Below are 55,437 nucleotides of genomic sequence, written 5' to 3'. Positions count from 1 at the left end.
ATAGCTGGCACGGATTGGCATGGATAGGCGGCACAGATGGGCATGGATAGGCGGCACAGATGGGCATGGGTGGGCACTGATAGGTGGCACAGGTGGGCACTCATAGGCGGCACAGGTGGGCACTCATAACAGGTGGGCACTCATAGGCGGCACGGGTGGGCACTCATAGGCGGCATTGGTTTTATACTGTACTAATGGATGCCAATCAGTGCCAAACAATAATGCATGCCAATCAGTGATGCCCATTGTGGGCACTGATTGGCATCCATTATGGGCACTGATTGGCATCCATTGTGCTGACCATGGGCATCCCTGGTGGTCTAGGGAGGATTACCTTTTCCCTGGTGGTGTCCCTGGTGGTCCAGTGTGGGCATCCTCGGGGGGGCTGTGCTGATAATCGATCAGCACAGACCCCCCCTGTCAGAGGAGCAGCCGATCGGCTCTCCTCTACTCGCGTCTGACAGACGCGAGTGAGGAAAAGCCGATCACCGGCTCTTCCCATTTACACTGTGATCAGCCGTGATTGGACACGGCTGATCACGTGGTAAAGAGTCTCCGTCGGAGACTCTTTACCGAGATCGTAGTTGCCGGGTGTCAGACTGACACCCCGCAACAACGATGGCCGCGATGAGCGCCCCCGGGGGCGCGCAGCGGCTCATAATCCTGAGGACGTCATATGACGTCCGGTCAGAATTATCAAACCACTTTGCCGCCGTCTATTTGTAATAGGGCGGGCGGCAAGTGGTTAATATTGATTGGACCCTGGGCAAACATTTTCTTGGGCCCCCTTTACTCTCAATAGCCCAGCACACAAATCTCCCTTTCCAAAGCCCCACACCAAACTCCACTCAGCTCTGCATAGCCCCACCCACAAAGCCCCCTCTACTTTACATAACTCCACCCCAAATGTCACTTCCCTCTCCATATAGATACCACCCAGAGCCACCTAATTCCAATAGCCCCACCTTCAGCCCCTCTCCAATCACCAGGACCCCTATGGCCACTCTCTTTGCCTGGTGGAGCCCAATAGATGAGGCTGACAGTGCAGGAATTCCCCTTAACTCCCCTTCCCCCACGCCTCATACCGGCCACCTGTCACTAATTACCTTGGCCGGTGTTGTGCTCCATCCCGGTAGAGACATGGAAGAGACATCCTCGGACCAGGAAGAGAAACCAATCCACCACCCAAGCAACCCTGGAGAGCCTAGCACAGCACTCCCACCTCCCTCTCCTTCTCACACAGACTACCGGGATCGGTACTAACAAAGAACCAAGGCACTGAAGACCGTCATCTCTGAAATGCGGCAAACCAATCCTGCGAAACTTCTAAAACATCGAAACCACACCTCCTCCCCAATACCGTAAAAACAAGATTACCCATCTCCCGGGAGACAAGACCCAGACCCCATGTACTGTGGATGGAGTGACAGGATTGTCCCCTCCTCTACAGGCCTCAGGAGTTTGCTTGCTATTTAACTCTGGACTCTGGAAAAGTGGTGTAGTTCTACCACTGGCAAGGGCTCGAGGGGCTGCTGTTTTGGGCTCCACAACAATGACTGGCTTGGGAGCAAATTCCCCTTTTGCCCTGTGTTAAAGATGGCCCTGAGGTGGGGGCAAATACTTTTTTCAGAAAGACATTGCCATCTAGTTTCTTCTTATGATGCCAGGTCTGAATACAGTTCATCCTTCAAAATCAAATTTATTCAAAACCAGAAGGAAAAGAACTTGAGATGTCCTCAATTTAGAAATTGAAGTCATGGCTAAACTAAAGAAGCAGAGAAGGAAGGAGGTTGATCTTGAAATGGTATCTGGAAATTAACAAGGGAGAAAAGTATAGAGTCATTAGTTTAAATTGGATCTTTTAGTAATTGGCTGTAGAATTTCTGACAGAAAGGAGCAAGAAGAGAGGTGGGGGACTCAAGCAGCATGGTTAAAAATTAAATGGAGTGGTGCCAACATTTTGGTGGAGCACGGAGGAAAACGTTACAATAGTCATGCCGATATGAGGACATACTATGGCCCTCTCACACACTTAAATGTGGCAAAAAAATAAATAATATATACAGGTTAACTAAGTTCAATCTTCCACTCTAATAACTCCATGCTGCTGCCTCAGCAGATAATGAAGATGAACAAAGGGATGCCATTGAAGCTAGGGCCAGCAGTATTCCTGCCAGTCATTCTTGGATGGTGGAGAAATGCTTTCACAACTCCATAGTTACTGTTCACTTCCTTTCAGAAACATCATTTGGAGTTTATTGCTATCACACTGTCCTTATTAAACAAAGCATCTGAAGAAAAAATAGTTTGTTGGCCATAGCAATCAAATAGTCCTCCAAAAGTAGATCTAAAATGTAACTTGATGATATTTAGTTCACTAAAGTAGAAAATATCATAAGCAATTGCCATGTTTTTTTCCCCCGTAACACACTGCCTACCAGGGATCTCTAAACTACGGCCCTCCAGCTGTTGTGGAACTACACGTCCCATGAGTCATTGTAAAACTCTGACATTCTCACAGACATGACTAGGCATGCTGGGAATTGTAGTTCCTGAAAAACTGAAGGGCCATAGTTTGGAGACCCCTGCACCCTTTTTCATCCTCTGTTGAATCTCAGTACTGCTAATCTCCACCAGTTGCGTTTAACCACTTCCTGTCTCCATGCAATCATTCCAGTGTCAACTTCATGGTACTACTATGGACTGACCAATTCTGGACCATGATGGTGCAATGTGTGTCAGCAAGCATGGCAGTTTGTAGTCTCCACCATGTCACTAGGCATTACTTTAATGAAAACGGTATATTTAAAATGAATGAACTTCTGAAATTAAATTGTTAAAACTTATATGAAATGTTTAAACTTCTATAATTATTTTTTATCACCCAGAAAGGATGACTGAGAGAATAAAATTGTCTGCATGGGGCCAAAAAAGGAATTTGGAAACTGGAAAACAGTACAGTGTAGTAGTTATTGAATCTGGTAACTGGAGAAGAACTTGGTATAAAGTCAATATCCCATTGAGTTGTGTACCATTTGATTTCATTCTGGTACTATAAGCCCTTGTACACACGGTCAGAGATTCCGACGGAATGTGTCCTATCGGACCGTTTTGTCGGATAATCCGACTGTTTGTGGTCTCCATCGGGCTGTTTCCGTCGGAAGTATCCGACGGACCAAGTTTCCCAACTTGTCCGTACATTTTTCTGACAAAATGCTCTGATCGGACATACTTCGATCATATGTAGCCTACTTCGACGGACAAAGTGCCACGCATGCTCAGATCAAATTCCTAGACCAAAGCTATTGGCTACTAGCCTGAACGTAGTCCCGTCATAACAAAATAACGTCATCACGTTATGTACAATCGGATTTTCCGACAACTTTGACCGTGTGTATGCAACAGTTTCGGACAAAATCTGTCGGACAAAATCCAACGGATTTGGTTGTCAGAATGTCCGACCGTGTGTACAAGGGCTTACGCTATGCTACTCTGTGTCCCTCTCATGCTGCTTGTGGTGCAGCCTTCAGAATACTGCATGTACAGTGTTAGTACAAAGCGGAACTCATACGGGACTCCCAAATTTCATTTAATAGAGAGGACACCTACAGGACTCCATAGCTCCATGTAGTAGAGAAAACGTCTACAGGCCTTCATAGCTCTATGTATGTAGTAGAGCGGACTCCTACGGCACTCCCTAGCTTTACTTACTATAGGGGATGCCTACAGAACTCCATAGCTCCAAATAGTAGAGGGGACTCCTAAGGAATTCCAGAGCTCCATGCAGTAGAGGGGACTCCTGTAGGACTTCAAAGCTCCATTTATTAGGGGGAACTCCAACAAGTCTCCATTGCTCTATTTAGTAGAGAGGACTCCTTATGGGATTCCATAGCTCCATGTAGTAGATGGGACTCCTACAAGACTCAATTGCTCCATATGTAGCACTTACCCCTGAAGGAGCTGCTGATTTAAATTGGGCCTGCACTCTACTGAGAACCCCCCCCCCCTCTGAATGATGCTGTGGTGCAATAATAATACAGTACAGTGCAAACAGTATAATGTACCTGTGTCTATCCCTCAGGATCCTCTGGCTCCACCTGGTGGGGAAAAACAGTAAACCACACACTTGTACTCTTAAACAGGAATACTTTTACTGAAAATATAGCAAATAGGTGGTTACAGAGTTTGCACTGTCATTCCAATGTAGAACGTCAGCACAGCATAAAGCAACAGTCAAATACAATAAACAGCATGCAGGTATGTTATTATCTAGACCTGGGAGCTCCCCTTATTTAAAGTCTAACGTGAGGCCTCACTTAATGTATTTCCTCCTTTATCTTCTTTCTTCGCTAGCTTAAATAGTTTCTCAAATAATTGTAATCCAAAGGGGTAAGTAGAGAAAGTTAACTTAGAACACTCCAGGTGTAACTCCAGAAACTTGTAATCATACTTAGACACCAAAGTGTAACGGGCCTTGGGCCTACTAAGTGTCAGTTGCACTTTCGTGGACAGGTTCCAGAAAGGCCTATTAGTAAGTCTAAGTACGTGTAATAGATTAAACGGTGGGCCGCAACCCGCTCACCAATCGTATCAAAGTTCTGAGTGATGGCTTGAGTCCTACAGCTGCAGCTTGCTTCCGCTGACTAGGCCAGATGCTCCGTGTCACTCCACCGACTGGATCCGGCTCTCCGCTGCTCCAACAAGCGTCTCCGATCCCCGTCGGTCTGATCACCAGCTCTTGGCTCTGTCCAGTCACCCAGCAAACAGTCCGGTTTGCACTCCGCGGTGACTATCTACCGATGCATCCGAGAACCTCCCACACAGTTCCACACAGGCAGGCAACGTGGTTCCAAGAGACCTAAAATGGCTGCTGCAGTCCCTTTTATACCCTACCCAGCATGCACTGCCTATCAAAGTGTTCATGAGTAGGTCACACAGACTCCTGGATAAAAAAGGTCAGATGACCAAAGTAAACACAGTCACTTCCTGTTATCTTTCAACACCATAGAAAAGAAAAATAGCTAAGGTCCAGTTCCAGTTTTTGGTCACTAGATGGCATCCAATACTAGTGAATACATTGTCCATAGATTTACATTGCACTTCACATTCATTGCATTAATACACCATTATATGCCTGCGACAATATTTCACAGGGGACTCCTATAGGATTGCATAGATTCAGGTGGAATAAAAAACGTGGTTGGGGGACATTTTCAAAGAAAACGTAGAGGAGGAATTTTATATGATTTTTATCTGTTTTATGAAAAAAATATTTTTTATGCCACTTTAATAAATTAAGTAAGCTTAAGTAAGTATGCCTTAACTCCAAAATTTCTGTAACAATCCACGGCTAAGGCAATACTCTAACATTAATTTAGTAAATCAACCCCGCTGTGCAGGAAATTTATATTGTTGGAATACAACACAGTTTAAATAGCTCTTTAAAAAACATGACCTTTCCTGAGGGGAAAAAAATGTTTACTTTCTTGACGTAAACTTGAATGGCGGTACAATTAAACTGTCAAAAAAGTTATCTTGAATGAATGATACCGCCAAATACGCAGAGTTTCATGGCAGTTCTCTGTGAACTTTGACCAAATTAATTTAAGTGTCTTTAAAAACTGTTAGCGATCATTTATTGGTTCATATTATTAATTATTTATGAATATGTAAACAATTCTTGATATAATAGTTTATTTTTGTGTTGGACTCCAGAAGCTAATAAATTGAATTTAAATAAGAAAGAAGATAACACAATCTCAGCTTTTTTTTGCTATACATTGACCTTTCACTATAATCTAAAGTATTTAATAAATTGCATAGATTGGGATTTTGCAGCCATTCAAACTACTAATTCACAAAAATACAAATTTTATTGTCATGTAATTATTTGTGAGCACAACAATTTGGGTCAGAGTTTCTCATATTCCGACGCATTTCAATATCCTCTTTTCTTCTCTATCCTCTCTGGGAACAGAGAAGGCAGGGCTTTTTTTCAGTGGGAACGTGGGGGAACACCAAAAGTATTGGGACTCTTGCCTTTACACGCCCATGAACTTTAATGGCATCCAAGTGTTGGTCTGTAGGGTTCAATATTGAGTTGGTCCACCCTTTTTTGCTATAACAGCTGTAATTCTTCTGGGAAGGCTGTCCACAAGGTTTAGGAGGGTGTCTATGGGAATGTTTGACCATTCTTCCAGAAGCACATTTGTGAGGCCAGGTACTGATGTTGGACTTGGAAGCCTGACTCGCAGTCTCTGCTCTAATTCATCCAAAGGTGTTCTGTTGGGTTGAAACCTTTATATATACAACTCAGGATACATGTAGATGCATGGTAGTCCGCTCTCTTAGTTCCAGGGACCCTTTGAGATGGGGCCCTGTGGTCGTTTAAAAAAAAAATTGGAAGATAAAGGTGCTGCTCTAGCAGTATAAGTTCAGAGAAGTCTTGTATTCAACAACTTGGCAATGCATTTTGGTGGCTAAAGGGATCCTAATGGAGGATTAAAATGTAGACTGGGCTGAGGGATCAATGAAACAAATGATTGCTGAGGAGTGTCTATATTACTTTGGGCTAGAGTTGCCACCTTTTCTTCAAGCCAAACCCCAACACTTTAGCTGTGCATGGCCTTTTTTTTGTAGTATACACTATAGGGTGCACTAAGGAGAGCAATAATGCGGCACGCTTTATTGGTCAGTGTTACCCCCCATAACACAGGGGTCAGTGTCACCCCCCTTCATAAAATATAGGTCAGGGTTACCCCTCCATAATTTAGGGGTCCCCATTAGCTCAGAGTGCCCTCATATCAGCACCTCCTTTAGAGACCTCTATTAGATCAGGGAACCCCCCCCCCCTCCCATCAGTGCCCCTGCCCCTAAAGACCCCCATTAGACTGCCTTACCGAGAGCCATTTTGAGCCAGGAATTGTGGGAGCCGGAAATTGGAGGTGGAGCGAAGCTGCTCTACTGCAGTGCCATTTTCCTTCCTTCCATTGTGTGGGAGGGCTCGGGGAGAAGGCAAAGTAGAGGCAGGTGCTGCATCGCTGTGCCCAAGATATTGGCAAGACACAGGAATCAAGACACATCCGTATTTGTGCACTCACTCACAGGGCCGCTGTTAGGAATCATGGGGCCCTCACCCCCTGAGAGGGGAAAAGAGGTGTGAGAGAGGGTGAGAGGAGGAGGTAAGGGGGGTAAGAGAAAAGGGGGGGAAGCAGGGGAGAGAGAGGGGGTGAGAAAGAGAGGGGGTGGGAGTGTGAGAGAGGGGGAGGGGATTGGGGGTGTGGTGAGAGGGGATTGGAAGTGTGGGGTGAGAGAGAGGGAGGGGATTGGGGGTGTGGAGGGGGGTGGGGTGAGAGAGAGGAGGGGTGGGCGATAGAATGGTGGTAAGAGAGAGGGGGTGGCTGACAGAGGGGGGGTAGCTGACAAAGGGGAGTAGCTGACAGAGAGGGGCTGGCTGACGGGGTGGGGTAGCTGACAGAGAGGGGGTAGGTGACAGAGAGGGGGTGGCTGACAGAGAGGATAGCGGACAGAGGGGGGGTGGCTGACAGAGGGGGGGGTGTCTGACAGAGGGGGGATAGCTGACAAAGGGGGGGTGGCTGACAGAGGGGGTATCAATGCAGCCTCATCAGTCCACGTCAATGTAGCCTCACCATTGCCATCAATGCAGCCTGATCAATGCCCATCTGCAGCCTAGAGGGGACAGGGAGGGGGCGGGGCAAGCACCATCAGATTACATGAGAATCTCCTATGATAGACAGAACAGTGGTCCAATGGCGGCCCAGGAAACGGGACTTCCTATTACAGAGGCCGCCAAGTAAACAGGAGATTCTCACTGTAAGTAATCTGATGGCGCTCGTCCCGCCCCTTCCTGTCCCCTCTGAGGCAGCTAAAACCGAAGTATTTGCGTATAACACGCACACTCTATTTGCACCCAATTTTCAGGGTGACAAAGTGCGTGTTATACGCCAATAAATACAGTATTTGAAGTCTTTCTGGAGTAGAAACGTTTCTTTTTAAAATAAGGAGGAACCATGTGATACGATTTGAAAATCTCCTATGAGTATCAATAGGAAAGATCCCACTAGTGACTAGACCCATCTATTGAGGCCCAAAACATTCTGAGAACTTGTGCCTCCTTGCTGAGCTCAGGGCTGTCTTAATGCATCAAAATTCCCCAGGGGCCCCATGATAATCTTGCATTACATCATACTTGCATACAGTCTCGGATTTGCTGGGATAGTAATGCTTTTTGCTAAGCTTACCCGCGCTGGCCATGTCCTGTATCCTGTACTGTGCTCTCCTGATCCCCCGTAGTGTGCACTTTGTGTTGTTTGGTCTATGATTTATGGCATGTTTTCTGATGGTTTCAAAAACTATTTTTTGAAAAGTGTTAATAAATATAAAATATATTACCAAAAGTATTGGGACACCCACCTTTACACGCAAATTAACTTTAATGGCAGTCCAGTATTAGTCCGTAGGGTTCAATATTGAGTTGGCCCACCCTTTGCAGCTATAACAGCTTCAACTCTTCTGGGAAGGCCGTCCACAAGGTTTAGGAGGAGATGGCCCCTTCCTGTTCCAATGTCACTGCACACTATTACACAAAGCAAGGTCCATAAAGACATGGATGAGCGAGTTTGGGGTGGAGGAACTTGACTGGTCTGCACAGAGTCCTGACCTCAACCCAACAAAACACCTTTGGGATTAATTAGAGTGGAAACTGCGAGCCAGGCCTTCTTATCCATATCAGTACCTGACCTCACAAATGCGCTTCTGGAAGAATGGTCAAACATTCCTATAGACACGCTCCTAAACCTTGTGGACGGCCTTCCCAGAAGAGTGGAAGCTGTTATAGCTGCAAAGGGTGGGCCAACTCAATATTGAATCCTACGGACTAAGACTGGGATGACATTAAAGTTCATTTGTGGTCAGTCTTCACTTGTCACATGCGGTAACCCTAACTACCAAGACCTGCGGCATGCCTTGGTCTCGCTAGTCGGTTCGCTTAAAAGAGGGCATACCCTGAATAGGAGTATGAGAAATAGGTGCTGTGAATGAAATGAAATTGGGGAACGGGAGGGTGGGAACCAGGAAGACAAGCCAATGTGAGACCTGCAAAAGGAGGAGGGATATATACCCCCTAAGACTACTCCTAGAATCTAGGCTTCTAACGTGTGTGTGTAAAGGCAGGTGTACCAATACTTTTGGTAATATAGTGTATGTTTAATTCTATCAACTATTTATACTTTCATTCTTGAGAGTATGTGCATAAATTGGGGCAAGCTGGTAGAGGCCCAAGTGCATTACGACACACTGCCATTAAAAGTAGGTGTTTAAAACGCCCCCCAAACGCCTATGCACAAGATACAATAGACAGCACATAGTGCTACTCACAGTAAGCCTTAGCGTCACTTCAAAATTGAAGCCTCATGTGGAGTCAGGAGGCATTTGAAGCCTTTCAACACCTCCCATTCAAGTCTATGGTAACGCCTCGCAAATGCTCTGGCAGGCAGTTGCGGAGCGTTAAGATTTCTTCATTTACTGTAAATAGGCATTTGTGGAGCAGTTTTAACACACTTCAACGCTCATCTAACGCTTCAAAACTGCCCATAGGGCATTTGAGGAGCATTTTTTTACTTGTCATTAACACTTGCAAAATGTCAGTCTAAAGCCCGTACTAAAGCTTATTAACACGAGTCTAAACACCCATACTAATGCTATAGGAGCTTTTGTTAACCCCTTAAGCCCCAGACCATTTTGCAGGCCAAAGACCAGAGCATTTTTTGCAATTTGGCACTGTGTCGCAAAAAGTGACAATTGCGCGGTGGTGTGATGTGGCTCCCAAACAAAATTGATGTCCTTTTTTTCCCTACAAATAGAGATTTATTTTGGTGGTATTTGATCACCCTTGCGGTTTTTATTTTTTGCGCAAAAAAAAAAAAAAAGAGCATCAATTTTGAAAAAAAACTCATTATTTTTTACATTTTGCTATAATAAATATCCCCAAAAAATATATTAAAAAAAACAATTTTTCCCTTAGTTTAGGCCGATACGTATTCTACATATTTTTGGTAAAAAAAAAAAAAAAAAAAAAAAAAAAAAAAATCGCAATAAGCAACTGTTTGTGCAAAAGTTATAGCGTTTACAAATTAGGGGATAGTTTTATGGCATTTTTATTAATAATTTTTTATTTATTTATTTTTACCAGCTATGGTGGACACATTGGACATTTTTGACACATTTTTGGGACCATTGTCATTTATACAGCAATTGGTGCTATACAAATACATGGATTACAGGCATACCCCACTTTTAAGCACACAATGGGGTTTATTTCCTAAAGCTGGAAAGTGCAAAATCAGGCTCACTTCTGCATAGAAACCAATCAGCTTCCAGGTTTTATTACCAAAGTTTAATTGAACAAGCTGGGGTTAGAAGCTCATTGGTTTCTATGCAGAAGTGAGCCTGATTTTGCCCTTTTCCAGCTTTAGTAAATAAACCCCATTGTGTACTTAAAAGTGGGGTATGCCTGTACTGTGTAAATGACACTGGCAGTGAAGGGGTTAACCACTAGGTGGCAGTGTAGGGGTTAAGTGAGCCCTGGGCAGTGTTTCTAACTGTGGGGGGGGGCGTGGCTGTGTATGGCACGTCACTGATCTCTGCTCCGAACACAGGTAGCAGAGATCAGTGACACTGTCACTAGGCAGAACGGGGAGATGCTTGTTTACATTAGCAGCTCCCCGTTCTTCCTCCCCGTGAGACGATCGCAGGTATCCCCAATGGTGATCGAGTCCGCGGGACCCGCGATTGGACTCGCGTAGGTCTCGACCGGCGCATGCACCCCCTGGCAGCATGCACGCAATGGAACGGCGGCAAATTTAAAGGGACGTACCTGTACAGCCATTTGCCTGTCCGTGCCATTCTGCCGACGTATATTGGCGTGCGCTGGTTGGCATGTGGTTAAGCGTTAGAACTTTAGTGAAGTGTAAACAAGCCCTAAGACAGCTCTGGCTGACCTGTGAACATCTCAGAATTGATTTGGGACATCCTGCTTCCTTGACCAGACAAGGGATTTGTTTAACTTCCCCATAGTAAGAGCAATTTACAAGAAAACATCAAAACAATAATGTAAGCGCTGATGACACATAGATCGTACTTGTGATAAAATATCTCTGTAAAAAATCCAGCGGCTTAGAAAATTGAACTTTTCTAACGAACTCAGGTCACGTTATTAACAAGGGTAGAAGTCAAACATACGTAAATTCCAAAGGTTGCGTTAATTCCTCACTAGGAAGTTAGGCTTTAAAGGGCAAGCCACAAAGACACTATAATCTTACGGAACAAAGGATTGCAGCTGTGTAATCAATTTTCCTCGGCGTTGCTGCCACATACGTTTTGTTGTCCTTTACGTGAAAGCCAGCACTTTAATCGCAAAAAAGGAGTGTTTTTTTTCAAAACAACCTCCTACTGAAGAATTGCAGTTTCCATACTACCCAACTACTACCCGGAATATGCAAGCTGCAACCTGCAGAGGCGTGAACCAGGCCTTAAGTCTATTAATTCAGTACAAACTGTTAAAACTTAAAGCACGTTACTCTCTATTTTGTGCGCTGTTCATCTGGCTCCTCCTCTTCCCCCATTCAGAAAATTGCACTTTTTTTTTTTAAAGGAGGGGGGCCTTTTTGTCAGCGGTGCACAGCCTGCATTTTCACCTAGGCCAGAATGACATCCTCTCTCTGCCCAAACCCTACAGGAATTCTCATGTCATGGATTCCATCACATGTATAATCCACTATGCATCAGGTGTATAATGTAATGCTAGGACCCTAAAGGGACAGAGATCCTCCTGATAAAGGCGATCAAGGAATAACACATAGGGGGTCCATTTACTAAGACTGGAGAGCGCAAAATCTGGTGTAGCTGTGCATTGTAGCCAATCCGCTCCTAACTGCAGCTTGTTCAATTAAGCTTCGACAATAAAACCTTGGAGCTGATTGGTTTCTATTGCACTCTCCAGTTGCAGTAAATCAGCCACATATTGCCTAAATACAAAAAAAAAAAGTGTATTCTTATTTGAATCTTGGTGTTCTTTGTGCATTTTCTCCAGATCTGTGCAGCAATCCCATGTCAAACTTTTACCTCTGTGCAGGAGCTTCCTATAATAAAGACCGGTCACTGCAGATCTTTTTCCCTGTGCGAAGTGACTGGTCTCGTCTCCGCCCCCTTCTGTAGCTTTCTACAGGCAGCTTGTAGGGGGTGGGGCCTTCCCACAGCTCTGCTCCCCACAAAGGCTATGTACAGCCCAGTGATAAAGGTCACCACTATGTTTAAAAAGGTAATTTCTCGGTTCGTAAAGGCATTTGGTGCACACAAATTGTATTTAAAATATTACCAAAAGTATTGTGACATCTTCCTTTACACATGTGAACGTTAATGGTGTCTTTGTCCATAGGGCTCAATATTGAGTTGGCCCACCCATTGCAGCTATAACTCCTTCAACTCTTTTGCAAAGGTTGTCCACGAGGTTTAGGAGTGTGTCTATGTTAATGTTTGACCATTCTTCCAGAAGTGCATTTGTGAGGTCAGATACTGATGTGGATGAGAAGGCCTGGCTCACAGTCTCCGTTTTAATCCACCCCCAAAGGTGTTCTATCGGATTGAAGTCAGGACCCTATGCAGGCCAGTCAAGTTCCTCCACCTCAAACTCGCTCAGCCATGTCTTTATGGACCTTGCTTTATGCACTGGTAGGCAGTTATGTTGGAACAGGAAAGGGCCATGAAGTTTTCCAAAATGTCTTGGTATGCTGACGCCTTAGGAATTCCCTTCACTGGAACTAAGGGGCCAAGCCCAACCCTTGAATACAACCCCACACCCTAATCCCCCTCCACCAAATGATTTGAACTAGTGCACAAAGCAAGGTCCATAAAGACGAGGGTGAGTGAGTTTGCGGTGAAGGCACTGGTCCGCACAGAGTCCTGACCTCAACCCGATAGGATGAATTGGAGCAGAGACTGCAAGCCAGGCCTTCTCGTCCAACATCAGTGCCTGACCTCACAAATGTACTTCTGGAAGAATGGTCAAACAGTCCCATAGACACACTCCTAAACCTTGTGGACGGCCTTCCCAGAAGAGGTTATAGCTGCAAAGGGAGGGCCAAGTCAATATTGAACCCTACCGACTAAGACACCAGTAAAGTTCATGTGCGTGTAAAGGCAGGTACCCCAATACTTTTGGTAATATAGTGTAAAGGAAGAATATATCTAAATAAAAGTTTTTTTTAGACTGGAGTTAAGCTTCAATAAAATTTGTAGGCTGTCCAACAACAAAGGATTTAGATAACTGGCAAGCATATCAATATTGAACAGTAGGAGGGAACATGTAATTCTGGACTTGAGTGTAAACAGTTGGCACTTCCACCCTCTGTACAAATATTAGTAATCTCTGCTTAGTAAAGGCTGTCCTGTACATAGGCCGATGCCAACTGCTCCCTCTACGCCAAGTGTTAGGCCTGGTTCACACCTATGAGTTTAGTGCTTTTTGGAGAAAAGCACTACAGTCCATTCACTATGGCTGTGAGACGTTCACTATGCTTTTTTTCCCCAGCTGCTGCACTTTGGGAAAGGGTCAGACTAACATAAAACAGAGGGGTTAATTTACTAAGAGGGAAATCCACTGTGCACTTTTAAGTGCATTTGCTGTAGATCTGAGGGGGAAGCCCTGCTGATTTCATCATCCAATCACATGCAAGCCAAAATGCTGTTTTTTTTTTTTATCTTTGCATGTCCCCCTCAGATCTACAGCAACTGCACTTCCAGTGCAAAGTGGATTTACCTTTGGTAAATAACCAACATTGTGTTTTTGTTTAATAGACTTCGATGGAGAAGCTGCAAAATAAAATAAAAAAACCCATGGCCGAAACAGCTCAAAAGCAAACTGAATAGGTGTGAATCATGCAACTGCAGCTTATATTTTAGATCAAGGTTGGACATGGACAATCTGATTACAGTCAGTGCAAAAAAAAAAAAAAAAAAAAAAGTCTTTGGAGCACTCCATAAGGCTCGGTTCATGCCTATGCAGTTTGCTTTTGGTAGTTTCTGCAGGGCTTTTTTTTTTTTTTTACACAGGTGTTTTTACTACAATTTGCATTTATGGCCAATGTGAGGCAGATTAAAAAATGAATCATTGCAAAAAAAAATAAAAAATAAAAATAAAAAAAAGCATAGATGTGATTGCGTCACATAGGAATGTTAAATTAACTGTAGTGAGTTTATGCATTTTTTGGTGCTTTTTTCAGGAGGTGTGAACTGAGTCCAAATAGGTAAGCTTTGCTCCAAGGTTTATGTGACCTGAGAAGGGAGGAAAGGTTTGCTTATTAAAAAGGGGAACAAAGGCAAGAGGCACATGCTTTACAACCAATTCAGGACCCTGGCAGCACACCCGCAAAAAATAAAAGCTTTGGTAAATGTCATTTCTGAAAGTACAGAATGTGCCTCAATATCAATATGGTATGTTTTGAGCATTTGCAGTAAAAAACGGGCAAACTTTAGGCAGCCTTATACTTTAAAGGTTTCATGCACATGGGTGCATTCCCCATGTTGCATAAAAACACCCTGTATATTTTTGATGCCCAGGATATTATGGTGCAGTGTACAGCTGCCTTCACCTATGTCTATGGGCGGCTTATACACGGCACCAGGACATTTGGGGAAGTTACATGTCGTCATTTGCGTAAAGTGGCGCATGCACAGACAATCTCACAACTGCACACGACCAAAGTTCATGTCATTACATCTGTAATCATTTTACACAAGTGGTGGCAGATAGCTGCATAAAGCAGACTCCATCCATTTGAGAATTGAAATGCCACACCACTGCTAAGAGGTTCCAGATACAACTTTATTCCATTAAAAGTCAGGGGTACAATCACGCTGCCAGTAAAGCCTATGTTTGCATTTCACACTGGAGAAAAATACCATTGTAGGTTCACTTCTGGCTTGTGAACATTGTTACCAGCGAAGCCCTGATGAAGGGGGCACTTGGACCCTCGAAACACGCTGGCTACTTTTTTGGATTGTACCTCTGACTTAATGGAATAAAGTTGTGTCTGGACCTCTTAGTAGTGCGGGGCTTCAATTGTAATTCTCATTACATTACAACCCAAGGAGACTGGAGATCCTCTGAGGTGTAGAAGCCTGGTCTGAAGAGTCTCAATTTCAGCTGTGACATTTAGATGGTAGGGTCAGAATTTGGCGTAAATACCATGGATTCAGCCTGCCTTTAGAGCAACGGTTTAGGCTGGTGGTGGTGTAATGGTGCAGGGGATATTTTCTTGGCACACTTTTGGTCCCTTAGAATCAATTTAAACACCACGGCCTACTTGAGTATTGTTGCCAACCATGTCCATCCATCCCACAACTACAGTGCACCCATCTGATGGCTTCTGTCAGGATAATGCACCATGTCACAAATCTCCCCACTGGTTTCTTGAACATGACAATGAGGTCACTGTATTAAAATTGCCTCCACAGTCACCAGATCTCAAGCCAATATGGCACCTTTGTGATGTGGTGGAGGGATGGGGGAGAAATTTGCTCATGGATGTGCAGCCAACAAGTCTACAGCAACTGCATGATGCCATCACCACTATGGACTGAAATCTGAGGAATGTTTACAACATCTTGATGAATCAATGCCACAAAGAATTACAGTGCATCTGGAAAAGTATTCACAGCGCTTCACTTTTTCCACATTTTGTTATGTTACAGCCTTAATCCAAAATTGAAAAAAAAGCAAAAAAAAATAAAAAATCCAAAATTCCAAAACAATGACAGCATAAAAGTATTTAGGCCCCTTTCACACATGGGGATGGTATGTCCGTATTTCATCCATCCGTTTGCGGATGAAACACAGGCATACATTCATCCCTATTGGATAGCGGGTGTCTGCGGATGAGCATCCGCAGACACCCGATATCGTCCACCTCTGCTACTGTCCGATTCTGCAGACGGAGGAAAATCCTATTTTTCTATCCGTCTGCAGAGCGGATCGGATGAACACGGACAGACGGTCCATGCTCGTCCGATCCCCATAGAGCAGAGCGGAGATCTGACAGGGCGGTCCCTGCACAGTGTGCGGAGACCGCCCTGTCCGCCGCCCGCTCAGCGGGGACAACGGAGCGATCCCCACTGAGCGAGCGGATCATCATGGGGCAGATCATTACTGCATTAGTGCTGCAGAGATGGTTGTTCTTCTGGAAGGTTCTCTCCACACAAATGCTGGTGCTCTGTCAGAGTGACCATAAGGATCCTGGTCACCTCCCTTACTAAGGCCTTTCTCCCCCCGATTGCTCAGTTTGGCCAGGCAGCCTGCTCTAGGAAAGTCTTGGCGGTGCCAAACTTCTTCCATTTATGGATGATGGAGGCCACTGTGCTCATTTGGCCCTTCAAGGCTGCAGAATTTTTTCTGTACCCTAGCATAATCCTGACTCATAGATCTACAGACAATTCTTTGGACTTCATGGCATGGTCTGTGTTCTGACATGCACCATTAACTGTGGGACCTTATATAGACAGGTGTGTAACTTTCCAAATCATGTAACTGAATTTACTACAGGTGGACACCAAGTTGTAGAAACAAAGGATGATCAATGGAAATGGGATGCACCTGAGCTCAATTTTGAGTGTCATGGCAAAGGCTGTGAATACTTCTGCACATGGGATTCTTTTAATTTTTAATAAATTTGAAAAGACTTCAAAACAAACTTCATGTTGTCATTATGGTATTGTTTGTAGAAAAATTATGAATTTAATGTATTTTGAAATAAGACCAACATGAAATTTTTTTTGGGGATAAAGTGAAGCGTTGTGTACACTTTCCAGATACAATGTAAGGCAGTTCTGAAGGCAAAGGGGGTCCAACCTGTTACTAGCAATGTGTATCTAATAAAGTGGCCGGTACACACACACGGGAATTAAGTAGCTGATGCTTTTGGGTTGATTTACTAAAATTATTACAGTATGTTCTCGCAAAGTGAATTCTTGCATAGCAACTGAATTGACAGTGCAATGACTTTAGTCATCCAGTCATGATTAAGCAAGAATTCATAATTTTTTTTCCCTCATTTCAAAGGTGTGTGCGCAATTTTGAGTTTTGACATGTACCCATTTTACCAAAAGATTGGGCATTCGATTGTGTGAACCAATGTATTTTAGTGTATTTTTTCCTAAAAACTTGCATTTGTAAAATGGCTGCACAAATATTGTGAACTATAAACAATTGGAACAGCCACCATTTTATTCTCCATGATCTCTGCTTTTTAAAATGTATGTCTGGGGGTTCCAAGTCATTTTCTAGCAAGGAATGCCTATTAACATGTGTGAAATTTAAAAAAAAATTGAAAGTGGTTAATCTGTACAATCTCTACCATATAACCTTCATAAAGTCAAGCACACAAGTAGCAAGGCACTGTAAAAGTAAAGAAATCTGTATTAAGCTATATAGCAAAATATATGGTTAAACATTTTTTTTTCTTCACAAAATATTAGAAAAACCTCTCATTAGAAACATTGTCAAAAATCTGCAGACAAATGGAAATTCAACAGGACCTTAAAAGTCTCAGAAATTGAACTTTCTAATAGAAACAGATCTTGTGTATGCTGTACACAGGCAAAGCATCTTGCTCCATCCCCTGGTTTTCAAAGACACCTGCTCCATGTAGGATGGCTTGGAGCATTATTGCTGTACGGTCCCACATGGGCACCAACGCCATCTGAAATCCTGGATAGCAATGGACGGATTCACAGATTAACAAGAATAAATAACTGCACCAACTGGCTGGCAATTACCCCACAGAACTGATAGAACATTTGCTGGTGACACAAGAACAGGAAATGCGGGATTGCAGGGTATGGTCGTTGATTAATACCACAGGATAAATTTCAAGGTATAGCCATGGGGTCCACATCAATCCCTTGGTCTTCTCACAGACTGCTAAACACTTCTTTCCGTTTGTTCCAGTCCATGGTGGGTGCCTTTTTCTGTGATCGCTTCTGGTGGGCTCGCTCCTTGGCTGCTGCCAGGGTCAAATTAAGATCAAGTGTTTCAATGCTTGGGACGGGGTTTGAGGCAGGTGCTGGGATGGAATCCTGAACATCCTAAAACCAGAAATGATTCAAATTTAGAACAAAGTGTAACAAGGAATCATGTGCAATAATACAAAAGTCCACAGCAATCAGTCCCACTAGCCATCAAAATTAGAACAAATTTCAAACCCAACTCCAGGCAAATGTCTGCAACTTCCCCATATTGTTTAGTCACTGTGCTCCCGTCACTTCAGTGGGCTGAGCTGGAAAGGAACCCCATTACTGTGCCCTGAATGGCTAGCACATGTACACTAAAGCACACCCAACTGACACACATACAATCAATTCTGAGTTGCATTCATTCGTGTCTTCCCCCCCCCCCCCCCCCCCAATCTGCCTGGATTTTAGATTTAAAATTATATTGCAGTTTTCAACATAAATTACTTATCAGTGGACATTTACTGTGGACTATACAAATATACCTTCTGTGCCTCCTGTATAGGAGAGTTTTCTGGCTCTGACTCTGTATTAATTAGAAGCGAGTCCCGGGGACTATCATTCTCCAGGTGCTCCAACTTGTTCTCCTGTCAAGCAGAAGACAATATAAAGTAAACTATAAAAACACAATATTTACAGCAAAATAGAAAGGCCATTAGGAGGCATTACCTTTTCTAGACTCCCATTGACCACTTTATCTGGCAGAGGACCTTGAAGGGAAGAAAAATAAATTTATATAAAAACCCATTATACTGAAAGCATACACATCTACATTCTGATTGAAATGCAAGTAGGTTAGAATGTTTAGAATCAGAACAAAACTATAAAGTTGGCTATATATTAAATTTTTTTTCTCAACCAGCAGGTTTAAAAATAAATAAATAAAAAAAAAAATGTAGTGGAAAGGGGACCAGATTCTCACATCCACATCAATATCATTCCCACCATGTTATTGTATTTTGACAGGGTGGACACGGCCGCCATCAGAAGACACTGATCAGTGCTGTCAGCTATAGCCAGTGGCACCAATTGTTTAGGAAAATCTGGCAGACTGGTTGTAGATGAGAAGTCGATCAGAACAACTTCTACAGCCAGCACAACCATACATGGATCAAAAATTGTGAAATCCCTGCTGAACCAGCTGATGTTCGATCCATGTACGGGCCACCCCAACTGCCATCAAGTGCAAAATCCCCTGAAAAAGTGCCGTTAGTGGTCCTCAGATGCTTTCTTGGACTGCAATAATGTAAAGTGAACAGCTGCAGAAAAAGAGCTAAATTTGAAAAGCTGGGGGGGGGGGGGTAATCCTGCAGTGCAGGGGTTTCCAAACAATGGGGTCAGTGTACTGTGCTTTAGACTTTAGGGGGACTGGACTATGGCCACTGGAAGTAGAAATTGTCCTGGCGTCAGTGGGAGTAAGAGTGCCCCATTGAGGTCAGTATTGCCCCATTGTTGGCAGCAGGAGTGTCTTGTATCCATGGAAGGAAAAGCACCCCAAGGGCTGGATTAAGGCATGCAAAGGGCTGCAGTTTGCAGGCCACTATCGTAGTGTTATAGCAGTGGTTCTCAACCCTGTCTTCAAGTATGTCCAACAGGCCAGGTTTTGGGAATTTCTCTTAGATAAAATAGTTGCCCAAAATATCAAGCCATTGATGCCGATTTATAGCACCTATGCAAGAGAAAGGAAAACATGGCCTGTTGGGGGTACTTGAGGACAGGGAATTGCTTAACCATAACAAGTAGGGAAGCCATTCATTGAATGTTAGGGTTTTTAAATGCTTTATTGCAATGTGGTTATATTTGGCTCCAGAGGGTACCCAAGTGCCCATGTGCAAGGGGTATTTCTGTACCTTTTAGGGAATAGAGTTTAAAAAAGTTCTTCAAATACCTTATCTATCCATACACACATGGTTATTTGTAATCTAAATATGTAAAATCGTAATTACTTTTGGACAATCTAAAGCAAATTATGGGGAAATTTCTGACTATTACCTTCATAAGGTGTATAGGAGACTGCAGCTGCCCACTGGAACATGACAGGTAGATTTTGGTTGGATGCAATCAACTCACAAAAATGTACACTTTATTCCAGAAGATTTAATAAAATCAGACCCTGGTGCACATCAAGAACTTTAAACTCAACCCATGAACTGCAACCGGTAAAAAACTGAAATCACCACTTGTGAATGTACAGAAGAAAAATCAAGTCACAGTATAGCAGTGTTGCGTACATAAAACCCAATCCTGTTAAAGTGAAGTAGGAGAGCCTTTAGCCTGAAAAGAATTAGCAAGAGGATTACTATTGGTCCCTATAGCAACCCAGAAAGCAGCAAAACGTACTGCCACCCCCTCCCCCCTTTTCCAACGCTAGAACTACAAAATTATGAAACCACACAGGCAGCTCTTGCACTAAAGCATTGAAGATTTGAAATTATGTTCACTAGATGACCATTAAATAGACAAGATCGATTGGCTTCTGATCGTAAAGTTCACCGTCTGGCTATCTAGACAAAGCTTAGAGTTGCCATGTGAACAAAAGCAGAGCATTCAGCGTCCGTTTACCACCCTGTATTCACATCCCTGGGGAGAGTCCAAAACCATGAAGAGTAGACCTGCACCCTTTCAGACCTGGTTTTAGGGACGCTTTTCTGAGGAGGTTGAAAGTAGTTGAGCAAAGTTTAATACAAAGGTCTAAAACAGCCGCTTCAGTTTGGATAAAGGTTCAGTGTATTTAAAAAAAATAAAAAAAAGGTTTATTCAAATCTTTACATTACAAGTGATGAACAGGCACAGTTGTTAACATTTACATTACAATAGGGATTACCGCAGAGCAATTTGCTGATACCCCAGAGAAAGGGGCACAAGACACCTAAAATACAGTAGGATGGCCCACTGACAGGTGTATTATACTATACAGCTACAGGACGTTCCAGAGTAATCTAATATGGATATTTCCTAACTTGGAAATATGAGGTGAGGTTTGCCTTTCGACACAGGAACTCCTGGTATATCTACAACCCGTGATACATTAGTGCGATTGTCAATGGAGAATGCTCCTCATGTGGTCACTGGGAGGAAAAAGGTCAGTGGTGTCAGCTGGAACTTATCTGAGGCTGAAATTGTTCAAGGAAACCCTAGCAACCTCTGAAGGAACCCTGGTTGTGAAACCCTGTGCTATAGTGCCGAGGTAGCATCTGCAAGGGCTACAGCCATCTTATTCTTCAGGTCCCAATTCCCCCCACCTGCCGCAACCACCATCAGAGGTCTCCTTTCCCAATAAAGTTACTTCCACTTTAAGGAGCCAACAGTTGTGCCGGAACCTAAACAACAAGACAGTGTTTGATGCAATCTCAATCCATTCTAGCATCTGCCCATGTCTGCTCTGTCCATTACCAGTTAGGTCCAGTTAGGTAATAGGGGGGAGCAGACATAGACAGATGCTAGAGAGGTGATTCATGAGATTGCATCGGCAAGGACTCCCACCGTCTTGTTCTTTAGGTCCCAGCACACCTACCTGGCACAACTGTTAGCGAATAAATGATTATATTTTATAGAAAAGAAAAACCACAGCAAATATTAGGCAGTAGGGGGAAGCCGAGATAGGTTGATGCAAGAGCAGCCTTTTTTAAAACAGGGTGCCTAGGCACCATGAAGTGCCTTCAGGTTTCTTCAGGGGTGCCTGGGCAAAATGTCCAAAAAAGGTTATAAAAGCCAGCAGGTGGATCAATCCCAACTTATACCATGCTACAGGTTTGCATTGTGCACAACTAAAACCTTCCAGCCACCAGCACCCCAACAACTAATGACAGTTTATAAAAAGAGGATATTGTTTGCTCCCCCATTAGCCCTGGGGTCATTAAGTGAGGGAAAGAAATTGAGGGAGAAGAGAAACACTGGAATACTAGGTCAGTGCGCCCTGGAATACACCTGTGATTTTGGGTGTTCTACATGTGTGGGTGTTGGTGTGTAAAAAAATAAATAAAAAAAACCCACACCATTAGTTTAGTTTTTTCAAATTTTTTTAATAGGGTGCCTCAAGATCGTTCTCAATTTTAAAGGGTGCCCTAACTTGAGGAACACTGTCCTAGAGTAGATTTATGAGGTTGTAGCTGCATGGACTTTAGCTGCCTTTCAGGTCCTCACTCCCCATGCCTAATGCTACCATTGTCCAAGGTCTCATTTAAAACATTTTCTTCCAATATATTTTAATAGAGGAAGAAAAAAAAAGCCATAACAAAATGCAATGCACACATATATTGCGTCATGAGCCAACATAGTAAGGCATCACCCCTTTAAAACGTAATTGTATCATTTATTCATAAAGAAGCAACAAATCCGATGCCATGCAAAGCAGTAAGGGTAAACAGAAATTAGAACTACAGAGTGGAAATCCAACCACAGCAAAATATATTGAACATTACAAATAAAGCACCTACAGTACCAAAAACTGCAATAAAAGTTTTGGGGGACCAAGATTATAAGAATCCTTATCAAATTGTATCTACATGCCTTGGCATGACAGTAACTGATTGCTCAGAAGTTAGAAATATGCCATTTTGGAGGGACAAAGACTTTCAGTCATTTTGAACTTTCAGTAAGGATCGTGATTTTGCCGTCTCTTGGGCAACACAGCTTCACATATATAGAGGGGTTATATATAGAGGGGTTATATACAGGTAAAGAGTTCATAAAGTACTTTGGATTTAAACTGTCTGCAAACAATAAAATCACATGTCCCGTATAAGCTACAACATAAGCCGCTTGTCCACAGAAAAGAATCCCAAGTCCAAAAACTTATAGCAAAAGCTGTCAATTATCAAAGAAGAAATCAACTTGTGAAGACCGTTGCCTTCTCTATAGAAAGTGAAAATGCTTTACGGCCTCGAGTTTCTCAACAATGACCATTTAACACACATTTCGCAAGTTTAGAACACCTAGTGTTAATGATGCAGGAGGAGGTTATTCTCAAAAGATGAAAAAGGACAATGGCAGACACATGGGCAAGAGAAAAGCCACAACTGGAGTTATTTTTTGGAAAGTTTTTTTTTTTTTAAATTAAATACATAAAATAAAAAAAATTGCCTTTTATTACAATTGGATCTGACCATGATCGGCTGTGACAGAAGCTGCAATAGTGACATTTATAATACTTTACAAAGTCATGAAAATTGATCACTATATACATCAGCTATTCTCAACCGGGGTTCCATAAAACCTCAAATTCCTCCAGAGGTTGCCAGGTGTTCCTTGAACTGTGCCCAATTACCCCTTCCATGTGATTGGGTCTGCACAGTTCTAGAGCCAACACCACTTGGAAAAACCAGTGGCACAACGCCAATGACCATTGTAGCAGTCTAGTGGGGCGTTCTCACTGAAGAATGTAAGGTGCCTTCCCCCATTAAAGTGGAAGGTCAGCCAAAACCCTAAACCTACTCGCAGCCCCATTCTAAGCCTAATAAATCTAACTTTGTAAAGAGAAGATTTCACTACTTACCTATCCTGAAGCTGCTTTGGTCTCCAGCAGTGGCTTCAGTGTAGAGAAAGACAAAAAAAACAGCTGGGAAATAGGAGCAGACATCACCCATAGACTTACTATGGGGCATCCATTGTCGGCTGCCTCTGCTCTACACAGGAGCCGCCGCCAGGAATGTCTTCAGCATGTGTAGTGGTTTTCTTTACAGGGATAGATTGGAGTCAAAATTGGGCTGGGAATAGGTTTAGCTAAAAAAATTTTTTAGCAGGCGGTCCCAGGACCTGAAAATTTGGAGGTTTGCTCAGGGGTATAATTGTTGGGAAAGACTGCTATAGAATTAGTTGTAAAAGCTTATTCAAGGAGTTGCTCCGAGTGCCTGTGTGAGGGACCTGCTATTGAAGGTCCAGAGGAACCGTGTTTACAGACCTGAGCGATCTCTAGGTGAATAATTTCTGAAGCTTCAAACTCTTAAAACAGATTTCCTCACTATATACAGTACTACTGAGCTGGTCTCCCAAAACTTAATTTAATGCCAGTCCAAATATGGGAAGTTTACAGAGTAATAAATACCAATTAATTACCAACAGCTGGCTATTGCTGGGTCTTCTCTCCATCTACGTAAATCCCCAATGCTGCAAGTGTGCCATCATAAAGTCAGAGGTTTTCTTGGGAACACCCTACAAACTGAGATGAAGTTTGAGTAGAAAGGTTTTTTCCAGATTCTTGAAACTACAAATTTGTAGGGCATTCGTTGGGGACTTTCAGCTGGAAAACCCTGTACGATTCAGTGAATGCAACATTACAATAGCGAGTCAAAGCTCTGGACACAATGAGCAATATATTTGACTCTGGGCAAAGGTTTGTGGACTATATAAACTGGTAAACATTGCATTCCAAAATACAGGCATTTACATGGAGTTGTTACTCCTACCACCCCATTGAGGCCATAACCATCTCCACTCCTCTGGGAGGCCTTTCTACAAGATTTTGGGTGTGTGCGCCAACGGCAAACGACCATTTGTGAGATCAGGTATGGACACTGGAGAAGTCCTGGCTTGCACTTGGCATTCTAATTCTTCCCAGAGGTGTTGAGGTCAGGACTCCTTGGCATGCCACTTGAGTGCCTCCATACCATGCTGAAACCAGAAAATGGCCTTTCCCCCCCCCAAACTATTTACTTGTGTAGGTAGGAAGCAAACTATTGCATAGCTGTAGCGATAACCATACTCTTCAGTGAAAAACCACCTGAAGGCAACAATTTGGAAGAGTATTCAGATACTTTTGGTCATATAGCAGATTGTTATGTTGGTGTTATATAAAAATGTAGATAATAAAAATATTCAAAAATTATGGACAAGTGCTGAACAATGGCATCTTGTTTTGAGGAAAAATATATTTTAAAGTTAAAATCCATTTGTTGCAAGTAAATATTAGTTTAGAAGGAAAGATCAGAGCAGACTGTTAGTGGAGCAAAGTGCACAAATCTTGCTCACCTCCCCCCCATATGTACGCAACAGAGATGTGAATCCGGTACACTGAATCCCTATAATCCAGCTAAGTAGATTGTAGAGGAGGGGGAAGCATGCTGTTAACATCTCACAATCCAATTTTACCAACCTGACAGGTGTTGCCGTCCCGGAGTCACATGACATTCCTGGAAGTATTGATCTGCCTCTGGATCCACCACCAACAGCGTTGTCTCCTCGCCCCCGGCCTTGATGGCACCCACCACATCTCCGTGCTGTTTGCCGAGCATGCTTTCACCGTTCACCTGTAGGAAAATAACCAGGAGACGGTGCTGTCAGCTGCTAATGCTACTTGGTCAAGTTCTATCAAATGACTGCCCAGGCTCATATCTCGTCCACCTTTCTCTGTCACCACAATAGGCGTTGCCTGTTTATCCCGGTGAATACTTGCTGCCTGGTAACCTTATCCAAGTAGGAGCGTACCTCAATGATGCGATCCTTTGGCAAAAGTCCAGCCTGCTCCGCGGGTGAATCAGGATCCACAGCCCGGATGTACTGCCCTGGGTGGTTTTTGTCACTGTGCAGGTTAAACCCATAGCCGTTCGGTCCTTTCTTTATGGTGCAAAGCCTGGGGCGGTATTCCTTCTATGGAGAGAAAAATAAAAAAAATATAAAAAAAAAAATCATACGGCATAAAGATTTTTTTCTAAGAGGATACTACAACCAGTGAGCCTACTGGTGGTCTTGCAGTCACTGGAAGCTGCTCAGTGCCTGGCATTGATTGGCATCAATGCCAGGCATCTTCCATTCTCAAATCAAGGCCTAATTATCCAGTTTACAATTGCCAAGCCCCAGCACAGGCAGAGATTAAACTTAAAACAGATCCAGTCATTTTAGAAGAAAAAAAAAAAAAAAAAAAAAAAAAAAAAAAAAGAACATGGCATATGAGCACCACAAACTATAAACCTTCAGACCAAAAGCCATTGAAGGTGCCACATCCCCAATAGTTTAAACAGTATGAACATGTGGAGTGGGACTTTCAAGGCACCAAGCACCACACCACAATCGTTCTAAAAATCATTTGAGCTGCACCGATACCAAGTATTTTCTCCAAGTACTTGTGAAAATGCTCCAGTACCTGAAAACTGATACCTTTGCAGTGCGATTTGAGCACATACAAAACGAATGGGCTGAAATCACCCTGTAAAGAACCCCAAGCGAATTGAACAGGAATGCGGTGCAATTCCTGTCCAAATCACATAGTTTCCCTCACTGCTTCTGTGGGAACTCAGACTTGTCAGGGATTTCAACCGCATTCCTGTTGAAACCACATGCGGTTTTTGCCCAGTTATTTTGTATAGGCTCAAATTGCATCACAAAAAAACAAAAAAAAACGCATCAGTAGTCCATATTGGCGAGTACTTGACAGAAAGTATCCATACTCAACTAAAAATCCTGCATCTGTGCAACCATACATTTTTACTTACACACCATTTAAAATCCAGGACCACAAAGGTGCAGTAATTTGGATAACAGATCAAAAATTTTTATTGAAAGCTACCACACATTGCATCTTTGATAGATGAAATAAGTCTAATGTCAATTAGCTCCAACATGTTTCAAATCAGAGTAGGCGTCTTCAGGGGTTTGAATAGAGCAGTGGTTTCCAAACTGCGGCCCTTTGGGCACCATTCCTCGCTGTGATACAATACACTAACACCAAGGGGCATAATTCATGTAACAATGGGAGACATTCTTCCATTGACTGACAATGGGGCATTATTCCTCTCCCCAATGCCAAAGATGCACTGTTACTCCCACAGACACTGGTACAATTTTTACTCCCAATGACCACAGGCCGGCCCCCCTAAAGTCTAAAGGACAGCGAACTGTTTAAATGGGGCAATTACTTCTCCGTTTACCTTCATTTACCTGTACAGAAAACACACACACACACACACACACACACAGTGGGGGGGGGGGGGGGGATTGCTCAGTTCCCTTGTTTGTGTGGATGGAGGAATCTCCATTTTTTGTTGTCCAGCAAACTGGATCGCTTAACCCCTTGAATACCAGGACATTTATATACATACCATGGTAGAAGGGTTAAAGCTTTTTTTGGTTAAATCTTCCTGAGGTCAAGTGGTAAACTTTCAAAAGCAAGCTGCAATCTGATTGGAGGCCCTGAAACTTAGAAGGCAATCACACCCCACCCCACCCCACCCCCACCTTTCCTTTTAATCTCTAGCTAGGAGAGGCAGCAAGGGAGGGTACGTTAGAAAACTCCCCTTCCATCTCACAAGCAGGCGATCTCGAAAACCACAAACACCCATGTAGACTGGTACACTATGGCAAAGTGTGAGAAATTTGTATATGTAAATATATACACACATACTGAGCAGGAATAATGTGATCAAAGTACACACAAAAGCTGAATTCTCCATTTTAACTGCAGAGAGCCTCCAAATGAATTAAAGCGGGAGTCCGCCGGGACTCCGCGTTTTTTTTTTAAAAGCCAGCAGCTACAAATACTGCAGCTGCTGACTTTTAAAATAGTGACACTTACCTGTCCAGCGCGCCCGCGATGTCGGCACCCGAAGCCGATCTCTAGATCGTCACTCGGGTGCTGCCGCCGCCATCTTGGGTATGGGAATCAGGAAATGGAGCCTTTCGGCTTCATTTCCCGGTTCCCTACTGCGCATGCGCAATAAGGACGGTCCCCGCTGCCTCTGGGATCTGTGTGTTTCCCAGCAGGCAGCGGGGCACTTGCGGAAAGGGGCGTAATCTACGCCCCTTTCCGCAGAGAGCTATCCCGGAAGTGGGTGCAGATACCTGTACTGTACAGGTATCTGCACCCCCCTCCCCCCTGAAAGGTGCCAATTGTGGCGCCGGAGGGGGGGGGGGAGGGTTCCGATGAGCGGAAGGTCCACTTTAAGGTGCTCAACCTGTGGCCCTCCAGCTGTTATGGAACTACAAGTCCCATGATGCATTGCAAGCCACAGACATTTATAAGCAAGACTCCCAAAGGCAGAGGCATGATGGGACTTGTAGTTTGGCAGCAGCTGGAGGGCCACACAGGTTGAGCACCCATGTTCTAAAGCAGTGTTTCTCAACCTTTTTGCCTTCGCGGAACACAAGGCAAGAGTCAGATCTTGGGGAACCCCTGACATTTTTATATCTACAGTTCATGGAACATTGATGGTCAGCAAGCCGTAGATATAACTTATTCTTAGAACTAGAATTAAACAATAGAATATAAAATAACCTCCTTAAAGTAGTTGTATAGTCAAATTGGAGACTTACCTACAGGAAAGCCTATAAGGCTTACCTGTAGGAAAAAAAAAAAAAAAAAATGTATCTCTTAAACCTGTACAGTTTAGGAGATATTCCCCTCGCAATGCGCCGCTGACTGCAGCTGCGCATGCGCACAGGGGATTCCCGGCTGGAAGCCCGGCAGACGCTGGACCCTGCCGGAGAAAAATCTCCTGCACGCATGCGGTGCATACTAGCTCATTATGCCTTTTGCTTTGCAGGTGAGCAAATAAAAAAAAAAAAAAAAAAAACAGCGGGTATACAACCGCTTTAAAGTGAAACTTGTGCTCTCTCTTTTGCAGATGCTCAATCCTTGGTCAAACTTGAGATAAGCTGTGTACAAGGGGGGCAACAGGGAACATTATAGGGGGCCAAGAGGGAACAGAATAGTATGGGAGGGCCCACAGCAGTTCAGGGGGGCCAGGAGGGAACATAATAGGGGGGCCCCAGAAGAAGACAGTACAGAAGGAAACAGTATGGGGGCCACAAGAGAACAGCACAGCATGGGGGGACAGGAGGAAACTGTACAGGGGGGCCCAGGAGGAGAACACAATAGTTCAGGGGGCCAAGAGGAAACTGGTGGGCACTCATTCAGAGTAGGACAAGGAAGGTGCTGGAATAGATTTCCCACCTGCCCTCTTGCCCCTCCCCCCCCAAATGAGGTCACCTTCACATGCAGGCACCTGGGATGAGGGGGGGGGGGGGGGCAGCTGTGATCGGCTCAAGACAGTGATGTCAGTTGGCTGTGCACTGTAGCCTGTCAACTATGCGATTCACTATTCATCTGCTTGTGATGAACAGCAGATCGTGGCAGAATCTGGGGATCCCTGGATGAGAAACCCTGTTCTAAACCCTCTATGCATGAAGGTGAAAACCCTTCTGTGCTGCAGCTCCCCCCACCCCCCTTACCTGAGCCCGATCCAGCGATGTTTACAAGTGCAGTGGCTCAAGCCACGGTCTCTCGTCATTGGACAGATTGACAGTGGGAGCCATTGGCTCCTGCTAATATCAATCAAATCCAGTGTTTGTGGGGGGGGGGGGGGGGGCAGAGTCCCACCGTGTCAATGGAAGCAGCAGCTGGACTTAGGGGCGAGCCTGCACTGGTGCTCAAGCTTGATCAGAGATTGCATTGAGAGCATCTGAACAGCAATTCAAGTCTAGCCACAGATTCTCCTTAGAATGGCCCAGTCAAAGTCCAGACCTAAATTCTAACACATGAATATGCTTTGATCTAAACCATTCCATTATAGCTCAGACTATGTTTTGTCCTGCTGGAAGGTGACCCTCCATCGCAGTTAAGTCCTTTGCAGACTAACAGGTTTTCTTCTAAGATTGCTCTGTATTTGCCTTCCCATCAACTCTGACCAGCTTCCCCGTCCCTGCTGAAGAAAAGCATCTCCACATGATGCTGCCACCACCATGTTTCACAGTGGGGATGGTGTGTTCAGGGTGATGTGCAATGTTAGTTCAATTTTGGTCCCATCTGACCAGAGCAGCTTCCACATGTTTGCCATGTCCCCCACATGGCTTCTCACAAACTGCAAAGGGCTCATCTTGTGGCTCTCTCAACAATGGCTTTCTTGCCACTCTTCCATAAAAGCCAGATTTGTGGAGAGCACGACTAATAGTTGTCCTGTGGACAGATTCTCCCACCTGAGCTGTGGATCTCTGCAACTCCTTTAGAGTTTCCATGGGCCTCTTGGCTGCTTCTCTGATGAATGCTCTCCTTGCCCGGCCGGTCAGTTTAGGTGGACGGCCATGTCTTGGTAAGTTTGCAGTTGTGCCATATTCTTTCCATTTTCAGATGGATTGAACAGAGCTTCGTGAGACATTTGTTCACCAAGGTTCTCCAAACCTCTAAGGGGTTCACAGAACAGTAAATAGAGTCTGCCTGCCTGTGTGCAATTTCATCTCAGTATAAATACAGCCAATGAGGCGTCTGCTGAAGGCAATTGGTTCCACTAGATTTTAGTTAGGGGGTATCAGAGTAAAGGGGGCTGAACATAAAATGCACCCCACACTTTTCACATTTGTAAAACATTTTGAAAACCATTTGTAATTTTCCTTCCACTTGACAATTATGCCACTTTGTGTTGGTCTATCACATAAAATCCCAATACAATACATTTAAGTTTTTGGTTGTAACATGACAAAATGGACAATTAAGGGGTATGAATTGAATACATTTAAGGCTGTGTGTAGATTACAACCACTTTAGCCATTAATGTATTGCCTCTTCACTGCCTGTCAAATGTCTCTGAAAAGCAGTCCAAGAATGGGATTGCTTTTTAGAGATGCAGCAGCCCTTGCTGCTATTGGGAAGGGGACATTTTTTTTCTTTTTTTTCTTTTTTTTAAAAGCTACAGAGGAACCAGGTTTATGTATGTCAAATATACAGAAACGTATAACCGCGATTACTTAAACCTTTAAAACATTCTATATTTTCTACAAGTAGGGACACTGGAGAATACAATGATGGTTCCAATTTTTCGAGTCACGTGATATTAGTGCAACAGTTTATCAAGTACAACATAGTAAATAAAAATGATCACACACTTTGGTAAGATGCAAGGAGGCCGAGTAAACAAGATACCCAACATGTTGAGCCTTAAAATTTGCAATGCCAAATATTGGTACCCCCAATTCTCCATTGGTCATGCTTTAGGCTGGGTTTCCGCTGCCATGCGGAGCGGCTCACAAGGGTCCGGTGTGTCCCTGTTCACCGTTTCAGGTCCAATTTCGGTATGAATATTAGGCTGAATTTGGACCTGAAAACAGGACTTTTGTGCAATTTGTGCTGCAGGCGGCGGAGCTGTGTGGACCGGCTCCAGTCAGAGCCAATCACAATCTCTTGGCAAGCAAACTGGATGTTGGGGAAGCCTGTGGTCTGGGGGGGGGGGGGGGGCAGAGCATTGTGTATAAGGTAGAGAGCCGGAGCATTGTGTGTATAAAGGCAGTAGTGTGATCCAGGGGAGAGAGCTAGCGCATGGTGTATAAAGGCAGCAGTGTGATCCAGGGGGGAGAGGGGCAGAGAGCTGGAGCATTGTGTGTATAAAGGCAGCAGTGTGATCCAGGGGGGAGAGGGGCAGAGAGCTGAAGCATTGTGGTCTGGGGGGGGGGGGGGCAGAGCATTGTGTATAAGGTAGAGAGCCGGAGAATTGTGCGTATAAATGCAGCAGTGTGATCCAGGGGGAGAGGGGCAGAGAGCTGGAGCATTGTGTGTAAAAGGCAGCAGTGTGATCCAGGGGGGAGAGGGGCAGAGAGAGCCTGAAGCATTGTGGCTGGGGGGGGGGGGCAGAGCATTGTGTATAAGGTAGAGAGCCGGAGAATTGTGCGTATAAATGCAGCAGTGTGATCCAGGGGGAGAGGGGCAGAGAGCTGGAGCATTGTGTGTATAAAGGCAGCAGTGTGATCCAGGGGGGAGAGGGGCAGAGAGCTGGAGCATTGTGTGTATAAAGGCAGCAGTGTGATCCAGGGGGAGAGGGGCAGAGAGATGGAGCATTGTGTGTAAAGGCAGCAGTGTGATCCAGGGGGAGAGGGGCAGAGAGATGGAGCATTGTGTGTATAAAGGCAGCAGTGTGATCCAGGGGGAGAGAGCTAGAGCATGGTGTATAAAGGCAGCAGTGTGATCCAGGGGGGAGAGGGGCAGAGAGAGCTGGAGCATTGTGATCCAGGGGGGAGAGGGGCAGAGAGAGCTGAATCATTGTGGTCTGGGGCAGAGCCGGAGCATTGTGCAAGTCAGCGGTGTGATTGGGAGGGGTGGGGGCCAGTATGCCAGATCATTGCTTGCAGTCCGGGGGGGGGGGGGGGGGATTTGAGATTGAATACTGTGTGTATAAGGCAGCAGTGTGGTCCAGGGGGAAAGGGGAAGGGAGCCGGAACATTGAGTATAGGGCTCGCAATATTCAAAGTAATTGGGACAGTTTTACCTTGGTGGCAGCAAAGGGTTAATCACCTGCATACTCTAGCTGGAACATTTCCATGCACAGGACACAGACTGCCACTATGCCATCCTCCACATGCCTAGGCATGCCGGACACATCTGCACCCTTGTTCTTGCACTATGCGTGCGTAATAGCAAACAAAGACCAACAATGGGTCCCAAATAGAATAGAGAATCAGATAGAATAGATGAACAATGTCAACATTGCAACAGTGAGGAAACTTCTTCTATGCACCGAAACCCCCACTGACTTCATACCACCTGTACACTTCATGTTCTTCCTTTACCAACCAAGGAGAACGCTGTACTTCCCTGCAAAATCCTACTGTCCAGTTCGGGGCTGAACCTCATCCATCGTGTTGTAATATAATGGTCTGTCTTTCAGGTACACGTTACTAGTTTTTTTTTTGGTGGTATTGAATCCAAAATCAAAAATGCAATATATTGCAGCTTACCAATGATTAGTAGACATGTGCGATTAGTTTCATGCAAAACGAAAATTCATATGAATCTGAAATACGAGTTTTTTATGAAAAAAAATTCCGTACAAAATTTGTTTACGAATTTCGTATCCAAATAACGAAAAACACGTAATTAACGAAAAGTCAAGAACCTAAAAAAGTTAAAACCCAGGAAGTCAGCACAGGGGTGGTGGGAACCCTATGGGAATTTCTACGCCAACGAATTTCATACAAAATACGAAATTTTGTTAACTAATTTCGGATCCAAATTAACAGAAACATGACTGGTGATTTGTTCACCAGAGGAAGTCAGCACACCACAGGGATGGTGGGAAACCCTCATAATGGGCACAGCGGGTATACACTCAGACCCGGGAACTCAGCACAGGGATGGTGGGAAACCCAATGGGAATTTCTATGCTTACGAATTTCATACAAAATTTTCATTTATGAATTCCGGATCCAAATTAACAGAAACATGAGGAAGTCAGCACAGGGATGGTGGGAGCCCCTCATAATGATAAATTCATCACAACGAACTTTCGTTATTTTAACTAAAAGTTTATGAATCTAACAAAAATTCGCATTTCGTATGAATCCGAATTGTATTTCCTACACGAATTTCGAATTTATTTTTTGGACGGAACAAATTTGACGTCACCCATGTCTAATGATTAGCTGTGGTGGCTGCATTTTTTTTGCCTCCTTCGTGTGCCCCCCCCCCCCCCCCCCCCCCAATTTGCAAGTCCACTGCCCAAATAGTGTGTCATAAAATATTGCAATTGTCACGAAGATGGTGAACCTTGGCACTGCAGATGTTTTGGAACTAAATTTCCCCATGATGCTCAACTACACTCCAGAGTGCATGATGGGAAATGTAGTTCCCCAAACATCTGGGGTGCCAAGGTTCCCCATTACTGCTCTAGGGTCTCTGCATATACATACAGTGGTTGGCAAATGGTTAATCTTTAACCCATACACTTAAAGTACAGGTCTAATCCAGGCTTCCTCACTATAATAAAGCTTGTAAATATAACCTTCCCCTTTCTCTGGCAATCCTGTGTGCATTGCAAGCCCGCTCCCTTGTAAGGGAAACAGACAGGGGGGCCCTGAACTTCTGGGGGACCTCACCAAGGACTCCAGGCAGGAGGTGGGGGAGAGGTACCTGTCAAAGACGGTTACCTGCCCCCCCGAAATGTCCCAAATGTGGGAACAATACAAATAAGCAGAGCTTCCCTTTTGGGTGGAGCTCTGCTTCAAGTAGAGACAATATACCTTCCTCTCCATCTATTATTGCTAGCAGAATAAGGATTCACAATAATCGTTGCCAATTGAAAGGGTGATGTTCCACTTTAAGGGATGCAAGGGGCATCTGAAATAGAACTGCCCCATGCTCACCATAGGTGTGCAAAGCTTACTGTATTATGGTGTGCACCTCATAAGCTTAAACACATGTCCTTCCCTGCAGCCTCAGATGCATGGGGCAGTGAATGAATGGGAAGTGCTCTGTACTAAGACTTCCTGTTCATTCACAAACTGAAGCATAGTAAACAGTTTACTATACCTCTCATGAACAGTGTTAATTTAGAAAAGGAAGGGGCATGACATTTAATAGCCACTTCAATCCTACAAAGACATCCCAGCAGCAGCATGGCAGGCAGGGAAGCCAGCAGCACGGGGGGCCTGGGTAAGTAGGGGGAATCAGCACTGCACATAGAGATTAGCATGTGCCCAGGTACACCTGGCACACCCCCTGCGCATGCCTATGGGGCTTACTTCATGCACACTCACTCTGAACATTGGATACACACAGCCATTTCTTCAGAACAAAAACAATTAAAATAAAAATAGTAGGAATTTGCAAAGTTGTTAAGCACTTCCACACCGGGCCTATTCTGGCACTCCTCTCCTAAATGTAAAAATCATTTTTTGTTAGAAAATTACTCAGAACCCCCAAACACTATATATGTTTTTTAGCAGACACCCTAGTGAATAAAATGGAGGTCATTGCAACTTTTTATCTTGCACAGTATTTGCGCAATCATTTTTCAAATGCTTTTTTTGGAAAAAACCTTCATGAATTAAAACAGTAAAGTTAGTCCAATTTTTTTGTACAATGTGAAAGATGTTACGGCAATTAAATAGATCTCTAACATGTCACGCTTTAAAATTGCGCACACTCATGGAATGGCACCAAACTTCGGTACTTAAATCTCCATAGGCGAAGCTTTGAGAATTTTTACAGGTTACCAGTTTAGAGTTAGAGGAGGTCTAGCGTTAGAATTGTTGCTCTCACTCTAACGCACATGTGTGGTTTGAATGGTGTTTACATATGTGGGTGGGACTTGCGTGCATTCGCATCTGAGCGTGAGCTACAGGGGAGTTTTACAATTTTTTTTTTTCACTTTAACCACTTGCCGCCCACCCTATAGGCAAATGACGGCTGCAAAGTGGTTTCAAAATCCTGACCGGACGTCATGACGTGATCTGACACCCCGCAACTACGATCTCGGTAAAGAGTCTCCGGCGGAGACTCTTTACCACGTGATCAGCCGTGTCCAATCACAGTGTAAATAGGAAAAGCCGGTGAACGGCTTTTCCTCATTCATGAGTATCAGACGCGAGTAGAGGAGAGCCGATCGGCTGCTCCTCTGACAGGGGGGGGGGGTCTGTGCTGATCGATTATCAGCACAGCCCCCGACCCCCCCCCCCACCCCCCGAGGATGCCCACACTGGACCGCCAGGGACGCCACCAGACCATCAGGGATGCCCAGCACAAGGTAATCCTCCCTAAACCACCAGGGATGCCAGTCAGTGCCCACAATGGGCATAGCTGATTGGCATCCATTAGTACAGTATAACAATGCCAATTTGTGCCGCCTATCAGTGCCACCTCATCAGTGAAGGCGAAAACATACTTATTTACAAAGTTTATTTACAAAGTTTAGCAAAAAATAAAAACCCCAGAGGTGATCAAATACCACCAAAAGAAAGCTCTATTTGTGGGAACAAAATGATAAAAATTTAGTTTGGGTACAGTGTAGCATGACCGCGCAATTGTCATTCAAAGTGCGACAGCGCTGAAAGCTCAAAATTGGTCTGGGCAGGAAGGTGTTTAAGTGTTTAATCACTTATTCCAATTACAAGGAATGTAAACATCCCTTGTAATAGGAATCTATTGTGACAGGTCCTCTTTATGGAGAGATATGGGGTCAATAAGACCCCACATCTCTCCTCCAGGCTGGAAAGCATGAGATTGAGAAAAAAAATTAATTTATTTAAAAAAAATGTCATGCCATGATCACAGCTTTGTTTACATCCGGGAACCCGGGCGTGACAGAACACTACTCCTGGACCTCCGACGGTCAGAGATGACTGGTCTCCATCGTCGGCAGCCGATTCTTTCTCCGGGTCTCCGATGGCACAGGACAGCCAGGAGAAGCACCGGATGTGGCGGGCAGGGGGGGGTTGGGGGTGATGGACTGGATGTCCCCTCCCGTCGCCTAGAACGATCAAGTGGCAGAACTGCCACTATGATCATTCATCAATCACCGGCTGGAAAGAATGTTTGAATGATGCCTGTAGCTGCAGGCATCAGAAAACCCCACACAAAGCCAAGGACGTCATGACGCCCTAAGGTATTGAAGTGGTTAAAATCCTTGCAATGTACACAGATCACCCAGAGGGGAATGCCGCCGCGTGCCGCCCCCCCAACAAAAGTGGAGGTAATCTTTAAGGCCTCATGAACATTTTGCATTTAGGGGGTTGATTTACTAGAGGCAAAGACTGCAGTAGCTTAGCAAATGAGGTAAAGCTTCACTTTGCAAAGAATACCCAATCATGTGCAAGGGGGGGGGAAAAAAAAAAAGCATTTTTGCTTGCACATGATTGGATGATGGAAGTCAGCAGAGCTTCCCCTTATTTACCAAGCTCTGGAGAAACTGCACAGTCTATATGCCTTTAATCAACCCCTTAGCCCCAGGTTCTGGTATTTAGTTGTGGACAGAGGGCACAGGTGTGCCATCCAGTTCTGCTACCAGCAGCATGTCAAGCAGCTGCTGTGGCTGGACAGTGCACCTAGCAGTACTTCTATTTAGGGCAGTATGCACCTTGGGGGTGATTACCCAGAAATCAAGCATTTGTCCCTGGGTGCTCAGTGCCCTAAAACATAAGTACTGCTGGGTGCGCTACCCAGCCACAGCAGCGTCTCAGAAGTTGGCAGCGGGGCTGGATGGTGCACCCCTGCAGCTAAACCCTGGAGCCTCTTGCACATGTGCTAAATGGCCAGTGTGCATGAGGCCTAATGCTCCCCTCCCCAGCAAAACATATTAAGACTGGCCATACACAATGCAAATCTTTCCTGCAACCTCAGGTTGCAGGAAAGAAAATTTGCACAATTCCCCAATTAATGCAGACAGGGCTGAAAGGGGAATCAGCAATGGCCTTCTCAAGGCGGGGGCAGGGAAAGCCTTCCCTGCCAGGAGAAGACTATGGTTAGCAGCCACTAGCGATAATCACAAGAGAATCCAGGAGACTGCTTGTACCAAAGTTGAGCGATCAACTTGGTACATTCAAACCTACCCATTAACAGTTTGAACCCTGTATGGCCAGCCTAACACAAGGCTTCTTACTTTTGCTGCCAACAGTGAACCCAGCAGCAAAAAGAAGCATAGTAAACAGTTTACTATACCTGGAATAATAATATTTCATCGCTTGTGCTAGGTGAAGAACCACACTGCTATGCACTTCATATTTAAGCCGGCCACATATCTACAGCAAAGTCTCAAAAATGCCAATATACGTCACTGTTTATCAGGTCACTATGCCACCGCCTAACAAAAAATAGTTTCCAAAGCTTCTAATGGGAAAACCATCAAGACCTCTAAATAGAACACATTTTCCAAGCACTTCATTGCTTTTTTTATCGTGAAACTACAGAAACCTTTTTTGTTGAGCCTGCCCTGCCAAATGATTATTGGGGCTCAGGGTAGGTCTGTGCCCTCCCCTACCAAGGTGCCATCTTGTTGCATGCATAAAAACCCTATTGTGCGGTCTCTTGGCCTAGGGATTTTTTTTTGTGGGGTGGGAAAAAGCCACCCCCCCCAGCTCCGCTTAAGACACTGTCCACTGGTTGCTAGAGCCACCTGGCCTCTAGCAACATGGACACAACTCCCCGGCCCTGCCCATAATGCAAAGCATTGGAGGATTTAACTTCCTCCTCCACGCCTAGTGCTCGCGGGGCCCAAAGCAGCTGCCAAGTTGAGTCTCGCCAGTCTGGTAGCAGTGGGGTATAGGGCAGCGGAGTTAAATTCACCAATCCACTGCCAACAGCAACTGCTTCTTCACACGGCGGGTGTCCCTGGAGGCTGGCTTGAACTGAGAGCCCAGGAGTGAGAAGACCTTCACCCTGACCTTAGCAGGCACAGTATCCATAAGGCTTCCCAGGGCCTGCACCCCTTTTCCAACCTCCTCTCTACTCCCAGCTGTGACATCAGGGAGACAGGCCCAGAGGAGGATGGGTGGGAGGCATGGGTACCACACACCTACCGACAGGGAGACATAGGAGGGACTGCAGGCAGGGCTAGGGGGTCCCCCCCCCCATGAGATCTCAGGGGTTCATTTTGGGACTTTTAGTCCTTCAATTTGAGGGAGTCACATCCATTAAACAAGTAGGGGGTGGGTCACCCAACATTTTTCTGCCTAGGGCAGCACAAAATCAAATTACACCACAGTGTATAAAAATATATACAGTGCCATGAAAAAGTTTTCATACCCCTTGACATTTTTCAAACTTAAAAAATTTAAAAAAATGTAAATGTATTTTTTATTGGGATTTTAGTTTAGACCAACACAAAGTGGCACATAATTGTGAAGCAAAAGGAAAATGCTTTTCAATTTTTTTTTACAAATGTAAAAAGTGTGGGGGGGGGCCCCCCCATTTATATTCAGCCCCTTTACTCTGATACCCCTAACTAAAATCTAGTGGAAACAATTGCCTTCAGAAGTCCCCTCATTAGTAAATAGAGTCCACCTGTGTGCAATTCAATCTCAGTACAAATACAGCTGTTCTGTGAAGCCCTTAGGTTTGTTGGATAACAAACAGCATCATGAAGGACAAGGAACAGACAGGTCAGGGATAAAAGTGGAAGTTTAAAGCAGGGTTAGGTTATTAAATTCCAAGCTTTGAACATCTCACAGAGCGCTGTTCAATCCATCGGAAAATGGAAAAAAGAAAAAAGTGGCTATAGCACAATGGCAAACCTACCAAGACATGGCTGTCCACCTAAACCGACAGGCCGGGCAAGGAGAGCATTCAGAGAAGCAGCCACAGCTCAGGTGGAAGAATCTGTCCACAGGACAACTATTAGTCGTGCTCTCCACAAATCTGGCCTTTAAGAGTGGCAAGAAGACATTGTTGAAAGAAAACCATAAGTCCCATTTGCGAGAAGCCATGTGAAAGAAGGTGCTCTGGTCAGAGGAGATCAAAATTGAATTTTGGCATAAAAGCAAAACTGTAGCAGAAAACACTGTACATCACCTTGAACAAACCCATCTGTGAAACATGGTGGTGGCAGTATCATGTGGTGGGGATGGTTTTCTTCAGCAGGGGCAGGGAAGCTGGTCAGAGTTGATGGGAAGATGAATGGAGCCAAATACTGGGCAATCTTATAAGAAAGCCTGTTGGAGTCTGCAAATCGCTTAAGACTGGGGCGGAGGTTCACCTTCCAGCAGGACAACGACTCTAAACATACAGCCAGACCTACAATGGAATGTTTTAGATCAAAGCATATCCATGTGTTAGAATGACCCAGTCAAAGTCCAGACCTAAAGCCAATTGAGAATCTGTGGCAAGACTTGAAAAATTGCTGTTCACAGACGCTCTCCATCCAATCTGGCAGAACTTGAGCTATTTTGAAAAGAAGAATGAGCAAAAATGTCCCTCTAGATGTGCAAAGCAAAAAAACACTTTTAAAAATAAAAAAGACTTGCTCATGGCCAGATTTTGTCTTTAACTATTAACAAAGTCTGGTCAGTACAAACAGGAAGATGGAGGAAGGGGGGGGGGGGAAGGGGGGGTTAAAGTTTATTAGCCATTTGGCAGCAACAAGGAGGAAGCGGACAGGTTGACAGGAGGGTAGAGCGTGTTAAGCAAAAAACAAAAAAAAAAAAAAAACTTAATACAAAGACCGCTCATTTACAATGAATATCTAATAGAACATCAGATTTGACAATATGCAAACTTGGTACTCATGGCACTTTGCACAGAGATCATGCTCTTTGCATACATAGTCCCTCTTCTCAGTTTACATCTGTGGGGTTTGTTTAGGACTCCAAAGAAAAATTCTGATAGGTGGCTGTATTTTAAAAAAAATTTTACCCAATAAAAAGTCCGACACACACACACACACGTTCCTTAGTGCAAAATATTGTACTTATATATCGCCGTAAATTTACATATACATTCATATCGGTCCCTACCCTCAAGGTCCCCAACTCACATTCATATAGTAGGGTCAATTTAGACAGAAGCCAGTTAACCTACCTGCACGTCTTCGGAGTGTGGGAGGAAACCCACGCAGGCACAGGGAGAACATGCAAACTCCAGGCAGGTAGTGCAACTGTAAGTTGAACAGTGGTTCAGAAGGCTGAAGGTTTCTTCACACACATTCCATGTATGAAGATAGGGAAGAAAATAAATAAATACACCCCCTGTGTGCAGCAGGCGCCCCCCTCCACCGGTACATCTGCTCAACTAGAAGCACCATGCCAAAGGCTCTTTGGGGGGGGGGGGGGGGGGGGTGTTTATTAGGATAGTGAAGGGTTAAAACCCATTAGGCGTTTACTGTGGTCTGCCCCTGCTGAGGAGATTGGCCCTTTGTCCTGGTGACCACATGGACAAAAAGTAACAGGGAATCCCAGAATGTTACAGTTGCCACTGAAACAAGGTGAAGGAAGATCTTCTAAAGGGGAGGACCATCAGGGGATCTCCCCTGACTTTACTATAAGGCTACTTTTGCACTGACGCTTTTCAGGCACTGGCGCTTTACCGTAATTTTAGCAGAGCTATTCGGCAGTTTTAACCCCCACTAGCGGCCGAAAAGGTTAAAACCGCCTCTTTGTAGCTCTGCCCCATCGTTTTCAATGGGAAGGGGTGCTTTAGGAGCGGTAAATACACCACTCCTACTCCAAAGATGTGCCTTGCAGGACTTTGACCATCCTGCAAGCGCACCGCTCCAGTGTGAAAGCCCTCGGGGAGGGGGGGTTCATATTGGAGAGAATGGAGCGGCTCTTTCAGGGCATTTTGCAGGCGCTATTTTTAGCACTTTAGCGCCTGCAGAGTGAAATTGGCCTTAAACATGAGGGCCCCCCCCCATTTTAATCAAACTTTCAGCTTTAGGCCTCATACACTGCTGCTGCTAAAATGACGTTTAGGAGCAGTTGGGCATTTTTTTTCCCCAACTGCCCTTGAACCCGCCTCTGTGGTATCTTAGTAAATGTACACCGGGTCAATTACAGTTGTTTCTAGGCAGTTGAGTTTAGATGCATTTTTTTGGAAAGCAAACAAAAAAATAATTAGTTCAGACACGTTTCAAGCGCCAAACAACTTGTGTTTAGCCGCATTTCGTTTACAGGAGTTTTCAAAATGGGCAAAAATGAAACCAAAAAAAAACAAAAAACAAAACACACGTTTTCTTCTAAACGCAAATGTGGCAAAACGCCACTAAACACGACATGTAAACACCGAAAAACAAATGTTTTTAACGTGGGTTACTATCTGTCAAGTTACCGTATATACTCGAGTATAAGCCGAGATTTTCAGCCTCTTTTTTGAGGCTGAAAGTGCCCCCCTCGGCTTATACTCGAGTCATTGCTGTCTGCCTGCTCGATCAGCGTGTCGAGCAGACAGACAGCGGACATTCTAAAATTCAAAAGCAGTCACTGTTCCGCCTATCACGGACATCCGCTCATCCTCGTACTACGGACGAGGATGAGACGATGTCCGTGATAGGCAGAACACAGGCTGCTGGGAAATTCAGTGTTCCGCCTATCACAGGCGAAGGCGGAGGCGCGGCTTTTGAATTTTAGAATGGCCGCCGAGGCGCCGACGAAGAGCGGCGATCCTGGCAAGGCACGGGACGGAGGCAAGGCAAGGCAAGGCAAGGCACGGCACGGGACGGGACGGAGGCAAGGCACGACACGGGACGGAGGCAAGGCACGGCGCGGGACGGAGGCAAGGAGGCAAGGCACGGCACGGGACGGAGGCAAGGCACGGCGCGGGACGGAGGCAAGGAGGCAAGGCACGGCACGGGACGGAGGCAAGGCACGGGACGGAGGCTCGGGACACAGGTAGGCTGGACACACACACACAGGGATGGATGGATGGAGACACACACACACAGGGATGGATGGATGGAGACACACACACACAGGGATGGATGGATGGAGACACACACACACAGGGATGGATGGATGGAGACACACACACACAGGGATGGATGGATGGATGGACACACACACACAGGGATGGATGGATGGACACACACACACAGGGATGGATGGATGGACACACACACACAGGGATGGATGGATGGATGGACACACACACACAGGGATGGATGGATGGATGGACACACACACACAGGGATGGATGGATGGATGGACACACACACACAGGGATGGATGGATGGACACACACACACACACACACAGGGATGGATGGATGGACACACACACACACACACACAGGGATGGATGGACACACACACACACACACAGGGATGGATGGATGGACACACACACACACACACACAGGGATGGATGGATGGACACACACACACACACACACAGGGATGGATGGATGGACACACACACACACAGGGATGGATGGATGGATGGACACACACACACACAGGGATGGACGGACACACAGGGATGGACGGACACACAGGGATGGACGGACACACAGGGATGGACGGACACACAGGGATGGACGGACACACAGGGATGGACGGACACACACACAGGGATGGACAGGCATGTCTCACCCTCGGCTTATACACGAGTCAATAAGTTTGCCAGTTTTTTGGGGGTAAATTGGGGGCCTCGGCTTATATTCGGGTCGGCCTATACTCGAGTATATACGGTAAATCGTTCACGGGAGGTTGTAAGAAACGTCCTGTGTACATTAAGCCTTAAAACTGGTCGCCAAGCCACCTCTATAAAACGCTCCCATCACGTCTAATATAATAATTTCCCCCTGTGCCTGCGTTATACAAATATGCTTATCTGTACCGATAACACAGCATCTTCCTGCACTCAGGTGCCTCCTCTCTCCGGAGAACAGTTCCAGTGATTAGGGCCGAGCACTGCTGCTGACGTCAGCTGGAGAGGAGAGAGGGCCGAGGGGGGTCACGTGATTGCAGGCAGCCAATGTGTTATCAGTACAGATAAGCATATTATACAACACATGCACAGGGGAACTTAATGATATTACAGAGGGGATGGGAGCATTTATAAATATGAAAGCAGTGGGAGCGGGCACTGACATGAGCAGGTGGGGGGTGTGGAGAGAAGAGAAAAGCACATAAAAACTGACCATGGTGTCAGGGCTCAGCAGCCATGATACACTGGTCAGTTTACAGGGGGGGTTTATAGGCAGGATCAGAAGTATTACAGGTTATACAGGGGGCCAAATGACAGCACAAGCACTGTATAACATGCTTTAAGGGAACAGGATCTGGGTTTTTTGAAGGGGGGTGGGGGGGGGGGGGTTAAATGCTTTAAGCAGCTTCCCAAGCACATTTCACCTACACATTAATACCAGCTGGTAAAATAATTAACTTTTAGCACTGTTAAAAGTCCATAATCCACTTCAGCAAGCAAATGATTTTAGATTATACCATGGGGCAATTAGCAGCGATGTGTAAAAACCCATCTGTCAAACTCGCCCATTGAGGAAATGAGACAAACACTTGGATCGCAGTTGCACGATATTGCAATATAAAATGCATATGGGGAGGGATGCCGTACATCTGGACTCTTAGGTCCTTTTCGTTTTAGAAATCCTGTATAATGTTAGGCTCAGTTTACACCTACGCATTTTTTGCCATGATTTGAGTTTTGCTTTTTTTTTGGGCAATTTGTTGGGCAGTTTAGAAAAAGCAAAAATAATGCATGCTTTTCTGCAGCTTCTCTGCTGAAGTGTGTTGAACCAAAAAAAAAGCACTGTTTTGCATTAAAAAGAAAAGTCCCTGAACCTTTACAAATACACAGTGGCTGAAAAAAGCCTTGATGTGAATGTGTTCCATAGGAAACCATGTAAATGTACTGTAGTGCATTTCTGCAAAAAAATAAAAAAAGGATGTGAACCAGGTCTAAGACATTTAGCAAAATAGACACACACACACACACAGACACACACACACACACACACACAGACACACAGACACACACACACACACACAGACACACACACACACACACACACACACACAGACACACACACAGACACACACACAGACACACACACACAGACACACACACACAGACACACACACACACAGACACACACACAGACACACACACACAGACACACACACACAGACACACACACACAGACACACACACACAGACACACACACACAGACACACACACACAGACACACACACACAGACACACACACACAGACACACACACAGACACACACACACAGACACACACACACAGACACACACACACAGACACACACACACAGACACACACACACAGACACACACACACAGACACACACACACAGACACACACACACAGACACACACACACAGACACACACACACACTTTTCTTTTTGTACCATAAAGGGCTCATTTTAGACATATATACACACACACAATTTTTTGTTTTACACTATTATGTTACTGGCCGATTAATCTATTACGAAAATAGTAATCGAGCCCTACATTCATATATGCCTGGGACAGGTCCTCTTTAAAATTTGACATGATCTCTTCACAGCAGATGGGTCATCATTTTTAATCCCGTGACACAACTAACAGGCTGTATTGGAGTGACGGCCTTCACTTCTCATGTAATACTGTATTTACTGTTCTTGAGTCATTCTTCCATTACACCATAAAAAATAATTACGCTTCAAAAGCATAAGATACAGAGAGGTCAGGTCTACATCAACACAGCAATGACGATCGCTCACATACCTGGTCATTGGCGAATGCTGCCGGCGCTTTAACGTCGACCTGTCAAATAAGACAAAATGAGAAACCCATCAATACCGGATACCATAAAAGGTCTATTGAATTTCAGATAGCAGAACATTTCACATGACGTTGCAGAAAGCTTTCACGCAGGAAGTGTGGTCTGTTCGGTGGTAAAGTCAGAACCATTAAACATGCTTTATGGCCTAGCAAATACACATTTATTAAAACGGCGTGCAAAGCAATACAGCTGCTAACTGCAGCAGATAGGAAGCCGGCCGTTATTAAAGGAGGCAAAGTCATTAAATGCAGCTTACTAAAAAAAATAAAAAAAAATGGTTATCCACCTGGAAAGCTAAATGTCACGCACACGGCTTCCCATAGCACGAGTTTTTTTTATTTTATTTTTTTTTTTTTTTTTTTTAAGTGGCTAGTTTGTGCAAAGAAAAATAAAACCGTGCATGTGCACATTGGTCGCCTCTGATCAGGAAGAGACGGCCAGCCCCCCCTCCAATGATGTACATGCACTATATAGTACCCCAAAGCCTCCTGAGATGCATGGTATCAATATCCCAAGAGGCTACGGGTGCCTAGCAAAAATCCAGAGTACACCGAGAACAAGGAAAAAAAAAAAAAAAAGTAAAGTCCAACTGTGAGAAAAGAGGCGCCAGAGTGCAATGATAGTGGGTGGGGGTGTAGGTCTGCTTTAAATTAGTATTACACCTGCATCTTTAAAGAAAATAAACATTCCTTAGTAAACCATATGGCAAGAGTCATACCCCAACCCTTGCAATTTGTAGCTTTCAACGCTGCCGACTCCTACTCGGACTGACGCTTCCCTGAACCCCCCCAGGCTTCACTGCCACCTCCCTGAATGAATCCCCCGGGCTTCACTGCATCTCCCAGCTTCACTGCTGCCTCCCTGAACCCCCCAGGCTTCAATGCCACCTCCCTGAACCCCCCCCCAGGCTTCAATGCCTCCCAGCTTCGCTACCACCTCCCTGAACCCCCCCCAGGCTTCAATGCCTCCCAGCTTCGCTACCACCTCCCTGAACCCCCCCCAGGTTTCTCTGCCACCTCCCTGAAGCCCCCCCCCGGGCTTCACTGCCACCTCCATGAACCCTCCAAGGCTTCAATGCCTCCTTCCTGAACCCCCCCCCAGGCTTCAATGCCGCTCCCAGCTTCACTGCCGCCTCCCTGACCCCCCCCCCCCCAGATTCACTGCTGCCTCACTTAATCCCCCCCAGGCTTCAATGCCACCTCCCAGCTTCACTGCCGCCTCCCTGACCCCCCCCCCAGCTTCACTGCTTCCTCCCTGAACCCCCCCAGGCTTCAATGCCACCTCCCAGCTTCACTGCCACCTCCCTGACCCCCCCCCCCCCCAGCTTCACTGCTTCCTCCCTGAACCCCCCCAGGCTTCAATGCTGCCTCCCTGACCCCCCCCCCCCCCCCCCCCCAGCTTCACTGCTGCCTCCCGAAACCCCCAGGCTTCAGTACCGCCTCCCTGAACCCCTCCCAGGCTTCACAGAAACATTAACTAGCTGCATCATAATAAAAGTTTGCTTTTGGGTTTAAAACCATATTAACAAACAAGGCAGGGCATTGTGCCAGAACCAGCAACAGCCAATCAGACTTCAGTTCCCATATAGGTTACCCTATGGTAGTATATGAACATAATCTGTGCTCACTGCACAATACGTGCCAATGCTGGATTTGTTTTTTGTATTGATCTTGAACAGTCTTCTGCAACCCATGTCCATCCAAATGCTGGATAGCTACAAGTCCCAGCATACATCGCTTCACAGTAGACTATGACCTCTGAGCACAGAGAAAGGTCTAAGGAATAGAATTTGGCACCGTCATAATCAGACAAAGACGGTGCCAACGATTTCAACACAAAGCTGGGAAAGAAAAATCAGAAGAGGAACAGTTGACAGCAACGGTGGGAAATTTTTAGCCAAGTCTTATTTGCAAAGTTGGTGCAAGTGTGCACAGATTATCCTGTTTGTGGATAGTGGGGGGGGGGGGCTGCGAAGGCCCCTTGTACAAGAAGCAGTGCATCCTTCCCAGAGGGTGCAGCACCCAGCCCCCACTACAGGCAGGATACTGTATACAGTACTTTTGCCATAGTTGAAAAAAGAAAGGATTCATGTTAAGCAAAACTCCTAGTACTTAAATATAGTTTTTGGTCAGTCTGTTTTAATTCCCAGTATAGCAGACTGAAAGGAGATGTGGCAACGAAAGGGTTCAATTAGGTGCCCTGTATACAAATTGCCCAACAACCTGATTGGAGAAGAATAGATCAGAGGGATGAGTCCATCAGTCTGCTGCTACTCCTGAATGGTCCAGTCACATGCTAGGAGCAGGTTACACTGCATTAGAGGAAAAAAAAAACAAAAAAAAAAAAGAAGAAGTACTACAAACTGGTCGTGCTGCCTAGTAATACTAAATCTCAGTATTAGCTAAAATGACAAAAAAATAAAAAATAAGTGACCACTTCATTGCTGAAAAACCCCCACAAAAACCATCCACAACCCAACTCTCGGTGCACAAGCAGCCAATGGATAGGCCCGAGCATGGTCACATACCAAGCACATCTAGCAGTATGCAAGCGATTCCCAGCCTCGAGCCTCAAGTATCCCCAAGAGGCCAAATTTTGGGGATTATATAATATAACTTATAAATACCAAGCCATTGACATTAAATTTAAGGGACCTATGCGTTTTCAGGGCTGCTCAAGAAGCTTCAGAAAAGGGGGAGTTCCAAAACCTTGAAACGCGTAGCCACACCTACGACTGACGAAATACCACCACTACACCCATATGTCGGACGTCATCGTGCTTCCATTTTGGCAGTGCGCTCCACACTAGCTCCCTTGGAGTTCACACCCCCAGCTGCTTCCTGCAAGACTCTGCATTGCCGGGCAACACTTCCCTGGCAAACTCCGTACATGGTATACAGCCACTTCCAGGTGCTACTCTGCAATACTCTACATGGTACACCATCTCACAAAAAGTACAGCCCTCACATTTTTTTGTCAATTTTATTTTCTTTTCATGTGAAAACACTAAAGAAATGACACTTTGCTACAAATGTAAAGTAGTGAGTGTACAGCTTGTATAACAGTATAAAATTTGCTGTCCCCTCAAAATAACTCACAGCCATTAATGTCTAAACCACCGGCAACAAAAGCGAGTACACCCCTAAGTGAAAATGTCCAAATTGGGCCCAAATTAACCCATTTTCCCTCCCCAGTGTCATGTGACTTGTTAATGTTACAAGGTCTCAGGTGTGAATGGGGAGCAGGTGTGTTAAATTTGTTATTGTCCTTACTCTCATACTGGTCACTGGAAGTTCAACATGGCACCTCATGGCAAAGAACTCAGGTTCTGAAAGAAAGAATTGTTGCTCTACATAAAGATGGTCTAGGCTATAAGAAGATTGCCAAGACCCTGAAACTGAGCTGCAGCACGGTGGCCAAGACCATACAGCAGTTTAACAGGACAGGTTCCACTCAGAACAGGCCTCGCCATGGTCAACCAAAGTAGTTAAATGCACGTGCTCAGCGTCAAATATCCAGAGGTTGTCTTTGGGAAATAGACATACGAGTGTTGCCAGCATTGCTGCAGAGATTGAAGGGGTGGGGGGGGGTCAGCCCGTCAGTGCTCAGACCATACGCCGCACACTGCATCAAATCTGTCTGAATGGCTGTCGTCCCAGAAGGAATCCTCTTCTAAAGATGATGCACAGGAAAGCCCACAGTTTGCTGAAGACAAGCAGGCTAAGGACATGATTACTGGGACCATGGCCTGTAGTCTGATGAGACCAAGAAATGCACTTGGTTCAGATGGTGTGAAGCGTGTGTGGCAGCAACCAGGTGAGGAGCACACAGACAAGTGTGTCTTGCCTACAGTTAAGCATGGTGGTGGGAGTGTCATGGTCTGGGGCTGCATGAGTGCGAGTGACACTGGGGAGCTACAGTTCATTGGGGGGACCATAAATACCAACATGTACTGTGACATACTGAAGCAGAGCATGATCCCCTCCCTTCAGAGACTGGGCCACAGGGCAGTATTCCAACATAACGACCCCAAACACCGCCAAGACAACCACTGCCTTGTTAAAGAAGCTGAGGGCAAAGATGATGGATGGGCCAAGCATGTCTCCAGAACTAAACCCTATTGAGCATCTGTGGGGCATCCTCAAACGGAAGGTGGAGGAGCGCAAGGTCTCCAACATCCACCAGCTCTGTGATGTCGTCATGGAGGAGGGGAAGAGGACTCCAGTGACAACCTGTGAAGCTCTGGTGACCTCCATGCCCAAGAGTGTTAAGGCAGTGCTGGAAAATGGTGGTCACAAAATAGTGACACTTTGGGCCCAATTTGGGACATTTTCACTTAGGGGTGTACTCACTTTTGTTGCCAGCAGTTTAGACATTAATGGCTGTGTGTTGAGTTATTATGAGGGGACGGGAAATTTACACTGTTATACAAGCTATACACTCACTACTTTACATTGTAGCAAAGTGTCATTTCTTCAGTGTTGTCACATGAAGATATGAAATAGTTACAAAAATCTGAGGGGTGTACTCACTTGTGAGATACTGTATATAGTCGCTTCCAGGCACTACTCTGCAATACTCAACCACTTCCCTGGCAGACTCTGTACATGGTATATAGCCACTTCCAGATGCTACCATGCAATGCTTGACTGCTTCCCTGGCAAACTCTGCAGATGCCACAGGATTGTGTGAGGTGCCCATTTCAAGCATGCAAGTGCATACTGTTTTTTTTACACTTCTGATTTAAATAAAGTCCACACTTAGATGGTGATGCCCACACAGTTCCTCTATTCTTTTGCAAACTCAGGTATTATCCTGTAAAAGCAGCGACATCATTACTATGCTGTACATGCCTGCACAGACAGCAGGGCTGTGGGAAGGACCTAGTAGCTCCACCCACTACAGGCGGTCTGTAAAAATGACAGAAGAGGGTGGCAACACCAGTCACCCTGCACAGAAAGGGAAATAAAGTGGAGCCATGGGAGAGATCAAACAGGCTCCACCCACTATAGGAGGGGGCGGAGACAAGACCAGTCATCCTGTACAAGGAGAGAGAGCAGGGGCTGGTCTCTACTACAGGAAGTAAGGATTCACACTGGATTACTGCACAGATCTGGAAGAAATACACCCAACAAGTGGAAATATACAAGCGGAAGGTATTTAAAAACATTTGCTGCTCAGAACTCAGATTTTAGGGCTAAAGCCAAAATGTTTCTTCTGATGAAGTGGGGAGGGGGGATTCCATTCCTACGCGTGTCCATGCTGGGAAGATACACCCTTATTTACTCACTAAATTCTGCTGATAAAAGGCAGACCTGAGCGATTATCACCTGATACTCACATGGAATAGAGGTGAGAAGAGGCCACGTCAGCCGGGCGATCTAGGCTCTTGTTTTCCAATATGCAATTTTTCTAAGGAAATCTAGTATTTTCTATGACATCACTAAACTAATTTTAGAGTGATTTGTAATGTACCATCAGTGTTTGCACAGTTTTAGGTCGATGACAATTGGTCTGCGTTCAAGGTGGAACAGGAATTCAATCAAGAACTACGACTCCAGGAATAAAGAAAACCACACACCCCTTAAGGGGACACAGGTCTGTGCATTCCCAAAAGTCTACATCAGCCCCTCTCAACCTACTGAACACAGAGGAACCCATGAATTTGTTTCTCAAGGAACCCCATTTATTAGAGTCTACAGGGCACCAAATAGCATGGTGGGCAGTGACAAGAATGCCCCTCCCATTGGAAGGGGGGCAGTGGGAAGAATGTCCTTACATGGGGGGGTGGTCAGTTAGAATAATGACCCTTACATTGGAAGGGGGGGTGCAGTGGGAAGAATGTCCTTTACATGGGGGGGCAAGTGGCCATTTAGAAGAATGAACCTTACATTGGTGATCAGTGGGAAGCATGTGCTTCACATTGCTAGGAGGCACAGTGGGAAGAATGTCCTTTACGGGGGGGGGGGGGGGCAGTTAGAATGACCCTTACATAGGGGTGCTCAGTAGGAAGAAAGCCCACCACATTAGGGGTGGGTTCAGTAGGAACAGTGCCCCTTACATTGGTGATCAGTGGGAACAATGCCCCTCACATGGGGGGTAAGATAGACCGACTTACACTGGGGTAGTCAGTGGGAAGAATGCCCTCTACATTAGAGGTCAATTGCGATTATCTTGTCAATTCGAATTCACGATGCATCGCGATTACTGTTCATGTTTTTCCATCAAAAACCCATCAGTGCAGCCCATCAGTGCAGCCCATCAGTGCAGCCCATCAGTGCAGCCCATCAGTGCAGCCCATCAGTGCAGCCCCACTACGATACACACTGGCATTGGACTTTGTTACAGTGGCCACTGGGCATTTTAGATCCAAGGTCAGTATCACAGCGGGAGATCCCCTGCTCTGATCACACACACATTTAGGCATGGAGAGGACAACTGACAGGGGACCATGACGTAATTGATGCAAATCGCGATTCAGCTGTTCTCTGCTTAGATGCAGAATCGGTTAAGGCTGAATCGCGATGCAGCGATTACACAAATATTTTCAACACCCCTATGTAACATTGGTGGTCAGTGGGAAGAATGCCCTTCACAAGGTGGTGGGGGGTCCACATGGCACACTACCACTCCACATGGTGGTAGTGGGGAAGTGACCCTTACTTTGAGTTGGGGGGGGGGGGGGGTCAGTGTGAAGCAGGTCTTACATTGGGAGGGGTTAGTGGGAGGATTGCTCATTTCTGAAGGAACACCAGTTGAGAACAGCTGATCTAGAATACAAAGGATCAAAGCCGGGGATCAGATCCGGGAATCAGCTGAGAATCACAGCAGTGCCACCCAATTCCCAGAAGACAGGGCTGCCATCCAATAACATAAAACCATGTCCACTTGTCTATGGAAACACACGCTGACTTCTGCAACTCCTAAAATAGACAACACAGATCCTCAAATCTTAGTCTCACATCCCTGTTTGAAGCACCTTCACAAGACAGAAGTCCTGACATAACCAGATACTTTGTATCACTTCTGAAAACTTTGCTCGTCCCCATTCACTGCATTTATCTCCACCCCAAACTGACATGTCTAATTTTCAGTGGGCTCCTCACGTCAACAACCCATCACCCTTCTCTGGGGGACTCCAGCAGTGGGGTTCCCAACTACACCTACTGTGACGTCATAACAAGGGGGCCTCGTGTCCGGTCTGCAATCTGTCATGCAACATCTGCCATGGCAGCAAATGCTGGTTTGCCCATGCATATGCCTAAGATCAGGGATGCAGGTTCAAGCAATGGTCAGGAAAAGGGTGGACAGAACCTGGCCCACGGTGGTCAGAACCTGGCCCACGGTGGTCAGAACCTGGCCCACGGTGGTCAGAACCTGGCCCACGGTGGTCAGAACCTGGCCCACGGTGGTCAGAACCTGGCCCACGGTGGTCAGAACCTGGCCCACGGTGGACAGAACCTGGCCCACGGTGGACAGAACCTGGCCCACGGTGGACAGAACCTGGCCCACGGTGGACAGAACCTGGCCCACGGTGGACAGAACCTGGCCCACGGTGGACAGAACCTGGCCCACGGTGGACAGAACCTGGCCCACGGTGGACAGAACCTGGCCCACGGTGGACAGAACCTGGCCCACGGTGGACAGAACCTGGCCCACGGTGGACAGAACCTGGCCCACGGTGGACAGAACCTGGCCCACGGTGGACAGAACCTGGCCCACGGTGGACAGAACCTGGCCCACGGTGGACAGAACCTGGCCCACGGTGGACAGAACCTGGCCCACGGTGGACAGAACCTGGCCCACGGTGGACAGAACCTGGCCCACGGTGGACAGAACCTGGCCCACGGTGGTCAGAACCTGGCCCACGGTGGTCAGAACCTGGCCCACGGTGGACAGAACCTGGCCCACGGTGGACAGAACCTGGCCCACGGTGGACAGAACCTGGCCCACGGTGGACAGAACCTGGCCCACGGTGGACAGAACCTGGCCCACGGTGGACAGAACCTGGCCCACGGTGGACAGAACCTGGCCCACGGTGGACAGAACCTGGCCCACGGTGGACAGAACCTGGCCCACGGTGGACAGAACCTGGCCCACGGTGGTCAGAACCTGGCCCACGGTGGTCAGAACCTGGTCCACGGTGGTCAGAACCTGGCTCCCCACCTAGAACAGAAGTAGTAGTTTGGGCTGGACTCTGACCCTTGGGTTGGAATACCTGGGAAGTCTCCTCGCCCTCTTCCTCGGGTCCCTGCACCTCCAGGGTGAGCTGCTCCGTGGCCGCCCGGATCTTGCTGACCACCTGCTGGTGCCCCAGTTCTCGGACATCCTCCCCGCACACCCGGATCAGTTTGTCCCCCGCTCTGAGACCCGCTTTCTCGGCGGCCGAGCCGGGCTCCACCAGCTTGACATACTGGCCGGGCCGGTTCTTCTCGCTGTGCAGGTGGAAGCCGTAGCCCGAGGGCCCCTTCTCCAGCACACACAGGCGCTCCGGTGCCATCCCTACTAGCAAAGCGCTCGCACACAGCCGCTCAACGTCACTTATAGCGGAGGAGAGAACAGAGCGGAGACTGGCACCGCCGCCCGCCAATCAAAGGACGGCCCCGGGGGAAATGACGGGCTGCCATTGGACGGGAGAGGGCAGGAAGGAGGCGGCCATGCAAATGAGGCGAGGCGCACCCACTCTGTCCGGACTTAATCGCTGCAACAAGTGACTCACATGACCCGGAGAGAGGGGACACGTGACCCGCAGAGAAAGTTTTTTGGCAACATTGTTGCGGAGTTCTTATTGTAATCTTTTCCTTAAAGGCACAGCGCCCCCAAAATGGGCCCCAGAGAAATGTTATCACAGGGCCCTCTGGATGTTTTCAGGTCCCAATAGAGGAGTATATATGGAAGTATATGGAAGTGGCTGTGCCAACTTGGTTTTTAACCGTTTCAATACCGGGCACTTGCACCCCCTTCCTGCTCAGGCCAATTTCCAACTTTCAGCGCTGTCACACTTTGAATGACAATTGCGCGGTCATGCAACACTGTACCCAAATTACATTTTTATCACACAAATAGAGTTTGTGCCCCCCCCCAAAAAAAAAAAATTTGGAGCACCAGCCGCCACTGTCTACAATTTAAATGTTTTTACTTCTATCCCTCATGTTTTGATCACTCACGCTTCATATGCCGGTGACTATTCTAATAAGGGCAGTTGAAGCCAGCTCCCTTCAATTCCTGGAAATCCAGGCAGCCCCCTACCCAGAAATAGCAGCGAGGGTACAGGCATGACCCCGCAATGTCATACTTCTAGGTGAGAAAGTGGAAACAGAAAGAGTATTTAAAGTGGAAGTAAAGGCTAAAGGTAAAAAACTTTCAGGGTGCAACTCCCCTCAAGATTGCGGTGCAATGACGGCCGCTGATTAGCCAAAGCATGCACCTGACCTGCATGCTTTGGCCAATTACAGTGCGATCTACTGGGAGAGCCATGATTGGCCAAAGGTTAGTTAGTGGCGTGCTGGCAGTTTAGTGTATATATATATATATATATATATATATATATATATATATATATATATATATATGTATATATATACATACAGTGCATTCAGTGTAGACTATATATACAGTGCAGTCAATGCAGAGTATATAATACAATGCACCAAAGTGGTTAAGGGGAACCCTATGACAGAATTAAGAAAAAAAAAATGGCATGGCCCCCCCCACCCCCAAAATTTATACTTGGCCCTTTGGTTCTGGCTTAGATTTTAAAAGGGAACTCCACGTCAAAATAAAAAAAAAACAGCGTGGGGGTCTCGCCCTCAACATAGGGAGGGTGCCCCCAAAGGGTCACCCCAAAGCACCTTGTCCCCATGTTGATGGGGACAAGGACCTCTTCCCAACAACCCTGGCCATTAGTTGTCGGGGTCTGCAGGTGGGAGGCTTAATTTAACAAGGGGGCCCCTACCTATGTGAATGTCTATCAGGCACATTGTACCCCTCCCTACCCATTCACCAAAAAAAGTGTTGAAAAGTAAAAAACACAATAGACAGTTTTTGACAATTCCTTTATTGTGCCATCAAACGCAAAAAAAGCTCTGCCTCCATATTAGGCCTCCCGGCGACTGCTGTCTGTTGACTGTGACATATGTAATGTAAGCAAGGGCGGGGCCACCCGGTGACATAACCGAGTGACCCTGCCCCCTTCTGACGTTATGTGGGGGGGTTAGTCGGTTTCCGTCAATGGGTGGCCCCGTCCTTGTCTATATAAGTACTGTCAAACAGAAAAGACGGCAGTCGGCAGGAGCCCTCGCTCGCTCCCCCCCCATCCTGTCCTCCAGGCTGGATGCCCAAAGGGCCTGGTATGGAATAGGGAGGGCCAATTTTATCCCTTATTTTTCATCTATATTGCCGATAGCTGGCAATACATTACATCCACGA

General features: G+C 45.7%; 1 protein-coding gene across 1 annotated transcript; it reads right to left on the bottom strand.

The window, feature by feature from the left end:
• Positions 1–17,470: 17,470 nt before the first annotated feature.
• Positions 17,471–53,542, bottom strand: NHERF1 (NHERF family PDZ scaffold protein 1). The gene is made up of 7 exons (XM_077458928.1): positions 53,228–53,542; positions 44,952–44,990; positions 25,504–25,665; positions 25,172–25,325; positions 18,751–18,791; positions 18,567–18,668; positions 17,471–18,156 (listed from the first exon to the last, which is right to left on the bottom strand). Exons 1-7 carry the CDS (start codon positions 53,507–53,509, stop codon positions 17,983–17,985), a joined length of 954 nt encoding a protein of 317 aa, XP_077315054.1. The 5' UTR covers positions 53,510–53,542; the 3' UTR covers positions 17,471–17,982.
• Positions 53,543–55,437: the final 1,895 nt, after the last annotated feature.

Source organism: Lithobates pipiens, unplaced genomic scaffold, assembly GCF_037356315.1.
Source record: "Lithobates pipiens isolate NorthernLeopardFrog02 unplaced genomic scaffold, aLitPip1_a1.2 Scaffold_28, whole genome shotgun sequence".
NCBI classification, from domain to species: Eukaryota; Metazoa; Chordata; class Amphibia; order Anura; family Ranidae; genus Lithobates; species Lithobates pipiens.
This window is presented reverse-complemented; position numbering and strand designations above follow the sequence as displayed.

Coding starts and splice junctions, on each gene's coding strand:
- NHERF1 (XM_077458928.1), bottom strand. CDS start 53,509: ATGGCACCGGAGCGCCTGTGTGTGCTGGAGAAGGGGCCCTCGGGCTAC. Junction 25,666..44,951: donor CAGCATTCGCCAATGACCAG/GTATGTGAGCGA, acceptor TTCTCTCCATAG/AAGGAATACCGCCCCAGGCT. Junction 18,669..18,750: donor TCAATGGGAGTCTAGAAAAG/GTAATGCCTCCT, acceptor TCTGCTTGACAG/GAGAACAAGTTGGAGCACCT.